At 40.4% G+C, this 72,089-nt stretch overlaps 1 non-coding gene, 1 pseudogene and 5 gene segments (V, D, J or C); 1 reads left to right on the top strand and 6 right to left on the bottom strand.

The window, feature by feature from the left end:
• Positions 1-4,442: 4,442 nt before the first annotated feature.
• On the bottom strand, positions 4,443-5,161 carry LOC122468073. The segment is given in 2 exon segments: positions 4,443-5,000; positions 5,116-5,161. Coding segments are annotated over 2 exon segments (453 nt in total).
• A 23,568-nt stretch (positions 5,162-28,729) lies between these two features.
• On the bottom strand, positions 28,730-67,820 carry LOC122468860. The segment is given in 2 exon segments: positions 28,730-29,156; positions 67,674-67,820. Coding segments are annotated over 2 exon segments (381 nt in total).
• LOC122468863 lies at positions 41,770-43,212 on the bottom strand. The segment is given in 2 exon segments: positions 41,770-42,435; positions 42,603-43,212. Coding segments are annotated over 2 exon segments (357 nt in total).
• Positions 43,020-43,125, top strand: LOC122469704. The gene has a single exon (XR_006293599.1). It is a non-coding gene; the product is annotated as a U6 spliceosomal RNA (small nuclear RNA).
• LOC122468859 lies at positions 45,381-47,453 on the bottom strand. The segment is given in 2 exon segments: positions 45,381-46,793; positions 46,956-47,453. Coding segments are annotated over 2 exon segments (387 nt in total).
• On the bottom strand, positions 50,290-50,428 carry LOC122469918 (annotated as a pseudogene).
• On the bottom strand, positions 54,838-55,917 carry LOC122468848. The segment is given in 2 exon segments: positions 54,838-55,533; positions 55,721-55,917. Coding segments are annotated over 2 exon segments (558 nt in total).
• Positions 67,821-72,089: the final 4,269 nt, after the last annotated feature.

Raw genomic sequence — 72,089 nt, 5'->3', positions numbered from 1 at the left:
CATTTATTCTGACCTTCTCCAGACCACAAAATGGCCCTTTAGAATTTTAGTTCTACAAGGGTTTTTTTTTTGTTTTGTTTTTGTTTTTTTAACTGGCCATTAACAAAGGAACAACCATTTGGCCTAGAAAGAAGGCAATTCTAGAAAGATGGTAGATTGAAAATGCCCTTGTTCACCTGTGCTTAGACAAGGAGCCTCTGTGGTGGCCAGGCAGGCTACTCCAAGAGAGCTCAAGCGAGCAACCCTATTTGGGGTCACATATACATCTGGAATCAGGTATCAGGGAACTCCAGGATGAAGAGCAGAAAACTATGGGTTAAGAGAGGTTGGCCTAGGGGCGCCTGGGTGGCGCAGTCGGTTAAGCGTCCGACTTCAGCCAGGTCACGATCTCGCAGTCCGGGAGTTCGAGCCCCGTGTCAGGCTCTGGGCTGATGGCTCAGAGCCTGGAGCCTGTTTCCGATTCTGTGTCTCCCTCTCTCCCTGCCCCTCCCCCGTTCATGCTCTGTCTCTCTCTGTCCCAAAAATAAATAAACGTTGAAAAAAAATTAAAAAAAAAAAAGAGAGGTTGGCCTACAGAGATCAGTAGACCTCTAAGAAGGAAACTATTCTCTTAAGAAAGCCTTTCCTTTAGCGCCCAAATAGCTGAAAAGAAGTAACAGGTAGGCTGACTCCCATCTGTCCTTAATGAAGAGGAGTACAAGGAGATCAGAGAGAAAAAAGTTTTTTTCCTTTTAGTTTTTCAGCAGGGTATTGACATTACTGCTGTATCAGTGCCTTGCCATCTGCTACATTGCTCACCATCGGCACAGAAACATCTAGGCTCTTCATTCTCATAGGATTGCCTCCACATATACTGCCCCAGTAACCAGACATGTCAAGAGGGGAGTAAAGAAAGGGAAAGGAAACCTCAGAGAGAAATTAAGGCCTCATCTGGGTCCAGTATAGCCTGAAAAAATTATCAGGGTCAGTGACCCAGTTTCCTTAGCCAACAGTCAGGACATGTAGTTTGAAAAGTGATTGAGAATTCACTTATAAGAGAGCTCTATCAAAGAAAGGATACACCATTGAATGCATTGTTTATTTATTCAATCCCTGTAAAGGAGTAAATATAATTAAATGTAATTAGAATTCTGTAAGTCTCAGACTTGTGGTCATGATGAACAAATACAATGTCTCCAACAAGACTTGGGTTGATGGAAAAAACAGAACGTGTCTATCATGGCCACCCTGACCTTGTTTCTATCTCCCTTCGTCTCCTATCCAATGCTTTCCCCATATACTTGCAGGAACACCTGGCTGATTCTGCTCTGTGACTATGAAGTATAGGCCACATTTTGAAATTCAAATAACGATGTCCAATTTCTTTCTCCCCAGTCTCTCTTCTCTTCACTCCCTTTTCCCCTCTCTACCTATGTTCATTATGTTTCTACCATTTCACCTTCTCATCTCCTTTTCCCCTGTTTTTCTAATCTCAGAAGAGATATAATAGAAGGTCGAAATCATTAGAATAATTTTGAAGTGAAAGTAAAGGTTCATACTTTAGCATTTTTAATCATAAACACCAAAACTGTAAATAGGCAATGCAGAGGTTTTCTCCTGGAGCTTCCAGCTTTCCCATTGCTCTAGCTGATGCTCATTTCTGCTTGCAAGTCATTTCTGTCACACTCCTCACAGCAGCTCTCCCTGTTCTTACAGGATATGACTAATCCAGATGCTCCCCTAACTGCTGCTAGCCCTCATTCAAATTTTCACTAACTTTGAGCAGTGGAAAAGAGTTGCTCGCTTAGAGCAAAGCCTAGAGTACCCCCTACTGGTCGAAAACCATCACACCAACCAGCTCATCAACAGTCACCAGAACCCCAGAGCCCTCATTCCATTCTTTCCTGATGACCATCCACAGATTAGCAGGAGCAAAAGAACTGCCAGGTTTGGATGAGGATTTGTTTTTAAGTAAACTGGTTTCTTTGTCAAAATGCCATTTAATGAAGGTTACTCTCTTAAAATGTTTTGTCAAATTGTGCCAAACCTTTGTGCCAAAGGTTGTATGTAATTTCTCCAATCTATTTCAGAGGAAGTCCACAGCAATTTATTGAAGGTCTTCTATAATAAACTAGATCTTGTGCTAAGTCTTAGGAAATTAAAAAAATGAATAAAACATTGTCACTACTCATAAGACATTGTGGTACAGCAGGAAAGACAAACATGAAAGAGTGAGTATTTATATCCAAATAGCATCGCAAAAAAAGTACAAAGTGAACCCCAAAATAAGGAGATATTTCTTGTAACAGAAGACAGTTAGACAAAGATTTAATAAGAACATGATTATTTTGTCCTTTTCCCAGAAAAGATAGAAAGAAATGTTTTCAAGAGATGAAGTAGAGATATTACCTTGGAAGTGGAATAGAGATACCTCCCAGATGAAAATAAAAGAGGGGAGAGATGGAGCACCTGGCTGGTTGGGTTGGTGGAGCATGTGACTCTTAATCTCAGGGTTGTATGTTTGAACCCCATGTTGGGTGTAGAGGTTACTTAGAAATAAAATCTTGGGGTGGCTGGGTGGCTCAGTCATTTGGGCATACATAGAATTCAGTCGCGGCTCAGGTCATGATCTCGCGGTTCATGAGTTCGAGCCCCGCATCAGGCTCTGTGCTGACAGCTCAGAGCCCAGAGCCTGCTTCAGATTCTGTGTCTCCCCCTCTCTCTGCCCCTCCCCTGCTTTCACTCTGTCTCTCTAAGAAATAAAATGAAAACATAAAAAAAAAAATTAAAAAAAAAGAATGACCTAAAATAGGTTCACTGGTTCTGTGTAACACAGATTGGAAATCTAGATATCATGATGTCTAATTTACTATAAAATATCTCAGTGTTATAAAATATCTCGGATATTATATATGTGCTAGAAGTTAAGCTTCAAATCCATGTTGAGACTCTATATTGCATTGATTAAGAGTCTATGCTGTACATTTGCCCTAGTTGAGAATATATGTGGCACAGCTTGTCGGCTAACATTACAGCTAACATTATAACCAAGTACAGTAAAAACTTAGATTGCAAGTCACTTGTTCTGTGCGTGTTCTGCAAGACGAGCAAACATTTCTAATAAGTTTTAACTTTATAAGTAAATGATGTCTTGCAATATGAGTAGTATGTGACACCAAACGTCACATGATCACAACTGAGCCAATGGTTCTCTCTCTCTCTCTCTCTCGCTCTCGCTCTCGCTCTTGCTCTCTCTCGCTGCAGGATTCTGGGTCATCATCTCCCATGCTCGGATGCTCGGTCTCAGGCTGTGATGTTTGGCAGAAATCAGTGATTTTTCAGAAGGTTGGAAGGTGCCCACAACTGGCACTAGTGTATTTTTGTTGTTGTTGTTGTTACTTCAAAGCACCTATGGGCAGTAGGAAAAGTAGCACTTTTCCATACAAGAGTGAGCTTAGGTCAGGCTGCCTGCAGATAGAGACCCTTTCCTCTGCTGCCTCATTGCTAGTTACATCAAACACAGTATATGACAAGAGTTTAATAATTAGTACTGTGGTCACCATCCGTGCGATGGTATACAATGACCCCCATGCAGAAAAAGGTTGAAAAGAAAGCTAGTAAGAAGAAGGAGATGATTACAGTGGAAGTTAAGAAGGAAATCACCAAGAAGTATAAATGAGGTATGCAAGTGGCCAAAATTGCAAGATTTTATAAGAAGTCTTCTTTTTGCATCTCATGTGGAGGAGAAGGAGAAAAAGGCAGAGGAATCCCTCACTTCAAATGAGATTAGGGAGATGTGTAAAAAGTTGGAAACAGTGCAAAATTTTGTAGGAAATCGCCACCTGAATAAGACTGTTGCAGTGAGAGCAATCAGTCTGTTTAACAACGATGCAATGTCACGTTTCTGTGAAGTCCTCAAAAGGAGGCAAAATCAAGTGTCGTTGGATAGGTTCCTTGTTACATTTGCAAGAAAAGAAAAAGATTCCACTGAGCCAATAGATAGCAGTGATTCTGTTAGTGATAGTGCAAGTCATCCTACACACTAACCCTCCTCTCTCTGGTCTCCCTCACACCAGCCACGAAGGTTTTCAAAGGTAAGTGCTGGTTAATTTGTTTATTTTGCTTTAAATTTTGTATTTTCTTTATTATTTTGTATTATATTACAGTATTGTGTTCATTTTTAATATGAATATTTTGGGGTTGTGGAACAAATCATCTGAGTTTCCATTATTTCTTATGGGGAAATTCGCTTTGATATACAAGTGTTTTGGATTACAAGCATGTTTCCAGAACGAATTATCCTCACAAACCAAGGTTTTACTATACTTCAGCTTTCCACATGTAGCTCAACACCTGAGGCAATGTTAGCCAGAAATGATTTGTTTAAATAAAAAAGTCTCTTGCCTTTTTCACTTCAGAACTCTGGCACTTTATGATGTACTCTGAGTGAGAGCGGAGTAGGGAATGAGTGGGAGGCATCCCTCCTGGAGAAATTCGTCAGAAGACTTCCATCTGGAACAAAGTCTATCTGAATGTGGCACAGCATTGCTGTTGAAGCAACAATTCAGGCGGCAAGCACTCCCCAGAGCCCAGCCTGTCCTGCAGTATTTGCCCTCACAGAAAAACAGACCTTCCTGAAGACTCTCTCTTGGGTTCTTGAGTCATGAAAAGTCCCAATGTCTCGGGAGGTTTGTGTTCAGCTCCCCCTGCGGACCCAGGCTCCGTGTCGCTCACAGCGCAGAAGTACTCGGCCGCGTCACTACCAAGGGCTGGGGATTTCCTCAGGTGGAAAGAGGTTTCACTCTTGTTAAATTCAGCCTCGAAACCGTTGAGGCCTTTAACCAGGGTGTCCCCTGATATGTACTTGAGGAGAAGCTGGAGTCCTTGGTTGGGGTACTGCACGTACCAGAAGACATAAGTCGTTCCACTGGAGGAGTATTTGCACTTCAGCTCCAGACGGGCTCCTTCAGAGACCAACACCTGGGCATCAGGCTGAGTCACTGATTGGGCTCCCGTTCCTCCTGAAACATCAATGCTGAGTCAGTGAGACCAGGACAGACCTACCTATTAAGAGAAGGTGTCTTCATTCTGCATCCCGTCACTTTTGTGCAAAGAAGGAAAGGGAATGTTACTCACTTGGGGCAGAAATCACGTCAAGCCCTGAGATGGGCAGGAGGAGCATGGCTGAGCAGTGGAGACACTGTGGGCTTTCAGAGCAAGAGGAGTGGGGAGGTTGGGCCGTACAGGTCCCTTGCTTTGAGAAGTTTCAAAAACTGTTAGAAGGAGTCTTCCTCCCTTTTTTTTCCCCTAGCCTCTTGTCACAGACTCCTCTTTGCACAGACATCAGTGAGGGTCCCTCAGCCAGCTGCAGGGAGGAGGGGCTGAGTAGCAGGTGAGGACCTACAACCACAACAAGTGCCTCATTTGTGTGACGTCGCCCACTGCCTCCAGGGGCAGGACCAAAAGTCCAAGAGAGCTAGCTGTCTTCTGTTCTCATGTCAGAGACATGACCACCAAAACTTCAAAAGAAAACGTTTCTTCCTCTCTGAATCTGTGATGATGTCACCTTCTGAGGTACATGGTGTTAATCTTAAAATAAGGGAGAAATGGGAGCTTTGTTAAAATAGAAGAGTCATTGGGGCGCCTGGGTGGCGCAGTCGGTTAAGCGTCCGACTTCAGCCAGGTCACGATCTCGCGGTCTGTGAGTTCGAGCCCCGCGTCAGGCTCTGGGCTGATGGCTCAGAGCCTGGAGCCTGTTTCCGATTCTGTGTCTCCCTCTCTCTCTGCCCCTCCCCCATTCATGCTCTGTCTCTCTCTGTCCCAAAAATAAATAAATGTTGAAAAAAAAAAATTTAAAAAAAAATAGAAGAGTCATTTCCTTCACTGAGAAATTAGTCACAGAAGACAATATTTTAGACTTTGGAATACCATCGAGAGACTTTACGTTACTTTTTAAAGCCATTCATTAGGCGGAAAGACTAAAATCAATTGTGTCAGCTGAGGTGAGCTTCATATGGCCTTGTGCTGCTGGCTGTGAGCATCAGAGTGGGGGAAAGAGATGATTCCTTTATTTGGTACTGAAAGGAAAACAAAATTAGACCAGAGACTTATAGGTAAAATCATCCTGGAACCGGTGGCATTATCTAATCAAGGCCAACTAGTAAAGGCGATAATTTTCTTTGTCAAGGAGAAAGTCTGGAGAAGACTCCTTGGTGAATACGTTTGATATTTGTTTAGGCTATAAGAAAATAGCTAGGGCACCACATTATTTAAGTGGAAAAAGTGAGAGTTCTGTTCCAATTGTCAATGGTCAGAATAGACTGACATAGTATGCCAAATTAAGGCTCCCTCACCCTGGAAAGAACATTAACAAAGGAGCATTTGCAGAGAAGTGAGCAGAATTATAAATGTAAGGAAAATATGACATATAAGTAAGTGATTCTGGAAGGAATTAAAGAGAGAGGGGAAAAGGTGAATCCATTTGAACTCAATAAAGCTGGACGGAGTGCAGCCAGCAGACTGGAAATGAGAGGAACGTCCTGCAGGGAAGAAGTGTATAGAAGCCATGGAAGTAAAGTGTCAGGAACACTCGCCATAGCAAAGCAACACAGTCCCACACAGCTGGGACAGGACCTATCAAACAGGGGAAGTGTGTTCTATCTCTACTAGTAAGACGGAACTCTGAAAGGAGACTTCCCTACTCAACTTATTTTAGACCACTGAAACTTTAAAACTGAAGAAACTAGGGAGACACATCTCAGGTGAAATGAGAATCTGGTCAACAGAGCCCTTTTCAGAATGTCAGAAGGACAACTCACTCCTTTCTGAGTACTCTGTTGACCTGCACCAGCCTGAAATCAGAAGCCTCTGTCTTCTGATTTACTTCTTGACCCTGCCTATAGATTTCTTTCACACATGAGACCAAATCACATTGAAATTTTAAATGTGGCTAGGGTGTGCTTCTGATTCGAAATATCTGATAACTGTATATACTCTCCTCCCTTCTCCCTCAAATCGCCACTGAAATGAATTTAGAAACAAACAGGATGAACTTAGATCCATAATGGGAAAATAAGAAAAAGACAAAAGCTGTCAATAATCCCATAAGAGGGAAAATAGATGTAATCACAGTGATGAGGGAGACGGACAGGGAAAAGAACACCCCAGAATGAACCATGAGAAGATGTCAGCAGAAATGTGAGTGAAGGAAATTTACTTCTGGGGCGCCTGGGTGGCTCAGTGGGTTAAGTGTCCAACTTTGGCTCAGGTCATGATCTCGCGGTTTGTGAGTTCAAGCCCAGCATCAGGCTCTGTGCTGATAGCTCAGAGCCTGGAGCCTGCTTCGGATTCTGTGTCTCCCTCTATCTGCCCCTCCTCCTCTCTCTCTCTCTCTTTCTCTCTCTCTCTCTCTCTCTCTCTGTGCCTCTCAAAAATAAGTAAACATTTAAAAAAATTTTTTTTAAAAAGGAAATATACTTCTTAGGACCCTGAAGATGCTCTGAGCTGAAAAAGAGCATGATGGGGGCAGGAGGGACAGAACACAGGGGACAAAGTTAATGTCCCCTGAAGGTCACTGAAAGTCAATGTGTGGATTAGCTTTGTTCGTCTCCCTCTATGTGCTCTATCCAGCTACTGTGTTTACATGTGAGAAGCATAGTAATATACACATACATAATAATTATATATTATATGTAGTAATAATCATATATATTATGATTAGTAATATATCTAGTAATATATATTACTATGTTTCTGACACATAAATATATATATTATATATAACATATTATATATATAATCTCACTTAATCCTGAAATATGTATGGTAGAAATATATGTAATATGGGCCTAAGATCAAATGGCCCATTGATAACATAAAAGATATTCAAACTGACACCACAGAGCAAGTTCTTTCCAGGGTGCCATGACATCAGAAGGCACGTGATACAGGTGAAACTAGAATTCGAATATCTTGATTCCAACACAACTTCCTGCTCTTTCTCAGTGCTTTTCAAATCTGTCTTCCATGACTCAGAAATATTTGTGATGAGTCTTCAGTCCAAAGATTGAGAAGCTGAAACAAATTCTGACTCTGTTGCATCCTCTTAGCCAGTGAGTATGTGAGCAGCAATCTGAACTGGCCATTTCTGGGTCTTCCCACCTTTTGGACTACATAAACAATGCCCTGTCTAAAAGATCACATCTTCAGCTTTATGATAAATGTGACTTTTACACTTTTCCCCTGTAATTGTAACATCTGTCACAAAGCTTTATTCCTATCAGGCCACAGATTTTTTCCTGGACTTGGACATAAGTTGTAGGACAATTCCAAAGTGCCAAGGAGTCAGGGGAGGGAGGTCTTCATATGATTTTTGGTGTTATCAACTTTCCTCCCAACATGTTCTAAGACATCTTCAATACCATATTATTTGTTTTTTTAATGTTTATTTTATTTTTGAGAGGAGGGGGAAGGAACAGACAGAGAAGGAGACACAGAATCTGAAGCAGGCTCCAGGCTCTGAGCTGTCAGTACAGAGCCCGATGCGGGGCTCGAACTCATGAACTGCGAGATCATGACCTGAGCCCAAGTCGGACACTTAATCGACTGAGCCACCCAGGTGTCCCCTTCAATACCATATATTTTTGATAATTAATCCATGCAGGCCTTTAATCACCATAACAAAACTCCTCAGCACCTTTTAGGTGCTTGCTCAGAGATCCTTCTCATGAAATCTGAAGCCATTCTGGGCTTCCTTGTCCTGCCTGTGTGTCTGGGACATTCTATGGTTATGGCTAATGCTCTTAATTCCCATTTGCATCTAGACAGCAAACAGAATTTCTCTACCCTGCAGCCTAGGCTCTACATCAGGCATTGCTGGGGCCCCAGCGGGTTTGGGTACAGACAGCAGGTGCCAGGGGAGCACTGTGTGCTCACTGCACAGAGGTAGGTAGCTGAGTCGCTGAGCTGGGAATCTCTGATGAACAGGGAGAGATATCGGCTTGCTTTATTGAGCAGCCCTGTAAATCTTCCTTCTTCTTTTTCACCATTGGAGTACATGTGCATCAGAAACTCGGGGCCCTTCCCAGAATACTGTCTGTACCACATGAAGTACTGGGAAGCACTGTCACTGTAACTGCAGTTGAGAAAGGCAGTGACTCCCTCCAGAACAGTCAGAGGTACAGGACTCTGCTTCACTTCATTCTGGTGACTTCTCCTCATCCCTGTGCAAAAAGACAGCAGTCAGTCAAAGAAGATCCATTGGGTAGTGGATGCTTAGTCTTCAGAATTTAAATGATTTTTCACAGGCCTTCCACCTCTACCCTCCCTGAGGTAGAAACATTCATGTTTCTACCTACAGGCCCAGAATACATGATAACTCCAAATATTGTACTTTATATTCCCATAGAGATGCCCAAAACTCACAGATTAACTGAAGCCACAGGATCACTAGGAAAACTCTCGAGCCCTCCATTATTCTTTCTTCCCCTGGTTCACTGAGGCCTCAAATTTTAAGCCCTAAAAAAAAATGAGTCTAACTCAGACATTTGTAGTTGTTCTGCTTTAGGAATCATGGAAGAAATTCATTCTACCAATTGGAAGAAAAGAGTCTTTTTCACCGCCCCTGCTACACCACCAAGCCCCACCTCTTGTCTCCTGTCTGTCTCTCTCTCTCTCTCATACACACACACACACACACACACACACACACACACGAAAACTTGAGAGCTTTCCTCAGTCCCTGAGAAAACACTGCCATCTTGTGGACTCATGATAGTTATCCAAAAGATGTCCAAAATGTAGACCCTTGTTCTATGAACTGGTAACCGTAAAAATCTGCCACTGTATAAAGTTAAAAATTTAAGAATCATATGGCCCAAGTCAGCGTGTGTGGGGAGAGGGAGATGTGTATGTGTACGTGTTTTACGTCAAATGGCAACACTTGTCTGAGCAAAGGCACTTACAGAAAACAACCACCTTCCTGCACTGAAAAAGCAGTCACAGAGTATTCTGTTTTAGAAGTCCGGTGAGGTTCTTGTGGATTCAAGGAGCGTTTCAAATGGTGTAGCTCTTCTCCACATCAGGCCAGACACTGCCTATCTCATTCCCTCACCTCCAATTTTGAAGAAATTGATTCTAACTCAAAAGAATCCTTTCGAGGCCGAACAGCCTAAAATCTGACCAAATAAACACGTTTCCAGCTCAAAACTGGGACAGTATTTTTTAACAAGGCCGAGGGCTAGAGAAACTAGGGATTCTTCATGCCGTTTTTGCACCAGTGCACGTGTGTGTCAAAACAGTCCTTATTTAGGCTATCACCACTACTGCTACAACAACAAAAGGGATGGGGCCGCCTTCAGTATCTAGATTGTGAATAAAATCTAGTGTGTGCCTACCCTTTTGTCTAATTTCTCTTATTCCCTTTTCTTGCAGAAAGCCCAGGATCTAGGGATTAATCTCCACAAGTTATGGATCTGCTCTTGCTCTGTCTCTCCATCCTACCCTCGCCAGCAAAACCACATTTATCAGAGGGCAGGCTATGCCAAAAGCTTAATTGGGGCTATAGAGAAACGAGCACAGACAACAGCTGTCCCTTCTGCCTCGTATCCTTGCAGAAGCTGGTGGCTAGGGGGCCGCAGTGCAGGGGCCCTTTTCCGTTCAAGAGCCATGTAATCAATACCCAGCCAAGAGGCACCGGTCAGTCCCTTCCCATTCCCACTGCAAACTGTGTAGGAAACAGAGAGAGAAGGACGATGCTAATATTAAAAACCCTTTTGGGGCACCTGCGCGGCTTAGTCGGTTAAGCGTCTGACTCTTGGTTTGGGGTCAGGTCATAAGTTCACAGTTTTGTGAGTTTGAGCCCCACATTTCTCTCTCTCCCTCTCCCGCTGCCCCTCCCCCACTCGCACTGTCCCTGTCTCTCTCAAAATAAATAAACTTTATAAAGAATAGAATAAAATCCCTTTCTCTAAGAGCACATTACATTCGACAGAAACCACACAGCCATTTCTCAGTAAAGGTAGAACCCAAAGGGGAGGGCGCCTGAGTGACTTAGTCAGTTAAGCGTCCAACTCTTGATTTCAGCTCAGGTCATGATCTCATGGTTCGTGGGTTTGAACCCCACATCGAGCTCCATGCTGACAGTGCTGAGCCTGCTTAGGATTCTCTCTTTGCCTTGCTCTCTGCCATTCTGCTGCTCTCTCTCTCTTTCTCTCAAAATAAATAAACATTAAAAAAAATGTGACAGCAGCATAAAATGGCAAGCACCAGTCTTAGGAAATTTATGAACACCAAATTTAAAGCCTCAAAAAATAGAACATAGGCCTAAGGTATAGTCTTTATAAGAAGGACCCTGCCCTGGGGCCCCTGGGTGGCTTGGTTGGTTAAGTGCCGACTTCATCTCAGGTCATGATCTCAGCCCATGAGTTCAAGCATCAGGTTCTGTACTAACAGCTCAGAGACTGAAGCCTGCTTTGGATTCTCTGTGTCTCTCTCCCACTTGCATTCTGTCTCTCTCTCTCTCTCTCTCTCAAAAATAAATAACAAAACATAAAAAAAAAAGAAAGACTCTGCCTTTTTTAAAGATTTGTAACAAAAATTAATATAACTGGTTAACAGACCTAATATTGTGGTGGATACAAAGTCATGTCAGTGCTGGCGAAATGACAGAATCCATACAGCCGCAGTGCTGTCCTGTCTGCAAAGCTTCCGTGCCTAATGATGTCTAAAGAAAAATGGAACTCCTTCAGATGATTGAAGGACAATGTTAAGGTGATCAATCAAAAAGAAAATCCACAGTCCCTTCCCTCATTTGATTTAAGTAGTCTTCATTTTTTACAGCAGTACATTTTTTAGATATGTCTTGTGAACCTAAAGTACTGCAAAGCAGGCTCCCATTCAAAGGAAATTTATCTCCTGATATTGCAGATGCTAGTAATTTTGTGTCCATTTGAAATATACGAGCTCTACTATTAAAAACAACAATAAAGGAGATCTTTATATATGTGGAAACACACACATCTTTACCCATTGTGTTCTCATTAGCATAACTGCTGTTTATGCATTTGATTTTTAAATCATATAGGAACCAAGAGGAGATACAAACAAAAAATACTGGCTTTATATTTGTTTATGTAGTTGCCTTTACCAGGGTTCATTATTTTTTTTTTGGGGGGGGGGTATGGCTCCAAGTTACTGTCTAGTGCCATTTCACTTCAGACTGAAGGACTCCCTTTAGAATTTCTTGCAGGGTATTGGCGTGCCTGGGTGCTCAGTCAGTTGAGCATCTGACTTTGGCTCAGGTCATGATCTCTTGGTTTGTGAGTTCGAGCCCCATGTCGGACTCTGTGCTGACAGCTCAGAGCCTGGAGCCTGCTTCAGATTCTGTGTCTCCTCCTCTCTGTCCCTCCCATGCTCATGCTCTAGAGTCTCTCTCTGTCTCTCAATAATAAATAAATGTTAAAAAATTTAAAAAAAAAGAATTTCTTGTAGGGTAGACCTGCAAGTGATGAACACCTCAGCTTTTGTTCATCTGGGGATGTCTTAATTTCTCCTTTATTTTTGAAAGGTAGTTTTTTGCCCTGTGTAAAATTGTGGGGTGACAGGTTTTTCTTTCAGCACTTTATTTTTTTTTAACTATTTATTTTTAGTGTTTATTTATTTATTTTAAGAGAGAGAGAGGGAGAGCACAAACAGCAGAGGGACAGAGAGAGAGGGGAGAGACAGAATCCCAAGCAGGCTCTGTGCTTTCAGCACAAAGCCAGATGCAGGGTTTGAATTCACAAACTGTGAGATGATGACCTGAGCCAAAATCAAGAGTCAGAGGCTTAACTGACTGAGTCACTCAGGTGCTGCAACAGCACTTTGAATATATCATCCCACTGCCTTCTGGCTTCCATTGTTTCTACAAGAACTTGAATGTTAATCTGATTAGGATCATTTGCATGTAATTGATCCCTTCTCTCTTACAGCTTTCAAGATTCTCAATTTGCCTTTGTCTTTCAATAGTTTAATTAGTATGTGTTTCAATGTGGATTTTTTTTTTTTACCTTTATCCTACTTGGTGTTTATTGAGATTCTTAGATGTGTAGATTCATGTTCCATCAGATTTGAAAAGTTTTTGTCATTTTTTCTTTAAATATTCTTCCTGCCCCTTTCTCTCTCTTCCCTCTGAGACTTCTATTATACTTATGTTGGTACATTTTACAATGTCTCATGGTCTCTAGGGCTCTGTTCATTTTTCTTTATTCTTTTTTCTTTTTGCTCTCAGACAGGGTAATTTCATTTGACCTGTCTTTAAGTTTGTGGATTCTTTCTTTTACCTGCTCAAATCTGATTTAAATTCTTCTAGTGATTTTTTTTCCCCCTTAAAGAATTTCCTCTGTGTAATGACTTCTCTGCCCTGAGGGAGTGCTGAGTTATATGAAATACAGGCAAGCCTTTGCAACAGTTCTTTAGGGAGCCACCTGACAGGACAAAGCAGCTAAGCACTATTCTTTGATAACAAGGTCTGCCCTGCTCCCTCCACCACCAGGAACCCACACTGGGAATGCGGGCTGCCATCTAAAAACTGTCATGGAGCCAGTGATGAGAAGTTGGAGCAAGGATGAGTTCAGATGACACAGAGCTCTCTTATCAAGTTTGAGTTACCTTTTTCTTAAGCGTTGGCTTGGTTGCTATGTAACTTTCTGTGTTGTTTAGCTGGAGTAGACTGGTTATTATCTTAAGTATTTCTCTCTTTCTAGATTGTTCTCTTCCTGGTCCTTTGAGTAGAGAGAGAAGGCTTTTCTTGGACTTTTTAGTCTCCATCTGTTGGCATTTCCAGGTTACTGGCTTCTCCAGAACTCAAAGGTCAGTACATCAGTCTAAATTCCCCTGCATAGACCATAAAGAATATTGTACTACATCCTAGTTGTCTATATCCTGGGACTTATTCACAGTTGACTAAATCTGGGATCCTAGGAGGCATGATTGAGGTTAATGCTGCAAATTGGTGTCATTCTGCTGCTTAGAGTTCTGCTAATAGCAGCTTTAATTAACTGCTATTTAAAACTAATTGAATGGATTTAGTCAGATAAATAAGGATGGCTGATGGACTGGCATAATCATGAGAAACATTTCTAGAAATACACAGCATAGGGCCTTGGAGTGGTGACTGTTGAAAGACAGTCCACTATGAGTCTTTCATACTTCTCCATATCTTGCTGGGTGTGCCAGTAACGTAAGGCTGTGACCACTCAACGTGACTCATTTTTTAGGACTGTGCTTGTCACAACAACCTTGAGGAATGAGGTCATGTTTTCTCTGAGACAAAGAACAAGCTTGCTTGCTACTTGCTAAAAAAGCAGTAAATTCCCCAACCTTGGTGTTCCTTAGCTATGACACAAACCCACTACATGCATAGCATCTTGTGCACCCACTATCTCACCCTGTGAGAATTAAGGGCAAAGGCAACTTAAACAAATATGCAAATTTTCTTGCTTGGCACAGATAAAGTTCTTTGTCTCTGACCTAGGAGTCCCATGTCTTCAATGACAGCATCAAAGAAACAGTAAGCTTATTAGCTTGTAGGAAGGGTAAGATCCAAGTCCTGACAACCCCCCTCTCTCCCACATTTACAAATACTACAGTAAAGCCTTGAATTCCTTTGGTAAAGATAAGTTTCCCCAAACTAGTCTAGAAAGGAACTTTTTTGAAGGATGTGTTGTGTAGCCCCATATGGGACTTATTATCATTTCTGATAAAATGTTAGAGCAATTTTCTGACATACTTTAATGAAATAAAAACTCCTTCTGGGAAATTAGTGTTACACACTCAAATGATTATTAATAATATGAGGAACCTAATAGCCAGTACACAGACAGTCAAAAGTAGAATAACTATGAACCAGTCCTCTGCCCATACTAATGATCTTTAATCAGACTTTTTAAAACATCTAGTCTCCTATGAAATGTCTCTAACAAACCTAATTATTTGAATTTGTTTCCTGAGGAGATTTTCTCTTGCAGTAATTTGAAATAAAACTTTGATATGTGCTCATGTTTATTTGAATTGAAGTTACTCTTCTACTTTCCACAGTCTTTTGTATATATCTTTTTGATATTTCACTGTGGGGTTATTAGCCTTCAGGTTGACCCAGCTCATCCAGATTATACCTGACAAAATAAGGTAAGTTGAGTGGAGACAAGCTGAGACCTTGAGTAGACATAATTATTTGACAGTCCCCACTGAGCAAAGAAAGGCCAGGATCTGAGTCTGGGGATAAGGGCCAGAGAGAACTAAATTGTATCACATAACCAAGCAAAAAGAATATGCACAAAGTTGAGAATTGCTAGGGGAAGGATGAGAAGGAAAAAGGGAGAGAGAGAGAAGGGCCAAAACATTCATTCATTCATTCGTTCATTCATTCAGTAGAACAATAAAGCAGTGACTTCCCTGAGTTTTCTTTGGCCTCATATAACTGATTACTATGGGTCAGTCACTGTTCTGTGCACCAAGGACAAAGCCATGAACAAATAATAATAATAATAATAATAATACCTCTGACCTCACAGAGCTTGTATTCTAATTGGAGGTAAAGGCAACAAACACATTGACACATAAGTCAACAATAGTAACTGCATGCTGAGCTTACTACCACAAGGGAAATAACCAGGGTGTTGTAATAGAGTTAAAAGAAGGTCTGTGGGTGGCTGTACTAGTCAGAGAGACCAGCAGAAGTCAGAAGGCTTTTTCTACAGTAGTAGTATTTGAGCTGAAACCTGAAAGGTGAAAATGAGTCAAGCTTGCTGAGATTTGGTGGAGAGCATTTCTTGCTGAAGAGCATTTCAGATGAATGAAAGAGCAAGACCAAATGTGGGAAAGGACATGGCAAGTTCAGAAAACCAAGAGATCAGCGTTGTTGCAGCACAGAGAGCCAGAGAGAGAGTTAAGAGCTGAGAAGTTCATGCCAGGCCTTGTATATCACAATCTGGAGTTTTTATTTTACTGTAGGAGCAATAGAAAACCACTGAAGCATTTCAGGCAGGTAGAGGCAGCTTACGCTTGAAACAATCACTCGGGCTCCCAGTTAGACTGGTGCTTCTCAAACTTCTCCGTGATGGAATCACCTGGAGATCTTGTTAAAATGCAGATTCAAATTCAGTCAGTCTAAGGTGGGGCCTGAGCTTCTGCACAAGTCCCAATACTGCTGGTCGACATTTTGAACAGTGAAGATGTGGGAAATACACTGCCTCAGGAGAAAAGAGACCACCTGGAAGGTAGTTTGGACCAGAAGAGTGTTTTTCAAACTCTGTATCATATATCTTATTTTATAAAAGGATATTTACTCTTATTCTGTGTAATGTACCCCCAGTGTTTCCGAATCTTACTGTGTTTTTTTAATGACAAAATGTGTAAACTCACAGGTTGAAAGAAAAGAAAATTAAAACACTGAAAATGTTCACTTAGTAAAATGGAAACTACTTTAAAATAATAATATCCATATCTGGTAAAATGTTGGAAAATCAGCAGCCTCATATGCTCCTGTTGAAGTCACAGCTTGGTAAAAAAAAAATTCTTCAGGGGAATCAGGCATTTGGTGTCATGTCTTTTCCCTTATCCAAGCCATTCCATTTCCATTAAAGCTACAGATTCAGTGATGTTCATAAAAACACTGTTTCGGGGCACCTGAGTGGCTCAGTCAGTTGAGCCACTTGATTTTGGCTCAGGTCATGATCCCTGGGTCGTGGGATGGAGCCCTGTGTTGAGCTCTATGCTGAGCGTGGAGCTTGCTTGAGATTCTCTCCCTCTGCCCCTCTCCCTCACTTGCGCTTCCTCTCTCTCTCTCTCTCTCTCTCTCTCTCTCAAAAAAAAAAATGCCTATACTACTGGATAGTTGGAAATAATACCAAAAGGTGATTACTTTATGGTGAAATAGGTGATGGGGATTAAGTGTGCTAAGGTGTTGGGGATTGAGTGTGCTTGTGATGAGCATAAGAGTGTCATATGGAATTGTTGAATCACTATATTGTACACCTGAAACTAATAGAACACTGTTAACTATACTGGAATTAAAAGTAAATTAAGTTAAATTTTTTTAAATGGAAGAGAAGTGGTTAATTTAAAAAATACATCTATATAATGGAAACCTAGCAGTTACTTAAAATTATGTCCTCAATATATGTTTCTTGAGGGCACTTGGCTAGCTCAGTCAGTAGAGCATGTAACTCTTGATCTCGGGGTTGTAAGTTCAAGCCCCATGCTGGGTGTAGAGATTTTTTAAATATATATTTTTTTCCTGGTGGAAATACCTACAATATAACATTGAGGAAAAGAAATATATTAATAAGTATCACGTACATTATAAGTCCCTTTTATAGAAAAATATAGCTGTATGTGTGCACACACAAAAACAATTGAAAAATAATAATAGTCATTAGTTCTACCTCATGATATTATGGGAGTGTTCTTTTTTGGAGAGGGTGTTTCTATCTCCTAACCTAAAATTAACATGTATAAAAAAACTTAGCATATATGATAAGTAATAAATTTTTACATTTCATTTAAATTTAAAGCACTTAACTCATTCCTTCAAACTCTAGACCCTACTTTGCATCTTTAGTGGAAGAAGTAATTTATAAGGGGTCAGAATATCTGGGCTCTACCTCTAGCTTCCATTTTGCTATAAGTCATGCTTTGAGTAAGTCATGCAATGCCTATAGATCCTAATTCTTCCATGCATTAAATAAAGGTCATGGCTGAATCCGTATTTCCTAAAGTGTGATTGATACCAGAGGTATGTTAGGAAGTGCATTTTTAATTGTTACATATATCATGTTGCTTTAATCTGCAATAGAAAAAATACAACCAGCACATCAAATATACAGTTTCACAGATGGTGTGAGTTAAAACAAGGATAATTTTTTTACGTAGTTATTTTTAACATCTGTTTAATATGAAATTCAATTTAATATTAAATTATTAAATAAGGGTATAAATGGTACACAAATATAGAAACTGTCATGAAGATTATAAACAAAGGAGTAAAATGGGGCTAGTGAGGGTACAACTTGGTGAAAATTTGCCTCAAGGACTGACAGCCTAAGCCACAGAGGAGTCTGCCTTCCCCCAGTGAAGGGTGCAGCAGTGGAAGGGATTCTGTGGGTAAGCAGGTCTAGGATCAGTGTAATCCGCAGTGAGGAATGAGATTTCAAAAGCAACCAAAGGAAATTTAAGTCAATATAAATTCAAATTCATCACATAGGGGAGGTGGTATATTATCCTTCACTTCTGTTTGGAGGCAAAAATTATATAGAAGATTCCTTCTGTAAATAAAGAAAACACCTGGGGTGCCTGGGTGGCTCAGTCAGTTGAGCGTTTGACTTTGGCTCAGGTCATGGTCTCTCGGTCCATGGGTTTGAGCCCAGCGTCAGGCTCTGTGCTGACAGCTCAGAGCCTGGAGCCTGCTTCGCATTCTGTGTCTCCCTCTCTCTCTGCACCTCCCCAGCTCTCACTTTGTCTCTCTGTCTCTCTCAAAAATAAATAAACATTAAAAAAAAAAAAGGAGAAAAGGAAACACCTTCACTCCCACCCACACCTGTCAAGAGGCCCAGCTGCTGGGTTCGTGGGACAGGCTACAGGTGCTTGGGGAACACTTGGCTGCGAAACACAAAAGTAGATAGCCACATTTCCAGAATGACAGGCTGGGATATGCAAAACTCTAGATAACTTCTCTTTTCCAAGCAGTTCTTTTTTTTTCTTAATGTTTATTTATTTATGAAAGAGAGAGAGAGCAAGCAGCGGAGGAGCAGAGAGAAGGGGACAGAGTATCTGAAGCAGACTCTGCACTGACAGCACAGAGCCTGACGCGGGGCTCAAACTCAGAAACCCTGAGATCATGACCTGAGCGGAAGTCGGACACTTAACTGACTGAACCACCCAGGCGCCCCTCCAAGCAGTTCTTTAGAACTTTTGTCTGCATTCTCTTTCTGGCTTGATTGAATTAAAGTTGAAAACACAAACCCTTTCTCAGAATCCTGCTTGAAGCAATGGAAATGTACAATTTAAATGGTGTGTGCTCTCTCCTGGATACCCAGGAATGAAGGACTCTGTTCCTATTGTATGTGAGCTGTTCGACTCTGTTTAAATGGAACCACAGACAAAGATTTATTAATGGCTGATTATTTTTTGAAAGAATAGGTTGTTTTTTCATAATTGCCCTAGGTGAGCATGATAGTTCTAAACCACCCTTCCATAACTTCCAGATTTATGGCAAAGATTACTAGGATCTGCTCTTTTTATTCATATTTCCAAAGCCCATCAACTCATAGTGCAGCTGCCAGAAGAAAATAACAAATGAAAATCTCACAGACTTCTCCATTTTCCTATTCATTGGACTCATGAGTGACTCTGTTTGGAGTCTGAGAGCTCTCAGACACTACCAAGCCAAACAACTTATCCAAGTACATATTTATTTTTTTAAGTTTATGTATTTATTTTTGACAGAGAGAGAGTAGGGGAGGGGCAGAGAGAGAGAAGAGAGAGCACAAGTAAGCTCTGCACTGTCAGCGTGGAGCCCAGTGCAGGGCTCAAACCCACAAACTGTGAGATCATGACTTGAGCCAAAACCAAGAGTTGGATGCTTAGCCAACTAGGGCGCCCAGTACCCCCCTCCCCCTCCACAAGTACATATTTATACTTCTGTTGTTACAGGAAGCTGAGGACTCCTCAGCCAACCAAAAATTAGATGCATTCCTTGTGCACATATTCACTCAGCTACTCCTGATCTGTGAAGAGATAACATGAAAGCACACCATGTCAAGACCAAGTGCTGATTAGTTGGAGAGCTACCCCTATTGTTTCTCCCCTAGGTTGTTCTCTTTCCTTTTTTCTTTTATAAAATTCTTCAGCATCTGTCATGTACAAGTTACACACTGAATAACGAAAACCCATCCCTCCCCCAAGGAAGACCTAGAGAGGTTCTTTTCTCTCTTCTCAGTGCAAAAATCTACTAAATGAGCCCCTAGATAGGAATCTGGCTATGGACACTGTAGCTCCTTCTAATGATCTGGTATCTGAGCCCTGCTCCATAAAGCTTGTGTGGATCCATCTTATAAATTACATTAAAATACACGAGAAGCAAGAAATTGGTGGGGCACCTGGGTAGCTCAGTCGGTTAACAGTGCTACTCTCAGTTTTCGCTCAGGTCAAGCAGCGTATTCTTACCACTCAACGAGATTGCCATTTTTAATGTCTCATACATCTTTCTTGTTTTTCTCAGTTAACATATGCTTTTCAAATAAAATAAATAGTTATCTCATCCAACACTCAAACCATATTTAAATTTCTGTAAGCATCTCAAAAAAGATCATCACAGCTAATTTGGGCAATCTAAGACTACCCTATAGCATGTAGACATTTTGTCCCTTACGTTTCTTTTCTAGGATACTATTAGCTGAAGAGTCTGGGACAGCTGGCCTGTTGCCTCAGAGTGACTGTGCCTGCCAGCCTCATGCTGGCATAATAGTCTGAGCAGCGATGTTCTCCAAAGGAGCAGCCGTGGATGACAATAAATGAGTCTGTGCCGCATCTGGAAAGGTGCCTTGATGTGAAGCACAGATAAATTGGTAAAGCAGATCTCTCCCCACAGAATGCATCCTGAGAACTTGAATAGCCATTAAATGAGGAATAAAAATCTGTCAGGGGGAAGGAAGCTAGTCAAATACTGTGATCAGCCCCATCAACTTGTTGCTTTTCCACTTCGTTGACAGTAGGAACTGGTCGCTGGACCCCAGACAGAGCCAATTTCTCCCTTTAAGACAAAATCATCATTTGCTTCAACAGAAGTAAGGCAACATGGCAGTCTTACCTTTGGGAATAGCCAGATGTGGCAGTTAACTTTATGTGTTGAATGAGGGTAACTTTGTGCCGTGTAGACATCCTGGCTTAAGCTCAAACTCAGTCATGTGTAAGAAAGAAGTACCAGCTCACTAGTGAAAGTATATACAACATAAAAAAAAGAAAACAAACAAACAAACAAACAAAACAATGCTAGTACGTCACCTGCTAAGCGTCCTCAACAACCTGCAGGTGCAGGTTTGGGTACTGGTTGCAAGTGCCTGGGGAACACAGTGCGCTCACCACACAGATGTAGACAGCTGAGTCGCTAAGCTGGGCGGCTGTGACGTGCAAGGAGCTGTGCTTGGAGGTTGCATCCAGAGTCACTGTGTACCTGCCACTTGGGTTTTTGCTGTCATCGTCAGTCATGATTATCAGGAAAGCAGGACTTCTCCCAGTGCCCTGCTTATACCATTTTAAATGGCTAAAGGGGCTCACTGTATAGTTGCATTGAAATGTGCAGTTCTCTCCCTCCTGGATGATCTGGGATGGAGGGTGCTGTTCCACTTGGTTTTTGCCACTCACCCCTGTTCGAAAAACAAAGTGAGATTTAAGAAATAGATGGTCCATTCTCAATGCTTCCTAATTTACATCCCTTCCTTCTCTCCATAATGAAGCTCAGGTAAAATATAAAATGGCCCCATTCTCCTCCCTTCTCCTACCGCAGTGCAATACACTGTTGCTGAAAATCCTAAGAAAAAGTTCGCTGAACTTCCTGTGTCAACCTGGCTAAAACTCTGGATTAACTTACAACAAAAATGAAGCCACAAAACCACCAAGGAGGTCCTCAGATGCTTCTCCATCTTTCTTCTGCACAGGGCTGCTCCCAAAAGCTGGCTGTCTATTCAACATTTTTTAACGCTAAAAAAAGGAGTCTCAGGGGGTGTGATCAGCCAATCAGAGACCACATGCCCGTCCCAAACACAGTCATACCTACAGGCAGGACCACTGAAAACACTGCCATCTTGGGGCTGTAGCTACAGTTGCTCGAAAGCTCCGATTAACCTTCTTGCTAGCTTTTCTCCTCACCATTTGTAATATGGTATAGGATATAAGCCATGATATGCCTATTTAAGCACAGTAGACTAGTACTGAATAGTAGTGATACCAGATGGAAGAGTTAAACCTCAGCTTTTTCATCTGAAAATACACTTAGGTGGCAATTTTGAAAGATTTAGAAGACATGGTGCAGGCTATCTCTTCCTACACAGAAACACCAATTTAACAATGATATCGGTACCTTGAAGACAAATTCAGAATCCGGCTAAGAATTAAAAGCACCCCAGAGGAGCACGAACTGAGAACAGTTGTACTGATACAGGTATGAAGAACAATTTCACTTTACCCACATCAGTCCCTCCACCAAATCAAGTTGGCTCAGTACCAAGAAGATTGCCAAGGCCCGTGATTTCCTCCATGGTGAGGTAGGTGTTTGGAGGGTGGGGAGTGAGAATGGAGTATGAACTGGGCTTTCTAGCCTCTCAGAGCCCCCTCTGTGGGGCTGAGTTCTATCTTGCCTCATCCCAGTGCTGAACACCAGGCAGACCCCAACCCCTTGGGACAGGCAGGATCAAAAGTAAAAATAAACACATCATTCTACAGCTGGTACTGCTTGCAAGATTGAGAATAGGTGCAGAATTGAACTGAGGTTTTACCCCCACAAGGAGGCAAAGGAAGTGAAGGACGCCTTATGCCCAATAATTCAAAGCACGCTCCATGAAGCCAGTTTCTCTCTTACCTCATACAGAGCACTGAAAAACTGACAGGGCTTGATCCTCTCAGACAGCTAGCTAATTTTTTGGATATGACCCAAAAGGCACAGACAAGAAAAGCAAAAATAAACAAGTGTGATTGCATCAAACTAAAAAGCTTCTGCATAGCAAGAAAAAAAAAAAAAGAAAGAAAGAAAAAAGAAAAAAAAATCAACTGAGCAAAAAAATAACATATGGAATTGTAGGAAATATTTGCAAACCACATCTCAGATAAGAGACCAACATCCAAAATATATAAGCCATTCAAACAACTCAACAGCAAAAAACCCCAAATAACCCGATTTAAAAATGGGCAAAGAACCTAAATAGCAATGTCTCCAAAGAAGACATACACATGGCCAACAGGCATATAAAAAGGTGCTCAGCACAACCAATCATCAGGGAAATGCAAATCGCAACCATAATGAGATATTACCTCACACCTGTTACAAGGGCTATTGCCAAGAGATAACAAGCACTGGAGAGGATGCAGAAAACAGGGGACCCTTGTGCACTGTTGGTGAAAATTTAAATTAGTGCCGCCTCTATGGAAACCAGTATGGAGGTCCCCCAAAAACATAAAAATAGAACTACCATAGGATCCAGCAGTTCCACTTCTGGATATATATCCCAAAGAAATGAAATCAGTATCTCAAAAAGATATCTGCACCCCTATGTTCACTGCAGCACTATTCACAATAGCCAAGATATGGAAACAACCCAAGTGTCCACCAGCAGATGGAATTGTGCCATTCGTGACAACGTAGATGGACCTGAAGGACATATAGTAAATGAAATAAGCCAAAACAGAAAGACATGAATCAAACAGTAGGAGGAATCTTAAAAAGTTAAACTCATTGAAGCAGAGAGTGAAATAGTGGTGTCAAGGTGGCTTGGGTGTGGGAAACATGGAGACGTGTTTGTTGAAGGGTGCAAAGTTTGTTATGCCAGACGAAAAAGTTCTGAAGCACTAATATACAGGATGATGACTATAGTTAATAGTACTGCATACTTGAAATTTGCTGAGAGTAGATCTTAAGTGTTTTTGTCACACACACACACAAAATGGTAACTATGTCAGGTAATGGATATGTTAATTAGCTTTGTTCATCATTTCATAATGTATACATATATCAAAACATTATGTGGTACACCTTAGATGTAGACAGTTTTTATTTGTCAATTCTACACCAATAAAGCTGGAAGCAATTTAAACAAAAGAGATGATGCAGATAGAGCACTTACAGTAGGGAATAGTTTGGATTTAGCACGCAACTAAAATATAAACACATAGCGTATCTGTTCTATTCTCTATTACATCCTCAGTTTGTAGAAATAGGCACATAACAAAGTTTTATCGATTGAATTAACAATAATTTTTTGTTCTAGTGCTGATAGTGGCATATTTTATTATTCATTTGTAATTCAACACATTTTTGTAGGCCTATTGTTTGCCAGGAATGGTGGTATGTGTTGAGAATAAGCAAAGTCTCTGCTCTCGTGGAATTACAATCTAATGAGAGAAAAGACAGGATATTTGAGCACAGATGCTGGTAAGTAGTAAGTTTAGAAGCTTGGGGAAATTCTCTTCTTTTGCTTCTATTTTCTCAATGAACAGTTGAGAGTGTGGATATATGAGGCTTTATTGCAAGTTTGAGACACAGTTCACAGAGCATTGAATGCAAAAGATGGAAAGAAATATACCATGCAAACCCTTACCAAAAGAAACCTGGCATTGTTATACCCATATAAAACAAACTAGGCTTTCAGAATAGTATTTTTGGAGGTAAAGAAGGAGCAATGGTTAATTTTATATGTTTACTTGGCTAGGCCACGGTACCCAGATATTTGGCCAAACATCAGTCTAGAAGTCACTGTGAAGGCATTTTAAAAAAAATGTTTATGCTTGAGAGAGAGACAGAGACAGAGACAGAGTGAGAGCAGCAGAGGGGCAGAGAGACAGGAACACATAGAATCTGAAGCAGGCTCCAGACTCTGAGCTGTCCACACAGAGCCCAACTTGGGGCTCAAACTCAGGAACTGTGAGATCACGACCTGAGCTGAAGTCAGATGCTTAACCAACTGAGCTACCCAGGCACCCTCCTGGGAAGGCATTTTTTTAAGGGGAGATTAATGTTTAAGTCAGTAGACTGAGTAAAGCAGATTACTCTCCATAATGTGAGTGGGCTTCATCCTATCAATTGAAGATCTTAAGGGAAAAATATTGAGGTCCTGGAGGTAGAAAGAATTCTGCCTCCAGACTGCCTTTGGACACAGGCTGCAATATCAACACTTCCCTGCATCTCCAGTCTGCCCATCTGCCCTACAGAATTTGGACTTGACAGTTTCCACAATTGCATGAGCCAATTCCTAAACTCTGTCTCTCTGTGTCTGTTTCTCTCTGTACACACACACGCGCACACACACACACACACACACACACACACACAAACACACCCTATTGATGTTATTGATTCTCTCTAGACAATCCTAAAAATAAAGAGTATTTTTTTAAATAATGAAGAGATTTTTATATTTAAAAAAAATGCAGTCTTGAGGCGCCTGGGTGGCTCAGTCAGTAGAGCATCCGACTTCAGCTCAGATGATGCTTTCACAGTTCATGAGTTTGAGCCCCGTGTCAGACTCTTTGTGAACAGCTCAGAGTCTAGAGTCTGCTTCGGATTCTGTGTCTCCCTCTCTCTCTGCTCCTCCCCAACTTGTGCTCTCTCTCTCTCTCTCTCTCTCTCAAAAATAAACATTAAAATTTTTTTTAAATCAGTCTTAAATTTGTATACACCTAAATAATATAGGTGGTCTGTCTGTAAGTTTTATGTAGTTTTGTGAACATTTGTTGTGGTTCACACTAAAACTATTTTTAAGTACTGATGGTGAAGATATTGTGGTCCCAAGAAATGGTTGATCCCTTTGAGACACGCACTTCAGGGAAGAAGTAAAACACAGAATAAGTCCAGCAAACTCAGGAGGGAAGGGGCTGAGGGAAGAGAGGAGAGGATAGCAGGAGAGGTAGTGAGAATCTCAGACAACAGACCAGTCCATACCCATGCTGCTTAAATTAGGGGCATTATGTTTGAGATATAGTCCATTTTCTACAGCACCCGCAAGAGAGGCAATGATGGCCACTACAATGGATTTTCATAAACTTCATCAAGAAGTGTATGTGGTAACAGAAGAAAAGTCAGGAAATTTCCTCCAAAGCAATGACAGGATCCAAAACATTGAGGCAACACCGGATTTCAAGACATTTCGGGCAGCTGGGACTCTTCTGAACTCCAAAGGCAAGTCTTGATTATTTAATTCCTCCTCTTAAAGAACACAGAAGATACAAAGTTGCCCTTGTTCTCCAAAGTTGGCTGTTGACTTCACATTCTCATGTGGACCATTCATGAGCATGGCGTCAGCTCCTTTCTATGGATCCTCTCAATCCAAAACAACTGACAGAGTCAGGAAAACAGGCAGATCTTGTCAAGTCATGGGCTGGGCTTATCTCTCTCCCCTCCAATGGCATTTCTTCCATATCATTTTCTATGTATTTATTTCTAGAATGGGCTAAAGGTTGAGTGGACATACATATTCTTTACAATCCAGTAAACTATTGGCATGAAGCACCAATAATATTAAAGTATAATTTTGGATGAAAACACAATGGCTAGGTTGAACACCTTAATAAGGAAAAATTTTAAACTGGTGAAAAGACAGAGAATATTTAAAATCAATGAAGAAAAATTAATTCAAGAATAGATGTTGAGCCTTGGTAGTTGCCTCAAAATAAACAAACAAACAAACAAACAAAAATTAAGGAAAATAGAAAGCCTTGAAGCTCACTTCACTTCACACACACAAACACACACACACACATCTAAATTAAAGATTTAAAGAGAAAAGCAATTTGAGAGAAGCTAAAGAAAATATGAGATAAAATGTTATCATTTTAGAATGCTATGGATTTTTAAGCAGGACACATGACACAGAATCCATAAAAATTTTTTGTTACACTTACTACATGCTATTTTAAAAATTGTGAATGGCAAAAAAATTAAAAAGCCCATACAGTCAAAGGATAATAATAAACATTTTAAAAAGATGCATGTAGGGGCGCCTGGGTGGCGCAGTCGGTTAAGCGTCCGACTTCAGCCAGGTCACGATCTCGCGGTCCGTGAGTTCGAGCCCCGCGTCGGGCTCTGGGCTGATGGCTCAGAGCCTGGAGCCTGTTTCCGATTCTGTGTCTCCCTCTCTCTCTGCCCCTCCCCCATTCATGCTCTGTCTCTCTCTGTCCCCTCAAAAATAAATAAACGTTGAAAAAAAAAATAAAAAAATAAAAATAAAAAGATGCATGTATATGACACCCATATTAAAATTTTCTAAACAGACAATGTTCCTTAAAATCTGTATATTTAAAAGACAGTAACATAGTAGGAAATGGATGGAGATAGACAGAATTTATAGAGAAAACATGTAATCAGCTTTGAAATATATGAAATGAAGCTCCATTTCCTTCATAATTAAAGAAACTGTTAATAATAAAAGAAATGTAACTGACAAGCAAAGCTCAAAAACCTCAGTTATACACAAGGTGTGGGGGAAATAGGTATTCTGCCCAATCACCGCTATTAGTGGTATATCTTACTAAAATTTACCTAGAAGACAATTTGAGTGAAACCTATAGACTGAGTATGTCCCTTTCTTTCTTTAAATTTTTTTAAGTTCATTTACATATTTTCAAAGAGAGAGCATGAGCAGGGGAGGGGGAGAGAGAGAGTCTCAAGCAGGCTTTGCAGGGTCAGTGCAGAGCCCCACGCAGGACCCAAACTCATGAACCATGAGATCATGACCTGAGCCAAAATCAGGAGTCGGATACTTAACCGACTGAGCCACCCAGGTGCCCGGAGTATGTTCCTTTATTGAACAATGTTTTCTTTTCCCTGAAGTGAATAATTAATTATGATATTTTTCTATTTTAATTGTTTTGGCTTCCTTTTTGAGGTGCTGTTCCTCAGTTCATAATGACTAACTTCCATTCATCTGCAGGGTTTGAGAAGCGATCCTTGCTTGCTAGATAGGCTCAGGTAAAGAACGTGGGCTGTCCACTACTTACATATTTTCTATTCAGTCCTCCTAGTATCCTCCAAACTTCCCCCAAACACACACACACACACACACACACACACACACACGACACTATCTCAACTACTAAAATACAATAGGTGCTTCTTTTTCCTAACCCTTTGCTGAGGGAACAGCACGCACTAAGTCACTTCACCGCACGCACTAAGTCACTTCACTGCTCTGCCTCCTCGGTTTCTTCTTTATTCGGCCAGCTGAGCGAGTTCACACAGCTCCATATGTTGCTCACCCTTGAAAATTTTTCTGACATTACTATCTGCTGTCATCTGCTTCTTCCGTTCTCTTTGGGGGTTTATATATTTCACAATCTCTTTACTCTCTTTTAATAGGGCTTCAAAGGGTACAGAGAGGAATATGTATGCTGCATCTTTCATTGGCCCTACAAAACCACCCCTCACTCAAGGCCTCCTTGTTAGAGAGCCAACGGATCTGCGTATTGGCCAAGAATAAAAGGAAGGACACAGGTCATGATTTAGGTGCATCATTTCCTCAATTATGTGTCTGCCCCCTCCCTTCATTTTGAATATCAGCCTGTGTCTACCATCTGTCTTACTAGAAAAGAAACTAGGACAAAAGTCCTTTGTTTCTCTTTTCATTGCTCACTTACATATGTTCCCCTCCTTTCTTCCCTCCCCTTCTTTCTCTATTCAAACCTGGTTTGGGGCTGCAGCTCTCCCATCACCTCTCCTGCCCATCCTCTGTCAGGAAGACATGGGACGGACACCACGTTCTTGGGCACACCCTGGCTCTCTCAGTGTGTCATTGGACACAGCAATACCCACCAGGGGGGCCTCAGCAGCTTGTGGGGCTGGACTTTCACTGCAGGGTGAGCAAGACACCACTTCAATGTTATGTGGTTTCACCTTGAAATTACTTAGGTCCTGGCTTAGGAACTATTGCATTTATATTGCACTAATGAACAGCTGGGTTTGGGGAATGTTCCTTCTGGTTCCCATGCTCTAGCCATTTGTACGACTTTTGTATCAAGCAGACACTGAGGGGCAAACCACCATACACTGTGCTGGAACCAGAGAGGATCAGTCAGAGACGCTCAGCATCTGGGCTCCTGTTCTGCTCAGAGTTTGTGTTCAGCTCCCCCTGCAGTCCCTGTCACTGTGTCACTCGCAGCACAGTAGTACACAGCCGAATCTGACGCTTGCACTGAGGACTTCTCCAAGTGGAAGGATTTGGATTTGCTGTCGTAGGTGGCTTCAAAACCTTTGTGACTTCCCTTCTCCTTGTCCCTAAAGGCTTTCAGGAGGAGCTGTGGACCTTCTCTGGGATATTGGACATACCAGAACAGAGTGGGGGTCCATGTTGTTGAATAAGTACAGTTTATAGTCAAGGACTTCCTTTCAGGAATGGTCACTGGGCCTTCCATCTGGGTCACTGAGTCTCCATGGGTTCGTCCTGGGGAAAAAGAAAAGAGACCTGTGTTACCTTGGGCATAAATCTCCTGGATAAAATTATAGTTATAGGTTTTGCTGTCACAATAGATGAAACAATCCAAATACGAAGAGGCATTTTACTTACCAAGCATCAAGAGTACCACAGTCACAAAGCCTGGAGAAGAGTTCATCTCTAGAGTGTCACGTAGATAATGTGCTTCATTCGTAGCAGGAAGAAGCATTGGAGAGACAGCAATGATCAGTGGAAGCCCACATTTCTCAGGAAAGGTGTTTGTGTTAGGAAGCTGCACCCCCTGCTGGACGGGGACTGAAAAAGGGTGCATGGTGGCCACAGTCCTCCCAGAGTCAGCAAGATGTCTTTGTCCCTGACTTTATGAGGCACATGGCAGTCTTCAGGTGGCACTTGGAAATCTGAACAGCAGCAATCCTGACCTCCCAGGTCTACTTTCTTCTTAGGACACTACCTGATGTGGAAGTTCTTTAACAGAACATCCCAGTGCGTTTCTGTAGCTGAGAGGATAACAGTCTCTAAAGCATTAAATACAGTACTTAATGCTTTCACGTATCCATTGTGAGCCAGTCTAAAATCTACTGACTCCCAGAAAATAGTTGGGGTTGAATACAGAGAAAGTAATAAGAAGTGAAGTTACTGAGTTATTCTGTGTTTTTCAGCAATGTACCCCAATATTTAGAACACTGACTGTTCTTTTTTAAGCACTTACTGAAAATTTCTTAAACAAAAGTAATTAACATGTGGAATTTAATTAAAACACAGTGTTTACTTGGTCCTAAAATATTACCAATGTAAGGAATACTATCTTTTCAATAAAAGTTTTTCAAAAGAAAAGTCACACTATTTTAGAGTCAAATATTTTAGTAGTCAAATATAATTGATTTTCTAAATCATTAAAAAGTGAAAAATATGAGTTCTACACAGAAGAAACATCATAAATGAAGTTGTTGAATCCCTACAGAACGCTCTGAGATTCTTATCTTATTCCCTCACTGTTTTGTTGACTCTTATATGTGTAAGGTGACTATTTTATGTGAATTAGGCAACAAATACTAACGCTATACTCTTAAGAGGGTTTAACCTGAAGGATGCTTTTCTATTATTATTTTAGAGAGAGTGTGTGAGTGGGGAAGAGGGGCAGAAGTAGAGAAAGAGAATCTTAAGCAGACTCTGATATGGGACTCGATTCCACAACCCTGGGATCACAACCTGAACTGAAATCAAGAGTCAGACGCTCAACCAACTGAGCCATGCAGGTGCCCCAAGGATGGTTTCTAATACCATCTATTTGTCACATTTTGTTGCCAAGCTTTAATCAAATATTTTTTCCCCACAAGGTAAGGAATCAGGATTATCAGGATAAAGTTTTGTAGATGGACACATCTGTAACTCTGTAAACTTTTATCTCTAGACACATAGACAGAAGCTTAGCTCAGGCTCTTCTCTGGAGGCCACTCTCCACGGATTCACATCAAGGAGCTTCATGAGTCCAGAGACTACATGGGAATGTTTTCCCAGATGCAGAGGGAAGTAAGAAATTCAGGCCTGGATACTTTTTGTGTTTACACATCCCTTTTCTTCTCCGCCACCTTCCAAATCACATTGTCAGAACCTGCCTCAAAACTCTGCTAGAAGGGGTTCAGGACAAGCAGCATTAATTCCTCTATTCAGATATAGAGGAAGATTGCCAGATAGGTTGGGATGATGCTGGCTTCCAAATAAGCAGTATACCACATGGATTCAGAAAGCCATCATCCATAACTTTTTTAAAAAACATAGTTTTGGGGCGCCTGGGTGGCGCAGTCGGTTGGGCGTCCGACTTCAGCCAGGTCACGATCTCGCGGTCCGTGAGTTCGAGCCCCGCGTCAGGCTCTGGGCTGATGGCTCAGAGCCTGGAGCCTGTTTCCGATTCTGTGTCTCCCTCTCTCTCTGCCCCTCCCCGTTCATGCTCTGTCTCTCTCTGTCCCCAAAATAAATAAACGTTGAAAAAAAAAATTAAAAAAACAAAAAAAACCAACAACATAGTTTTAGGCCAATGAAAACCTACAGGAGAAATATTTTGTATTTGGGGTCACACAAGAAGACTTGCACAACATGGAGGGAAGATACATAGTAAATTTGCATCTTTATGGCTTTATTAAGGTTTAATTTTCATAACAATAAACTGTACAAATTTAAAGTAAACAATTCTATAAGATTTGGCAAACGTATGTATTTGTGAAGCCATGACCACAATCGAGGTAATGAACATATGCATCACCTCAAAAGTTGCCTCATGAACCTTTGTAATCCTTCTTTCAACCCTCTCCCTCCTGCCTCCAGGCAACACTTCTGTCATGAATTAGTTGGCATATTTTATAATTTTGAATGATGGAATCACATGTACTCTTTTGTCTGGCTTCTTCTCAGCATAATTATCTTGAGATTCTCCCATGGTTATAATTATCAAGAGTTTGTTGCTTTTTGTTGCTGTGTAGTATCCCATCATAGGCCTATAAAACAATTTGTCTATTCACCTGCTGATGACCATAAGATTAGCCCCAGTGGGGCTATTACAAATAAAGCTGCTATGAACATTTGTGTAAAAGAATTTTTTTTAATTTTATATTTTATTTTTTAAAATTTACATCCAAATTGGTTAGCATATAGTGCAACAATGATTTCAGGAGGAGATTCCTTGATGCCCCTGACCCATTTAGCCCATCCCCCCTCCCACAACCCCTTCAGTAACCTTCCGTTTGTTCTCCATATTTATGAGTCACTTCTGATTGTCCCCCTCCCTGTTTTTATATTATTTTTGTTTCCCTTCCCTTATGTTCATCTGTTTTGTCTCTTAAAGTTCTCATATGAGGGAAGTCATATGATTTTTGTCTTTCTCTGACTGACTAATTTTACTTAGCATAATACCCTCCAGTTCCATCCATGTAGTTGCAAATGGCAAGATTTCATTCATTTGATTGCCGAGTAGTACTCCATTGTATATATATATATATATACCACATCTTCTTTAGCCATTCATCCATCGATGGACATTTGGGCTCTTTCCATACTTTGGCTTTTGTTGATAGTGCTGCTATAAACAAGGGAGTGTCCCTTTTAAACAGCACACCTGTATCCTGTGGATAAATGCCTAGTAGTGCAATTGCTGGGTCATAGGGTAGTTCTATTTTTAGTTTTTTTTTTGAGGAACCTCCATACTGTTTTCCAGAGTGGCTGCACTAGCTTGCCTTCCCACCAACAATGCAAAAGAGATCCTCTTTCTCCATATCCTCGCCAACATCTGTTGTTGCCTGAGCTGTTAATGTTAGCCATTCTGAGGTGTAAAGTGGCATCTTATTGTGGTTTTGATTTGTATTTCCCTGATGATGAGTGATGTGGAGCATTTTTTCATGTGTCGGTTGGCCATCTGGATGTCTTCTTTGGAGAAGTATCTATTCATGTCTTTTGCCAATTTCTTCACTGGATTATTTGTTTTTTGGGTGTTGAGTTTGATAAGTTCTTTATAGATTTTGGATACCAACCCTTTATCGGATATGTCGTTTGCAAATGTCTTCTCCCATTCTGTCGGTTCCCTTTTAGTTTTGCTGATTGTTTCCTTCACTGTGCAGAAGGTTTTTATTTTGATGAGGTCCCAGTAGTTCATTTTTGCTTTTGTTTCCCTTGCCTCGGGAGACATGTTGAGTAACAACTTGCTGTGGCCAAGGTCAAAGAGGTTTTTGCCTGCTTTCTCCTTGAGGATTGTGATGGTTTCCTGTCTTACATTTAGGTCTATCATCCATTTTGAGTTTATTTTTGTGTCTGGTGTAAGAAAGTGGTCCAGGTTCATTCTTCTGAATGTCACTGTCCAGTTTTCCCACACCAGGCTGAAGAGACTGTCTTTTTTCCATTGGATATTCCTTCCTGCTTTGTCAAAAAATTGGTTGGCCATATGTTTGCAGGTCAATTTCTGGGTTCTCTGTTCTGTTCCATTGATCTGAGTGTCTGTTCTTGTGCCTGTACCATACTGTCTTGATGATTACAACTTTGTAGTATAGCTTGAATTCTGGGATTGTGATGCCTCCCGCTTTGGTTTTCTTTTTCAAGATTGCTTTGGCTATTTGAGATCTTTTTTGGTTCCATGCAAATTTTAGGATTATTTGTTCTAGTTCTGTGAAGAATGCTGGTGTTATTTTGATAGGATTGCATTGAATATGTAGATTGTTTTGGGTAGTATCGACATTTAAACAATATTTGTTCTTCCTATCCAGGAGCATGGAATCCTTTTCCATTTCTTTGTGTCTTCTTCAATTTCTTTCATCAGCTTTCTATAGTTTTCAGTGTATAGATATTTCACCTCTTTGGTTAGATTTATTCCTAGGTATTTTATGGTTGTTTGTGCAACTGTAAATGGGATCGATTTCTTGATTTCTCTTTCTTTCGCTTCATTGTTAATGTATAGGAATGCCACCAATTTCTGTGCATTGATTTTATATCCTCCAACTTTGCTGAATTCATGAATCAATTCTAGCAGTTTTTCAGTGGAATCTTTAGGGTTATCCATGTAGCATATCATGACATCTGCAAAGAGTGAAAATTTGACCTCTTCCTCACTGATCTGGATGCCTTTTATTTCTTTGTGTTGTCTGATTGCAGAGGCTAAGACTTCCAATACTATGTTGAGTAACAGTGGCAAGAGTGGACATCCCTGTCTTGTTCCTGACCTTAGGGGGAAAGCTCTCAGTTTTTCCCCATTGAGGATGATATTAGCATTGGGTTGTTCATATACTGCTTTTATGATCTTGAGGTATGCTCCTTGTATCCCTACTTTCTTGAGGGTTTTTATCAAGAAAGGATGCTGTATTTTGTCAAATGCTTTTTCTGCATCTATTGAGAGGATCAGGTGGTTCTTGTCCTTTCTTTTATTCATGTGATGAATCATGTTAATTGTTTTGCGGATATTGAACCAGCCCTGCATCCCAGGTATAAATCCCACTTGGTCATGGTGAATAATTGTTTTAATGTATTGTTGGATCTGGTTGGCTAATATCTTGTTGAGGATTTTTGTATCCATGTTCATCAGGGAAATTGGTCTATGGTTCTCCTTTTTAGTGGGGTCTCTGTCTGGTTTTGGAATCAAGGTAATGCTGGCATCACAGAAAGAGTTTGGAAGCTTTCCTTGCATTTCTATTTTTTGGAACAGTTTCAAGAGAATAGGTGTTAACTCTTCCTTAAATGTTTGGTAGAATTCCCCTGGAAAGCCATCTGGCCCTGGACTCGTTTTTTCAGAGATTTTTGATTACTAATTTTATTTCTTTACTGGTTATGGGTCTGTTTAAATTTTCTATTTCTTCCTGTTTCAGTTTTGGTAGTGTATATGTTTCTTGGAATTTGTCCATTTCTTCCAGATTGCCCGTTTTATTGGCATATAATTGCTCATAATATTCTCTTATTATTGTTTTTGTTTCTGTTGAGTTGGTTGTGATCACTCCTCTTTCATTCTTGATTTTATTTGGGTCTTTTCCTTTTTCTTCTTGACCAAACTGGCTAGTGGTTTATCAATTTTGTTAATTCTTTCCAAGAACCAGCTTCTGGTTTCATTGATCTGTTCTACTGGGGTTTTTTTTGTTGTTGTTTCAATAGCATTAATTTCTGCTCTAATCTTTATTATTTCCTGTCTTCTGCTGGTTTTGGGTTTTATTTGCTGTTCTTTTTCCAGCTCCTTAAGGTGTAATGTTGGGTTGTGTATCTGAGATCTTTCTTCCTTCTTTAGGAAGGCCTGGATTGCTGTATACTCTCCTCTTATGACTACCTTTGCTGCATCCCAGAGGTTTTGAGTTGTGGTGTTATCATTTTCATTGACTTCCGTATGCTTTCTAATTTCCTCTTTAACAGCTTGGTTAGCCCATTCATTCTTTAGTAGGATGTTCTTCAGTCTCCAAGTATTTGTTTCCTTTCCAAATTTTTCTTGTGGTTGATTTCGAGTTTCATAGCATTGTGGTCTGAAAATATGTATGTATGATCTTGATCTTTTTGTACTTACTTAGGGCTGATTTGTGTCCTAGTATGTGGTCTAATCTGGAGAACCTTCCATGTGCACTGGAGAAGAATGTACATTCTGCTGCTTTAGGTTGAAATGTTCTGAATATATCTGTTAAGTCCATCTGATCCAATGTGTCATTCAAAGCCATCGTTTCCTTGTTGATTTTTTATTAGATGATCTGTCCATTGCTGTGAGTAGGGTGTTGAAGTCTCCTACTATTATGGTACTACTATTGACGAGTTTCTTTATGTTTGTGATTAATCGACTTTATATATTTGGGTGCTCTCACATTGGAGCATAAATATTTACAATTATTAGGTCTTCTTGGTGGATAGACCCCTTGATTATGATATAATGCCCTTCTACATCTCTTGATACAGTCTTTATTTTAAAGTCTAGATTGTCTGATATAAGTATGGCTTCTCTGGCTTTCTTTTGTTGACTATTAGCATGATAGATGGTTCCCATCCCCTTATTTTCAATCTGAAGGTGTCTTTAGGTCTAAAGTGGGTCTCTTGTAAACAGCATATTGATGGATCATGTTTTCTTATCCACTCTGTTACCCTGTGCCTTTTGATTCGATTGTTGAGTCCATTGACGTTTAGAGCAAGTACTAAAAGATATGAATTTATTACCATTATGTTGCTTGTAGAGTTGGAATTTCTGGTGGTGTTCTCTGGTCCTTTCTAGTCTTTGTTGCTTTTGGTCTTTTTTTTTTTTTTTTTTTTTTTTTTTTTTTATCTTTTCTCCCCTCAGAGAGTCCCTCTTAAAATTTCTTGCAGGGCTTGTTTAGTGGTCACAAACTCCTTTAATTTAATTTATGTTTGTCCAGGAAACTTTTTATCTCTCCTTCTATTTTGAATGACAGCCTTGCTGGAGAAAGAATTCGTGGCTGCATTTTTTTCTGATTCAGCACATTGTATGTATCCTGCTACTCCTTTCTGGCCTGCCAAGTTTCTGTGGATAGGTCTGCTGAACCTTATCTGTCTTCCCTTGTAGGTTAGGGACTTCTTTTCCCTTGCTGCTTTCATGACTCTCTCCTTGCCTGAGTATTTTGTGAATTTGACTATGATATGCCTTGATGGTGGCTGGTTTTTGTTGAATCTAATGGGAGTCCTCTGTGCTTCCTGGATTTTGATGTCTGTGTCTTTCCCCAGGTTAGGAAAGTTTTCCACTATGATTTGCTCACATAACCCTTCTACCCCTATTTCTCTCTCTTCCTCTTCTGGGACCCCTATGATTGTGATGTTGTTCCTTTTTAATGAGTCACTGATTTCTCTAATTCTTAAATCATGCTCTTTTGCCTTCATCTACCTCTTTTTTTCTGCTTCATTATTCTCTATAAGTTTGTTCTCTATACCACTGATTCTCTGTTGTGCCTCATCCATCCTTTCCACCACGGCATCCATCCTGATTGCATCCCAGTTATAGCATTTTTAATTTCATTCTGGCTATTTTTTACTTCTTTTATCTCTGAAGAAAGGGATTCTAATCTATTTTCAACTGCAGCTAGTATTCTTATTATCATGATTCTAAATTTTGGTTCAGACATCTTGCTTCTATCTGTGTTGGTTAAATCCCTGACTGTCGTTTCTTTGTGCTCTTTCTTTTGGGGTGAAATCCTTCGTTTTGTAATTTTGAAGGGAGAAAAGGAATTAATGAGGAAGAAAAATTGAAATTAAAAAGAAAATTAAATTTTTTTAAATATTAAAATTAAAAATTAAACGCACACACACACACAAGTCGAATAAATGATGCTAGATCCTAGGTGTGTTTTGGTCTGGGTGTTGAAAGTGGTTTGAGAGATTAGAGGAAAAAAAAGGGGAGGAGAAAAAAAGGAAATCATTTGAGAATTTGAAAAATGAATACACTGAAGTAGACTAAAATGAGATGATGGGGGTAAATAGAATTTGAAAAAATATACACAAAAGTAAAGAATATAGTAGAAAAAATTAAAGAAAAATATTTTAATAAAAATTAAAATAAATATGAATTTTTTTCTGTATTTAAGAAAAAAGAAAAGAAATTAAAAAGAGAAAAAATATAAAAAAAGAAAAAGAAAGAAAAAAGAAATCATTTGAAAATTTGAAAAAGTGAATACACTGTAGTAGACTAAAATAAAATGATAGAAGTAAAACAGAATTTGAAAAAATTTACATTAAACAAAAAATATAGTAATAAAAATTAAATAAAAATATTTTAATAGAAATTGAAAGTGTAAGTGTAATTTTTCTCTTTCTGCATTCAAGAAAAAGAAAAGAAATGAAAAAGAGAAAAAAGAAAAAAAGGAAATTGTTTGAAAATTTGAAAAGGTCAATACACTGAAGTAGACTAAAATAGAATGATGGAAGTAAGAATTTGAAAAAACTTACACAAAAGTAAAAAATATAGTAATAAAAATTAGAGAAAAATATTTTTAATAAAAATGAATTTTTTCTTTTTCTGTATTCAAGAAAAAGAAAAGAATTGTGAAAGAGAAAAAGAAAAAAGAAAAAAAAGAAAGAAAATTGAATAGATGAACCTGCTAACAGATTGAAGTAGGACTGAAATTGCTTCGTTTTCCCCTAGAGGTCAGTCCATGTAGCTCTTTATAGTCCATAGATTAAGTCCCGGAGAGGTTTGTGTTCTTGAGCCAATTTGGCCCAGTTGGGCAGGGCTCGGTGTAATAGCTCTGCTCTCCACTAGATGGCGCTGCTAGCCTACTGGGGTGGGTTGTTGCGGTGCTCATCGGTGCGCATGCGCATGCGCTGGAGCGGTGAAAAAATGGCGCCACCCAGCCACCCAGTCTGTTCTCCCGGATCAGCAGTCGTGCACCGGTCCTCCGTCTTCAGCTCTCATCCACTCCCCACTTTTTCACTCTCCGTGACCAGGCCCCAGGCAGTACCTCTCTCCTGAGTTTTGTCTCAGATGCGGCTCTTTTCCCTGACCCCTTACTTCTGAAGAACTGTGGCTTTGACCCGTTCTGCCCCTCTGCAGGAAGGTCTCACTGAGCAATGGCCGAATGAGCAATGGCCGAATACCGGCTGCACCCAGGAACGCTTGCTGGACCTTGCTGCTGCCGGTGCCCCAAGACTTTGGCCAGGTGCCAGCCCACGCCAGAAAAAGTTCGTGAGATAGTGTAGCAGCAGCTTTTCAGGGATTATGGAAAATCACAACACACATCTGGTACCTTAACGACCTTGTTCCAGCACCAGCGAATGTGGCCATTTTCTGGGGTCTGCTGGGACCAGGTGGCTTCAACCGTCTCTACCAAACGTCCTTCCAGCAGTGGAACCGCTTTTCCCGGTGTGGCCAGCGAGAACCCACTCGGTTCCTGAGGATTCGCCCTTCCCACCAGAGCACCGCCAGGTAGGGAGCTGTGGAGTTGCAGCCTTTGCGCTCCCCTTGTTTACAGTCTTAATGGAATTTAAACCCTTTCCTTTCTCCTTTCTCCCTTTTTAGTTTAGTCCCTGCGGCTATTTCCAATTTTCCACTTTCTCTCCAGCTGCTTTTGGGGAGGGGTGATTTTCCCGTATTCTCCCCCCCATCCCCGGTCTCCGTCCTCTCTCCGCCCGCAAAAGCAGTTCCCTACCTTCCACAGGTTCTCTCTCCCCAAGTTCACCACTATGCGCCATGTACCTGCTGACTTCTGTGGTTCAGGTTGTGCAGATTATTGTGTTAATCCTCCAATCGGTTTTCTAAGTGTGTAGGATGGTTTAGTGTTGGTCTGGCTGTATTTCACGGACGTGAGACACACAAAAAAACTTCCATGCTGTTCCACCATCTTGGTTCCTCCTCATAAAAGATTTTTTTATTGACATATGCTTTCATTTCTCTTGGGTCAATATCTGGGAGTAGAATGGCTGGATCATATGGTAAGAGTATATATGACTTTGTTAAACCAATTTGTTCTTGTAGTTTTTTTTGTAGATTCCCTTGCATTTTCTGCTCAGTTGTGCTGTTAATGAAGATAAGGTCACTTCTTCCTTTCCAAACTGTATGTCTTTTGTTTCTTCCACATGCCTTATTACATTTGCGAACCTCTAATTCAATATTAAATACAAGTGGTGAGAGCCAAACTTTTTCCCTTATTTCCAAAACAAGGAGAAAGCATTTGGCTTTCACCATCAAGTATGACATTTGATGGAGGTATCTTGTTGAACCCCTTTTTTAAGTTGAGGAAATTCCCATCAGTTCCCAATTCTCTGGGAGTTTCAATCAGGAATGGATCTAAATTTGGTCAAATGCTTTTTCTGTATTTAATGAGATTACCCTCATAAAAAAAGCTTGTCAATCTCTTAGGATACGTTATTGATAAATTGTCACGACAAAATATTAAGGAAAATATTACTCTCCCATTTTGTAAATAGTGGAATGAAGTTCAAAAGTATCAAGAAAGTTCATGGCAGAGCTAACAGTTTTGAACACAGAAGTCTAGCAAAAACCTGTTCGGTGTTTTTGCCACTATACATTGCTTTCAGAGAAATCTGAAAGACTAGAGGGTGGCAAAATGACTTCTTCCCAAACCTTTCAAATATTTTAAGACAGTCTTTAATAAGTTATTTAGGCAAGTGAAACTAATAAAGCAAATTAAATAATTGCAGGTTTGGCTCTTTTACCAAAAGAGGAAAGAAAATCTTTTATAAAGGATACTCAAACTGGTGTTCAGGAGCTGACCCCTGTATAGGGGCCTCACCATTCCATTCAGAGCAATTATTAGATACCTGCTTTAAGCAATGCACCGTAGTAGGCATGACAAACTCTTCTAGAGTTTTGTGAACCACTGGGATACTGGAGTTTCATTCATGACTAATGATTACTCTCTCTCTGGTCCTTGAAACTTGCTTGTGATAATGCAGTCTAAGGGCATAGTTGTTCCAATTAACCAGTATAAATGTTTCTAAATTTTTTTATTTTTTTATTTAAAATTTTTTTTTTTGAGAGAGAGAACATGTGGGGGGTGGGTGCAGAGAGAGATGGGGACAGGGGATCCAAAGCAGGCTCTGCACTGACAGCAGAGAGCCCAATGTGGGGCTCGAACTCACGAACTGTGAGATCATGACCTGAGATGAAGTCAGACACTCAAACTGACTGAGCCACCCAGACACACCATCTCTCAAAAAATTTCAAATAAAATTGCCTTATGATCCAGAAATTCCACTTCTGGTATACATTCAAAAATGGGAAGAATTTCACTATAAACCCCAAACATTGAGACATTTATAAATTCCTGTTTCCACCAAAAGGAAAGTTTTGCTTTGGAAGACCCAAAGGTGCAGCAAAAGATGGATATGGATAAAGAAAATGTGGTATGACATACACTGAAATATTATTCAACCTAAAAAAGGATAGAAATTCTGACACATGTTGCAACATCGGTGAACCTTGAAGACATTATGTAAAATGAAAGTCACATAATGACCAATACTGCATAATTCCACCTCTAGGAGGTGTCCAAAATAGTCAAACTCATGGAAAGAGAAAGTAGAATGGTAGTTCCCAAGGACTGTAGGGATGGAGCTATTGTTTAATGAGTACAAATATTCAGTTTTTCAAGATGAAAAGATTTCTGGAAATGGATAGTGCTGCTTGTTGAACAACAATGTAAATGTATTTCATACCACTGAATTGAACACTTAAAAATTGTTAAACTAGGGGCGCCTGGGTGGCGCAGTCAGTTAAGCGTCCGACTTCAGCCAGGTCACGATCTCACGGTCCGTGAGTTCGAGCCCCGCGTCAGGCTCTGGGCTGATGGCTCAGAGCCTGGAGCCTGTTTCCGATTCTGTGTCTCCCTCTCTCTCTGCCCCTCCCCCGTTCATGCTCTGTCTCTCTCTGTCCCAAAAATAAATAAAAACGTTGAAAAAAAAATTTAAAAAAAATTGTTAAACTGGTAAAAATGTATGTTACAATGGTAAAATTTTATAATTAAAATTTTTTAAAGAGATTCTTGTTAAGATTTCTACCCTACCCATCTGCTTTCCACGCAAATATAAAAGAGTGTTACAATGCAAGATCAATTATCAACCATCCATTACCATTCGAATGTGAAGGCACTGGGGAAATGAGGTTAGAGGTGGAAGGAGGAAAATGGAGAGAAGGAGTGGTGTTGGACTGTGGAACATTGATCAAACAAAGAGGGCTCAGAAGTGTGCAATCTGAGCCACGTGCTGGGAAAAATGCCTTTGAAAAAGTTTTGAAGTAAAGGGTGGGAACAGACAAAGAGGATAATTCACACCCTGCTACTTCACAGGGTCCTCCCTAAGAGCCACTAATCATGATCATTTGCAGATAACAGTGTTGGGAAGCAGGTAAACCTCCAGAATGCAAATCGAGGACATAAATGCTAGGCGTGTTAATAAGATGGGATGAGCAATAGTACAGACATATGTCACAGAGTAGGCACCTTGGAGAATACATGTAAGTACAGTTGACTCACAGTAAACAAACCTAATTAAACCACGTCATTAAGCAGAATAAACCAGCGTGACATAAAGCAAAAAAAGGAAAACCACAGAAACATTCCATGGCCTTCCATATTCTAAATAATGGCTGTAACATAATATATATTCGAGATATACTTACTGAATAAAATTCACCTGAAAATCCAACAATTCACACACATTTTTACTGATTTTTGAGTCAAATGTTTCCGAATTTACTTAGCCAATTCTCACAGCTGAATCTAATTGCAAAATGGCAAATTGTTTATCGTGGCTTTTCTAGTTTTAAATAAACACTTTCAACACAAATTTTCAGGGGTAAGGATGTTTTTGATGCATGATAATTCTTAACTAGAGAGGTATTTTCTTAGAGTCAGGTTTTCCCTCTAACCCTCCATCTGAGCTGCCCTAGCCTTAGCCACTTCCTGTGTAGGATGGAATTCCCTGCCTTGATCCCTACAACAGGTGGATGTATCAACAAGAGCTCTGGGGTTTGGGTACACCTCCCTCCAGCATGCCTCTCACTGTGGGCTCCTGAGTGCACAGAAATACACTGCAGAGTCCTCCAGCTGTGAAGCTGAGATGACAAGATGGATGGATTTTCTTGCCTTCTGGAAATTCAATGAGTAGCGACCTTCTGTGGCATTTTGTTGGTTGTAAGAATCCTGACGAACAAGGAAAATCATCTCCCCGCGGCTGGGCTGCTTGTACCACAATAGACTATAACTTGGATCGCTGGTGTCATATGTGCATTCCAGGATGACAGCCTCCTTCTCCTGTACTAACATCGCTGGTGGGGCTTGAGTTACCTTTTGGGAAATACTGGATCCTGAAGAAAAAAACATGGGATCAGAGTTTCAGAATAAGTCATCTGGCACAAGGAAATTGTGTTTTACACACTATTATCCCTCCCTCCCAAGGTACCCACAAGACACCACTTATGTCCCCTGTTTTTAGGTCGTACAGGAGGAACATTACAATGGGGGCCATCCTTACCCAGCCACATCGAAGCCATTACCACCTTCAGAAGGCTGGACAGAAACATGTTTGAGTTTTTCCACAAGATGGGAAATGTCTTCTTCAATTTCAGAGCTCGGCACCATGAGGGGAGCCTGCCAGGGTGAGGGAAGGATGGCTGGGTATGTGCTACTGTTGCCCCAGAACAGGAAATAGAGGTTTCCTGTAGCAAGTTGTGTGGGTCATGTCACACTTCTCTCTGTACCAGCTGAGAGTCTCATTATCCAGACTTCTTTTTGCATTCAGTGACTCTAATGTGTAAACAGTCACATCTGAAAATGAATGAGTAAAATTTTATATTGAAATGAGGATTGATGGTTTAACTATAATATGTTCATTCATTGCATCTGTGATGAAAGTGGGTGGGAGGCACTTACTTAAAAATATGACAACTAAGGGTCACTTTGGGAACACATATACTAAAATTAGAATAATACAGAGAAAATTAGCATGGCCTGTGTGCAAGAATGATGTGAAAATTCATGAAGTATTCTATATTTTTAAAAATACTACATGTAATGTATTATGGAAACAGCATAAGATATAAGAATCATGAAAAAAGATGTAAGAATCATGTATGCTCACACTATGTTATTTCACATAAGATAGAAATAAATCACTTTATGATAAGAAGGAAAAATGTTTAGACTAACTGTAGCTCTTTCAATCTACCTATTAGTATGCCAGTATTCTTCCTCACTGTCAATGTCTGTTCAGATGCCTTTCTTGGGGCCGAAGGCTGAAAAATCTAATCACTTTTTGCTGAAAGGTTTAGACTGAAGCCCTCAGATAATAGATCCTGTCACCGAGGTCTCCTTCTTACATTGTTTAGTTTCAACAGCTCAGCTCTGTTTCAGAAAGGCCAGAATATACATCAGAGTTTGTTCATTAATTATCAAATATTTAAATTTATATTTTTCCCATTACCTCAATTGAACCACAGTAAGCCCCTGTACTTTGTATGCTCAGTTCTGAAAAGAATATACCTAGGTGACACCATACACCTCCACAAGACTATTGACCATACGATGATTGATTGTGATAAGACTTTCTCTGTGTGCACAGATTAAAAGTAAGGTTGTGTCCTAAGGATATTTTTCAACATCATGGCAAACAGCAAAGATCCATTGCCTCTTACTGTTGACTTCCTGATACAGTAGCAAAGACTTAACATCCTTGTCTCAAAATCATTATAGCTTCAGCTAAATTGGTCGAAGCATCTTCAGAATTTGTACTGCAGTCTCCATGAAATATGATAGAACCACAGAGTACAACTGTCAGGCTCTCTAAGTGATAGACTATAACTCTCTATAAACACCTAATGTTTTTCTACCACTGGCAGAGTAAATGTGAAATATTATTAATTTCTACTCCTATTACTCAACTCTAACACATTTCTCAATGAAGGGAGCCTCATGATTGCACTTACGTCATTCAAGAAGTGTCCATACCCAGGGTAAATCTGTCAGACACTCTGAGACCAGATTCTGAATTAATAGAATTTTAATAATCTTATCTTAAACATTGAAAGAGACAATACCAGACTGGTCATGCAATTACCACTCCAGAATCCTTTATAAAATTCAATCACTTAGCAGAAGCAACATTAATTCAAGTGGCTGAATTAATGGATATCTTTTGGGCATGTCAATTTCCAAAAAAAAAAATTATGTAGTCAGTGTCAGTCAATAGGCTTTTAAAGTATTCACACCTTCCAAACACTATAAAGACAGTGAGATTCCTTAACTTTCTTTTATTGACCCTTTCACATAGCTCATGTATCTTATAAGAAAGGAACAGCAAATACATGAATTATTGATGTCTTCGTGTTGTTAAAAAGAAATTTTATCATAATGACGAAAGATCACGATACAAAAGACACTGTAGAAGCTAGGGAAAAATGCCTGAGCAGGCCATCATGCTACACATACGTTTCCAACTAAGGTCCTTATGTGAGCACCTTTTTTTTTTTTTTAATTTTTTAATGTTTATTTATTTTTGAGACAGAAAGAGATACAGCATGAACGGGGAAGGGTCAGAGAGAGAGGGAGAAAGGATCTGAAACAGGCTCCAGGCTCTGAGCTGTCAGCACAGAGCCTGACGTGGGGCTCGAACTCACGGACCATGAGATCATGACCTGAGCCGAAGTCGGACGCTTAACCGACTGAGCCACCAAGGCACCCCAAGCACCTCTTAAAAAACATAAAGACCAATCCATGGAAAAGTTTAATAATTCCAATTTGGTTGCAGAATATTTGGCACTAAGCTTGATAACGAGTCCCACATCAGGTGAGCTCGGGCCCCGCTTCTGGTAAAACACAAGTCCGTGAGCCCTGCTTCTCTCTCTCTCTCCCTCCCTCTCCTTCTTTCTCTCTACCCCCCTTCCCAACTTGCACCCTCTCTCTCTGCCCCTTGCTCACTTGCACCCTCTCTCTCCCTAAAAAAAAAAAACAAGGCTATGGTTAGTAATGTTTAATACAATCAAATGTGAAGTGACTCAGGGAGGTTTGGAACAAGTTGTCTCTACATTAACCATTAGTCCAAATGCCTTTGTGTGCACTGCACTAACGAGGTGGCTAATAAGTGCATATAAAATGTTTCCCATATGCCTCAGAAAGAACGGTTTTAATTATAATGATAACACAAAATTACAAGTCCAAGAATACATTTAATTATCTTAAAACCACAGAGCTTTATTAAGAAAGGAAGACATATAAATGGAAAGAAACAGAACGCCCTGAAACAAATAATCAGGTATACGCATTAAGGACTTTTATTTTTCACAATCAATTTATACATTTAATTCCATCATAAAAATTAGATTAAAAGTATGTTTAAGTAGCAGAATTCATCTTTCCTTCTTTCTTTAAAAAAACATCTACGGATAGCCCATTATATGAAAAAGTTTGTGCTAGGTACTGCGAATACAGCAGTGAATGAAATACAAAATTCTGTCTTCTAAATTCTATGAGAGAGTAATTGTGAACAGATACTTAGAGAATTTTGTAAATGAGAATAGATTTCTGAGTTTTATCTTAAGTTCATATTGTCAAGTCATTCCCTATCTTAATTGCTCTCAAACACACAAATAATAGACACCATTACTGGGCTCTAAAGGAAAACCCATGCCACATTTTCTGAAAGAGAAAGTGATCAAATCACATATATGGCTGTCAAATTTTGCCCCAAATACAGAGGAAGAAAATTAGTATGAAACTCTACTTAATTAAAATATTTCACAGAGCTATTGTAAAGCAGATGTTAAATAAAACATTAAAAATAAAATAAAGTAGATGTTAGAGGTGAAAACATGATGGAAGGAATGCTCAAATCAAATTATATTAAGTGAAAAAATCATGTTCCTAATCAGAATATGATTTTTTAAGACTAAAATGAATATTAGCAATAATATCCGATTATAGAAGTATGGCTTTCATATTTTTCACTTTATGTATTTCTATATTTGACATGTAATGTTGTAAAATCAGAAAAATAATAAATGCTGCTTGGAAACACAACATTTAAATGCCCATCTCATCCATAGTAAGGACTGAAATATTAGTACTAAGGGGTTATTTATGGGAAAGGCATCTGAATAGCATATGTAAACTCACATTTAAAGCCTGAATTTCAAAATAAAACCTTACTAACTCCCTTCAAGAATTCTATTGAGCAGCAATCATCCAAGAAAATGTTCTAACCCTGTCGGGGTCATCTCGATCCCAGTTGTCTTAAGTTATGCTTTAATGTCTAACACATTAGCTTCCGCCTGCAGACAAACAATAGCACAAACGATCTACTTGAAGTTCTGTGTCAAAGGACAGGGGTTGCTCAGTCACAGGTTTGGGTGCAGGCAGCAGGTGTCTGGGACGCAATGTGCACTTGCTGCACAGAAGTAGACAGCTGAGTCTGCAGGCTGGGCGGCTGCGATGTGCAGGGACAGATGCTTGGCCGTCTTATTCAGTAAAACAGTGAGTCTTTGGTCTTCTTTTTTGGCCACACTTGAAAGAATGTCTATAATGAGCTGGGGACCTTTTCCAAGTTCTTGCTTATACCAAGGGAAGTAGACTGAGGCACTGTCTGAGTAACTACAGGTGATAACACAGCTGTTTCCCTCCTGGACACTCAGGGTGGAAGGATGCTGCTCCACATTCTCTCCTCTGCTGAGCCCTGTGCAGAAAGAAAAGGTCAGAGAAAGGAGAGCAGTTCCCAGGTTATTATGCTTCAGAATTCCCCTTTTCTCCACTACCTGGAGGAAACCTGAGTAAAGCCAGTCTTGACTGCTGAAGACTATCCACTAATTACTCTGTTTCTCATAAACACTCAACTCACAGTGCAGTGGCAGCCACAAGAGCATGATGAAAGCCCCCTCGGATGTCCTCATGGTTCCTCCCAATTACAATTACGATCACTTTCAGAATTGTCACCTCCAGCCAGCACAGCTACTTCTAGCACCGGCCCGCCCTTCTTTCCTGCATCAGTCAGAGTGGTTTCCCACGTGTCCACCAGCCAATAAGGAGACGACTGTGCTTCTGCCAGACCTACTCATGCAGATGCTCTACCATGGACCCTCCGCCTGGTCTGCGGCAGCTCAGGCGCACCCTCCTGTGGTCACGTCTGTACTGAACTCACTGGGGAAAACCTTCTTCCCCTACCCCGTGCCTCTGAGGGACTCAGACGCATAATGGCAGCGATACGTCAAACAAATTACATCCTAGACCAGAGACTAGATGCACAGGAAGAATGTAAACATTAAGATTTATACCTCTGCACACTACTGAGTCACTGTTAAGTTCAAAAGAGTAGATCCTGTTGCCGTTTATTCAATGATGGGCCTCGTGTACGTGTTTGAAACGAGGAAGGAATCATGATTCACTCTCTTAAACAAAGAACATAGAAAACCTTCCCTTTCTGCCAAATCTACCAGCCTCATTTGTCTGTCATGGAGAAAAACTTTCCTAAAAGGAACATGCAAGCCAAAGATTAGAGTAAAAGAGAGAATATCATTTGATATTTCAAATAAGATAACTTTTATCTCAGTCGCTGCTTGTCCGAGCTGTCTGGCCCATGACCTCGCTACTCCCAGAGGACTGACAGTACCAACAGTCAGATGTGGAATCTTCCCTCAGTAAGATGACTGTGACAAAAAGTAGAAGACCAAATTTCAATCATAAGGGAGCAGGAAGATAACTTCCATCACTTACTTATTAATATTTCAACTATAAGAAACAGTTTGACCAAAGATTAGATTAATTTGCATAAAGAAATCTGACATGCTATTAAGAAATCTATTTGAATGTTATGTGTCTTATATTCTGCAAAGTATTGAAAGACAGACTAGACGTGCTGAGCAAACATCAAGCTGCATGCTCAGAAAATATAACCACATATGACTTTATCCTTGAACTGATTTCATTTTCTCAAATCAAGATAGATGGCATGTCTTAAAATGCAATTACCGACTCATGGACTCAGTAGAATTCCTTCTAAAGTATTAGCCAACTATTGTGTCATCCTTCCCCTTCCTGGTCATCACTGGTTCACATTCCATACTCTGCTATTTTTCTCCTAAACTCCTCTAGAGTGTTCTCTCCCCAAATTCATTGATAAAGTTCTCTGGACCTATGAGTTTCCAGAATTATTGCTCTCTGTCTAAACCCTTTCTCATCCACTTGAATGTCTTGGAATTTTCTGATGACCTCTGTGAGAATAAATCCACGGAAGTCTAAATCTTGCATGTGCTCAGGAATAGTACCAACAGGAAACAGGCCCTAAAGAATTGATCAGAAGAAATGGTTTCTGGGAAACTAATACCACTTCATTTCCAAAAGTGGAAGCTCCTTTCTATGATTCATACTCACTGATCCTCTGAAATGAAAAGAATAAAGTTAATCTTCCTTCCATATCTCCCATCCTTCAGGTTTAAAGACAGCTATGGTGAAGAACATCAACTCAATATGTAAATATATGGGTATATATAAAATGTGCTTTTATGTATGTAAAACTTCTTGATTTGGGGAATCTTTCATTCTCTCACCCATTCCCCATAAAATGAGAATTCTCAAACTCTTCCCTGGTCAAATTTCCCTTTTCTCGGATCTAGACACTGAGGTCAATATAGGCACTTTTGAGGTGTGACACACAGAACTGAATGTGATGTTCTGAATGTGAGCATTCATACGAATAATGTTCTTCCATGTATTGACTATAACACAGATAGATACAGCCATCTCTTGGACAAAATTCCCAACTCCATGATTATTTCAGAGAATATTGCTTTACTTCTTGTCAGAGTGTTGGCCTAGAAAACCTTCATCAAACACCTTCATGGACTCCCAGCTCCAGAAGTCTTCCAAATCCAGTGATCTTTTTTTGTAGACAATGTGTGAGTCATGCTCATTATACTCATCCTGACTTCAAGGGATACCCATCTGGGGTAATAAATATATTTGCTACTTGGGGGAAAGTCCTTAGAAATGCATGTAGGTGTTCAGATGACACTATCACCTTCAGTTCCCTCCTCCAGAAACCAGTGAGTGGAGGATGAGCCTGCAGGTAGAACAACAGTGGCTCAGCCTTAGTCTTCTTTCCTGCCCACGGTGTCAGATATTTACACAAATTACAGCTCTCCATTCAGGCGATCAAACTGTTGGACCATGGCTTTCACAGACCCAAACTACAGAGATCTAAGTGGCTGGACTTGCATTAGATACTTTCTCTTTACCCAGGAGAATGATCATGCAGCAAGGAGGCAGGGGAAGGAAATGAGCAAATTGGTTTCTTTCTCTCCCAGCTCTTTGACCACCTAATTGTTCCATACTGTACCCTTGGATACAGCCTCTGTTTTGTAAAATGAAGTGGACTAAAAAACCATTTCGAAGGGGCTCTTCCAGCTTTAAATTTGTTTCATACTATATAACACAGCAAATATTTATTGAGGACTGGCTGAAAGCAGTGTGGACTTGTGTGAGTGTGGGGTTAAATTGCATGCCTTGTGGAACCCCAAGATTATTTCCACAACCGTATGTGATCTCATAGGTCTGAGGTTTCTCCTAACCAACACTGGGACCTCTTCAGAAGCAGAGACACAGTCCCCAGGATGAGATCCTATCTGGGTTTTCATTTCTTCCATGAGATCAATAATGAATCAAAGGGAACTAAATCCATACAAAAATGGAATCAAATGGGACTTTATTCACTGAGTGTAAAGACCATCATAAGCAGTGAGATCCAGGTGGCTCCATGGGTAAGCACGGTGTTCTTCTGGAGACCTATTTCTTATATAAATCTATTACATATCATACATATATATCATATGAAGAAAAGAAAATCTCTGCAACTGAGAGAGGCTGGAGGAGGTGGATGAGCTTACTAACATGGAAAGCAAGAAGCACTTTTTTTTTTAATTTTTTTTTTTTTTTACATTTATTTTTGAGAAACAGAGTGAGACAAAGCGTGAACGGGGGAGGGGCAGAGAGAGTAGGAGACACAGAATCTGAAGCAAGCTCCAGGCTCTGAGCAAGTGGTCAGCACAGAGCCTGATGCGGGGCTCGAACCCACGAACTGTGAGATCATGACCTGAGCCGAAGTCGGACGCTCAACCGACTGAGCCACCCAGGCACCCCAAGAAGCACTTTTTAAAACAGCCTAACTACTTTCTGGATTCTGGCTTTCTCCTTGAAGATTTAGTATGGAGGTTCAAAATTTCCAGCCAGGGCTGCTTATATAATTTTTAAGATTGATTCAAAAGGAAAATTTGAGATCTTCATTCACACTTGATCTTAGCCAAAAGGCTGAGAAGCAATTGAGATCTTTATTCCAAAAGGAGGCTCATTAGGTAATGTTTCTAGTAGAACCATTTTTCTAAAATGCTTTAACTCTTCATTTCATGTCTCTGAATTTAATTTTTTAAAGGTTTTCATTTTTTTCAGCTATTTTAGGGTTCAATGAAAACTTAGGAAGCACGTACTGAGGTTTCTATTCCACCTTCTGCCCCCCCACACACACGGCCTCTCCCATTATCAACTTCCCCATGGCAGTGGTGTACCTTTCACAATGGATGAACCTATGTTGACACATTGTATCACCCAAAGTCCTCAGTTTACCAGGGGTTCACTCTTGGTGTTACACATTTTATGGTTTTGAACAAATGTACAATGGCATGTATCCACCACTGTAGTATCATAGTGAGTAGGTTCACTACACTAAATATTCTCTGTGCTCTGCTCATCCCTCCTGCTCCCCTCAACCCTTGGAAACCACAATCTTTTTTTTTTCAATATATGAAATTTATTGTCATATTGGTTTCCATACAACACCCAGTGCTCATCCCAAAAGGTGCCCTCCTCAGTACCCATCACCCACACTCCCCTCCCTCCCACCCCCCATCAACCCTCAGTTTGTTCTCAGTTTTTTTTTTTTTCAACATTTATTTATTTTTGGGACAGAGAGAGACAGAGCATGAACGGGGGAGGGGCAGAGAGAGAGGGAGACACAGAATCGGAAACAGGCTCCAGGCTCCGAGCCATCAGCCCAGAGCCCGACGCGGGGCTCGAACTCACGGGCCGCGAGATCGTGACCTGGCTGAAGTCGGACGCCCAACCGACTGCGCCACCCAGGCGCCCCTGTTCTCAGTTTTTAAGAGTCTCTTATGCTTTGGCTCTCTCCCACTCTAACCTCTTTTTTTTTTTTCCTTCCCCTTCCCCATGGGTTTCTGTTAAGTTTCTCAGGATCCACATAAGAGTGAAACCATATGGTATCTGTCTTTCTCTGTATGGCTTATTTCACTTAGCATCACACTCTCCAGTTCCATCCATGTTGCTACAAAGGGCCATATTTCGTTCTTTCTCATTGCCATGTAGTACTCCATTGTGTCTATAAACCACAATTTCTTTATCCATTCATCAGTTGATGGACATTTAGGCTCTTTCCATATTTTGGCTATTGTTGAGAGTGCTGCTATAAACATTGGGGTACAAGTGCCCCTATGCATCAGTACTCCTGTATCCCTTGGATAAATTCCTAGCAGTGCTATTGCTGGGTCATAGGGTAGGTCTATTTTTAATTTTCTGAGGAACCTCCACACTGTTTTCCAGAGTGGCTGCACCAATTTGCATTCCCACCAACAGCGCAAGAGGGTTCCCGTTTCTCCACATCCTCTCCAGCATCTATAGTCTCCTGATTTGTTCATTTTGGCCACTCTGACGGGCGTGAGGTGATATCTGAGTGTGGTTTTGATTTGTATTTCCCTGATGAGGAGCAACGTTGAGCATCTTTTCATGTGCCTGTTGGCCATCTGGATGTCTTCTTTAGAGAAGTGTCTATTCATGTTTTCTGCCCATTTCTTCACTGGGTTATTTGTTTTTCGGGTGTGGAGTTTGGTGAGCTCTTTATAGATTTTGGATACTAGCCCTTTGTCCAATATGTCATTTGCAAATATCTTTTCCCATTCCGTTGGTTGCCTTTTAGTTTTGTTGGTTGTTTCCTTTGCTGTGCAGAAGCTTTTTATCTTCATAAGGTCCCAGTAATTCATTTTTGCTTTTAATTCCCTTGCCTTTGGGGATGTGTCAAGTAAGAGATTGCTACGGCTGAGGTCAGAGAGGTCTTTTCCTGCTTTCTCCTCTAGGGTTTTGATGGTTTCCTGTCTCACATTCAGGTCCTTTATCCATTTTGAGTTTATTTTTGTGAATGGTGTGAGAAAGTGGTCTAGTTTCAACCTTCTGCATGTTGCTGTCCAGTTCTCCCAGCACCATTTGTTAAAGAGACTGTCTTTTTTCCATTGGATGTTCTTTCCTGCTTTGTCAAAGATGAGTTGGCCATACGTTTGTGGGTCTAGTTCTGGGGTTTCTATTCTATTCCATTGGTCTATGTGTCTGTTTTTGTGCCAATACCATGCTGTCTTGATGATGACAGCTTTGTAGTAGAGGCTAAAGTCTGGGATTGTGATGCCTCCTGCTTTGGTCTTCTTCCTCAAAATTACTTTGGCTATTCGGGGCCTTTTGTGGTTCCATATGAATTTTAGGATTGCTTATTCTAGTTTCGAGAAGAATGCTGGTGCAATTTTGATTGGGATTGCATTGAATGTGTAGATAGCTTTGGGTAGTATTGACATTTTGACAATATTTATTCTTCCAATCCATGAGCAGGGAATGTCTTTCCATTTCTTTATATCTTCTTCAATTACCTTCATAAGCTTTCTATAGTTTTCAGCATACAGATCTTTTACATCTTTGGTTAGATTTATTCCTAGGTATTTTATGCTTCTTGGTGCAGTTGTGAATGGGATCAGTTTCTTTATTTGTCTTTCTGTTGCTTCATTGTTACTGTATAAGAATGCAACTGATTTCTGTACATTGATTTTGTATCCTGCAACTTTGCTGAATTCATGTATCAGTTCTAGCAGACTTTTGGTGGAGTCTATCGGATTTTCCATGTATAATATCATGTCATCTGCAAAAAGCAAAAGCTTGACTTCATCTTTGCCAATTTTGATGCCTTTGATTTCCTTTTGTTGTCTGATTGCTGATGCGAGAACTTCCAACACTATGTTAAACAACAGCGGTGAGAGTGGGCATCCCTGTCGTGTTCCTGATCTCAGGGAAAAAGCTCTCAGTTTTTCCCCATTGAGGATGATGTTAGCTGGGAAACCACAATCTTTTTTACTGTCTCCACAGTTTTGCCTTTTCCAGAATGTCATGTAGTTGGAATCATAACATATGCAGCCTTTTCAGATTGGCTTCTTTCACTTACTAAAATGCATATAAGTTTCCCCTATCTCTTCATGGCTTGATAGCTCTGAATTATATTTTTATAATTTTTAGCACTGAACATATTCCATTGGTTGGATATACCACCATTTATCTACCCATTTGCCTATTCAAAGACGTGATGCTACTTCCAAATTTTGGCCATTATGGATGAAACTGCTATAAAACACCTGTATACAGGTTAGTGTGTGGACATAAGTTTTCAAACTCTTTGGTTAGATACTCAGGAAGGCCATTGCTGGGTCATATGGTAAGAGTATGTTTAGTTGTGTAAGAAACTGCCAAACTGTTTTATTGAAATGGCCATGTATACACTTCCATTTTGTAGTAATTTACCAACAAAATTTACTATACCCTTTTACAACATGTCAAAGCCGCAGGTAGTCCAAGGCGCGCACAGGCACAACAGGTGGTCCCGCCCACTGCCCAGCTCACACACAGCCTGCTGTGACAGAGAACCTGAGCCTGCATGTGTTCACACGCTGTGTCCTGCTGCCCGTGGACCTTCTCTGCTCGTGCATATGTTCCACCCTCTAACGGGACTTCACTTACAAAAACCAGTACAAAGATAAAATTATTTTAATTTCAAGACAGTGATGGCAGAGCATTAAAACAAGGCCAGGGCTCCTTCTGAGAGTCAAAGTGCTGTGGAATTGCACAGGTCACGTGCTCTAGAAGCTGGCTCTGCACCCAGTTTCTGGGAGTCTGCCCATTTATGTCCACCATAATTGTCAAGGTCCCGGTCCTTCCTAGCAACGCCCTTTCATCAACATAAAAAACAGTGCAAGCTGGAATTCAGTTTGTGTTTTAATTATTCCACATGCAAGTTTGAACTTTGAGTTTGGAGTCAGAAGTCTTTGTCTCTGCCTACAACAGAGAAGAGTTTTTTTCAGAGTAGTTCGGGAAGATTTATACTTCATTTCCCTAATGGTGAATGATGCTACAAAATCATGAGTAATACATTCACTCAAAACACAAGGAAAAGCAATGGATTTCAATGGAACAGAAGGAAAATTTCCATGAGCTCTTCCACCCAAGGTGCTATTTAGAAATGACAGTTGGGTACTTTTGTCAGTGATATATATAAACACATTGTAAAAACTGATCATTAGAATCCTTTTGTGATTCTGAAGACTCTTCTACATCAGGTAGCTAGCAGATAAGCTCTCATGTCACCTCAGATGCTCTAATTTAGGAATAATATGACCTCAACGAAGTCACTTTTGCTTTAAAATCCTCACCTTATTCGTGCATAAAATAAAAGTACTTATTACAGGGCATTATCTTACCAAAATAGAAAATAATTATAATAAGTTAAGTAGAGTGGTTAAACTTCAATAAAAATTGTTTTATTATATTTGTATTTCCAGGGTGTAAAAGCCGAATACAAACTTTAAAAAACATTACACATGTTCTGTATTATTTTCTTTGAAAAAAAAAACCATGTGCAGGTAACTGAAAAATTTAGTCATCTCTTAGTCATATGGTCATGGTTGATGACCATATATGTTTTCAAGCCTTTTCTCTCTGAGTAATTTACATATAATTTATATGCTAGCTGCCAGGAGATATGTTTCAACTGGGCATTGGATATCGGCATCTCCGTCAACTACTCCAGTGGTTCCATGGTAGAGCTTTTTACCTGGAAAGGGCTTTCTGGGAAGAAAAAGGGCAAGAAAAGCAAAAGTGAAATGACAGCCCTGATGGGTATACTTTTAGGAGGGAAAAAAGTACTGTAGCATAAGTATGAAAATGTGCAAAAACTCCTGTGTGGGCAAATAAGTGCCTGCCCCATGAAGAGCTGGGGCCACGAGCCCAGCTGCAGTTTGGGGACAGGCTGCAGAGCAGCAGGGAGCACTGTGCCTCCACAGCACACAGATAGGTGGCTGAGTCTTCCTGCTGGGAGGCCATGATATGCAGGCTGCTGTGCCGGTCCTTAGTGTTCACTGTGCAGTTCAACCTCCCATCCTGCTTCATCCCTGAAGTGATGTAAAACAGCCGGGTGGGGCTGCCGCCCCCGGGGTTCTGTCGGAACCACTGCACGCTGTTCACCGAGCTGGAAAAATTGCACCTCAGGGTAGAGCTGGCTCCCTCCTGGAGGCTCAGGGCTGCAGGTGTCTGCTCCACGTCCATCCCTCTCACCCCTGCTTGGAAAGACAAAACCAAACACAAAAGAAGTCACTGCAGAGCCACTGAGGCAGTTTTCAAACCCATAGAGTATTCCCGGGAACACCTGCTGAGGGTGTAGACCCTGCAGGAGTTCTGTGCCAGCTCCCCCTCCACTGCGGGCTGTGAACCTCCCCTGCCCCCATCTGGGACGCCCCCACTCACAGCAAACCTGCACCCACAGAAGCCCCAGCAGGGCTCCCCGCTGTCTCTTCATGACTCCTTGTCTGGTCGCTGACGTGCCTTCACCCCTACTCTGAAGAGTGTAGAGTCTTGGGTCAGAGAAGTTGTGTTGTCAACAGTCACCACGTCCCTCCAGAATCACTGAGCACCAATCACACCTGAACCCTGTCAGTCCCGGAACTGAAACTCCACCCACAGTGGCCCAAGAGACTGCAGAGCAATCTATCCAAAACTGTGCTTGCCAACAGAGCAGGGAGGTAGGGACGATATTTCCAATATGTGAAGTTATAAGAGGTTTTTTTTTCCCTGAAAATACTTTTTGTAAGAAATTTGTGGATTAGAGGAAAGTGGATAATATTTCTGTATAAGTCAGTGTCTCAATGGGTTACACAGAACCTTGAAAAATCACAGGGAAGAGTAACCCATCCCCCATATTGCATGGTTTGATAGACAATGTGAGAATTCAATTATATAAAAATACTAATAAAGGGAAATTATATGATAGCGTGTATTGTGGAAGTAAATATAATTTCTTGAAATCAAGAGAGTTCTAGAAACCACGATGGACAGTCACTATCTGCACAGAAAATGATTCCAAGCAGAATTTAGTTGGTGAATAATAAGATGTTTGTATGTCCACTCTGATTTAATATACACCTCTCTGCCTCTCTTGTGCAACCCGTGGACACCCTGCTCACCCACACAGCTGATTTTTGCTGGTCTACATGCTACTGGTCAAAGTAAATATTGTAGCCTCCCTTTTCTTCCATTTTTCTTCCTTATTTTTTTCTCTTCTCTTCATTCTCATTCCTTCCACTCTGAGCAGAGATAAATGAAAAGGTAGGCTGTCTGGGGTATTGAAATAATTCCTAGGTCAGTGGGTTTGTGTGATTTTATTGATAACCATAGAAAACAAGTAATAGGATGTTTTCCATTGAGCTTCCACAGTCGCAATGCCCAGAAATATTCTTATCCTGGTACTTGTGCTCAGAGAGTCATCCTCACAGGGTATTTATGGAGATATGGGTTCCACCTTTTTGAAGTTTATGTGGAATGGCAGAACTGGAAACCTGAGATGAATTTTAGGCAAACAATGTCCCCCCCCCCCCCCCCCCAACCTTTGCTATTTATAATTTGACTGGGTCACATGACTTCTGTTCTCTCTTCAACTGTTCAACTCTTGGACCATCACAAAGTCTTTGTTTCTTACAAAGCCTAGAGTGCCCCCTAGAGGACTGAAACAATCAGCAAAGACCACTTTATACCAAGCAACTCAGCAGAGAGAGCCCCCCAGCCCCATTCACTCCATGCTTCCTGATGAAGGAAATGCAGATGGTCAAAATAGAAGGTAACTGCTCAGATTGAATGGGGATTAAAAATGAACCAAATCCCACATGTAAAATGGAATTTCATGGAAATTGATATCAGAAAATATTTTGATAAATCTCAACCTGTGCTGTTTACTTGATTTCTTTAACTTAGTTCAGAATAAATCTACAGGGGCATCTGGATGGCTCAGTTGGTTAACTGCTGGGCTCTTGGTTTCAGCTCAGGTCATGATCTCATGGTTTGTGGGTTTGAGCCCCACCTCGGGCTCTGTGCTGACAGCACAGAGCCTGCTTGGGATTCTCTTTCTCCCTCTGTCTCTGCCACTCCCCTGTCCATGCACTCTCTTGCTCTCTCTCTCTAAAAATAAATAAATAAACTTTAAAAATTTTTTAAATAAACCCATAGAAGAGAGGGGCCAAGATGGCAGAGCAGCATGGAACTTCTCAGCTTTTCTTGTCCCTGAAATGTAGCTAGATCAGCACCAAACCATATTGCACACCTAGAAGATTGATCTGAGGATTAACACAACACTCTGCATAACTTGAGCCACAGAACTTGGCAAGTACACAGTACAGACAGGTAAACTTGGAGAGACAGAAGCCACAGAGGGTAGGGAACTGTTTTTGCAGAGAGAGGACAGAGAAAGTGGGGAGAGTACAGGAAAAGCACTCCCCCTGAAGCAGCTGGAGAGAAAGAAAAAGAGTGGAAACACCCAAAGTGACTGAATAAGAAAGGAAGAAAGGAGAAAGGAGATGGTTTCAATACCAATAGGACTCTATAAACAGGGGAGAGCAGTGTCAGAAAGTCCATAGCTCAATACCTGGTGGTACTCTGGTGGGAAAAGCGAATCCCCTGGAGCAGGCAGCAAGGTCCGAGGGATCCATTGGCCACACAGGGAGTAGAAGTTCCCCTGCTTGGAGGACATTTGGTAGAGCCTATAGGACCTCCCCACAGGCAAAGGTCCCATCGGACACCAGAGAACAGCCATGTTTGCTGATATTGGAACCAAAGTGCCAGGTTGTGGTGAAACCTGGCACCGGCTGTGTGTTGTGCTTTCCCATAATCTCTGAACCTCTACTCCTGTGTGATCACATGAACTTTTTTCTGGGGCAAACATGCACCCAGCCACAATCTCTGAACCTCTGCAACAGTGCAACCACACAAACATTCCCAAGGCAAAGCCAGCAACCAGCCATTGCTCCTGGAAACCCTCCCCCAGAGGGTCAGAGCAGGCCCAAGCTGCAGGGCTCTCAGAAATGAGGGGAATGTAAACACAGCCCCATATGAGATATAATTCAGGAGAGAGGTGCAACCTGGCAGACTGCTGGCTTGGACATGAACAGTGTAGAAGAAGGGAGTGGATGGAAGGCAGAGACAAAGGAAGGGTACTTGATTGATGGTCGGTGAGAGCAGAGTTCCAGTGCCATAGACTGGAAGATGGGTGACACCATTTCCACCTCTCCCACGCATGTGCATATATGCGCATGCGAGCCACAGCAATCCACCCCAGTAAGCTAAGCACCACCACCTAGTGGAGAACCCAGCCATTACGTTAACCCCATCCAACCACACCAACCAAGCTCAAGCCCTAGAGAACCACCACAAATCTATCCACAGGCTTAGTGTATGGACTATAAAGTGCTTCATAGTTAGACTTCTAGGGAAACTGGATGTTATTCGGATTTCATTCTGTTCATTGGTCCATCTATTTGGGGTTTTTTGTTTTGTTTTTGCTTTTGTTTTTTTGCTTTTTCTTGGATACAGAAAGAGAAAGAATTTATTCTTATTTTCTGCTTTTTAAAGCAATTTGTATAACTTTTTTATTATATTTTTTAATTTTTTTGTATATATATATATATATACACACACACACACACACACACACATACATATACCACACACATATACAATGGAATACTACTTGGCAATGAGAAAGAATGAAATTATGCCATTTGCAGCAATGTGGATGGAAATGGAAGGTATTATGCTGAATGAAATAAATCAGTCAGAGAAAGACACATATCATATGTTTTCACTCATATGTGGATCTTGAGAAACTTAACAGAAGACCTTGGGGGGAGGGAAGGGGAAAAAATATTTACAAACAGAGAGGGAGGGAGGCAAACCATAAAAGACTCTTAAATACAGAGAACAAACAGGGTTGATGGGGGTTTGGGGGAGATGGGAAAATGGGTGATGGGGACTGAGGAGGGCACCTATTGGGATGAGCACTGGGTGTTATATATAAGCAATGAACCATGAGAATCTACCCCCCAAAACAAGAGCACACTTTACACACTATATGTTAGCCAATTTGACAACAAAATATATTTTAAAAATTTGTTTAACTTTTTTACTATGTTTTTTATTTTGTAAATTTTTTATTCTATTTTGCTTTCTTCATTTCATTTTATTGTATTGTACACATCTTTAAATTTTTTTAATTTTTCTTATTTTTTCTTTTTTTTTTCCTTTTTTCTCCATTATATCAAGCTTCTTTCAACAGCCAGACCAAAACATACCTAGGATCTAGTTTCCTTTTGTTTGATTTTTTGTGTTGTTTTTAATTTTTTAATTTTAATTTTTATTTTATTAATTCTTTGTCTTTCTCCAAAATGACAAAATGAAGGAATTCACTCCAAAAGAAAGAACAGAAAGAAATGACAACCAGTGACTTAATAAACACAGATATCACCAAGATGTCTGAACTAGAATTTAGAATCATGATAATAAGAATACTAGCTGGGGTTGAAAAAAGCATAGAATCCCTTTCTGCAGAGATGAAAGGAGTACAATCTAGTGAAGACAAAATTAAAAATGCTATAACGGAGATGCAATTTCAAATGGATGACACCATGGCAAAGAAGGATAAGGCAGGGCAGCAAATCTGCAATACGGAAGACAAAATTATGGAGAATAAATGAAGCAAAAAAAAAAAAAGAGGGAAACTAAGGCAAAAAAGCATGATATATAAGAATTAGAGAACTCAGTGACTCATTACAAAGTAATAACATCCGAATTATAGGAGATCCAGAAGATGAAGAGAGAGAAAAAGGGGTAGAAGGGTTTTGTGAGCAAATCATAGCAGAAAACTTTCCTAACCTAGGGAAAGACACAGGCACCAAAATCCAGGAAGCACAGAGAAATCCCAGTAGATTCAACAAAACTGACCACCAATAAGGCATATCATGGTCAAATTCACAAAATACAAAGACAAAGAAAGAATTATGAAAGCAGCAAGGGAAAAAAAAGTCCTTAACATACAAGGGAAGACAGATCAGGTTCACAGCAGACCTATCCACAGAGACTTGGCAGGCCAGAAACGAGTGGCAGGATATAGTCAATGTGTTGAATCAGAAAAATATGCAGCCAAGGATTCTTTTTTTTTTCTTTTTTAATTTTAATGTTTATTTTTGAGAGAGAAAGAATGTGAGTGGGCAAGGGGCAGAGAGAGAGGGAGACACAGAATCTGAAGCAGTCTCCAAGTTTGAGCTGTCAGCACAGAGCCTTACACAGGGCTCAAACTCATGAACCGTGAGATCATGACCTAAGCCAAAGTCAGGCACTTAACCAACTGAGCCACTAATGTGTCCCTACAGCCAAGAATTCTTTATCCAGCAAGGCAGTCATTCAAAATAGGAGAGACAAACAGTTTCCCAGACAAACAAAAATTAAAGGAGTTTGTGACCACTAAACCAGCCCTGCAAGAAATTTTGAGGGGGACTCTCTGAGGGGAGAAAACATGAAAAATAAATAAATAAATACCAAAAACAACAAAGACTATAAAGGAATAGAGAACACCACCAGAAACTCCAACTCTACAGGCAACACAGTGGCAATAAATTCATATCGTTTAGTACTCACTCTAAATGTCAATGGACTAAACGCCCCAATCAGAAGACATAGGATAATATAATGGATAAGAAAACAAGATCCATCTATATGCTGTTTACAAGAGACCCATTTTAGACCCAAAGATACCTTCAGATTGGAAGTAAGGGGATGGAGAACCATCTATCATGCTAATGGTCACCAAAAGGAAGCCAGAGTAGTCATACTTACATCAGACGCCCTAGATATTAAAATAAGGACTGTAACAGATGAAGAAGGGTATTATATCACAATTAAGGGGTCTATCCACCAAGAAGATCTAACAATTGTAAACATATGCCCCTAATGTGTAACACCCAAATATATAAATCAATCACAAACATAAAGAAACTCATTGATAATAATAATACCATAATAGTAGGGACTTCAACATCCCACTTAGAGCAATGGACAGATCATCTAAGCAGAAAATCAACAAGGAAACAATGGCTTTGAATGACATACTAGACCAGATGGACCTAACAGACATATTCAGTACATTTCACCCTAAAGCAACAGAATACACATTCTTCTCAATTGCACAAGGAACATTCTCCAGAATAGACCACATGCTGGGACACAAATTAGCCCTCAACAAGTACAAAAAAGATCAAGATCATACCGTGCATATTTTCAGAGCACAATGCTATGAAACTCATAATCAACAACTAGAAAAAAATTTGGAAAGACAACAAATACTTGGAGATGAAAGAACATCCTACTAAAGAATGAACAGGTTAACCAAGAAGTTAAAGAGGAAATTAAAAAGCACATGGAACCTAATGAAAATGATAATACCACAGGGGAGCCTGGTTGGCTCAGTTGGTTAAGTGTCTGACTTTGGCTCAGGTCATGATCTCACAGCTTGAGATCACAGCTTGTGACTTTGAGCCCCATCAGGCTCTGTTCTGACAGCTCAGAGCCTGGAACCTGCTTCAGATTCTGTGTCTCCCTTTCTCTCAGCCCCTCTCTCTGCTCAAGCTTGCTCTCTCTCTCTCTCTCTCTCTCTCTCTCTCTCTCTCTCCCTCAAAAATAAATAAACATTAAAAAATTTTTTAAATAAATAAAAAAAGAAAATGATAAGACCACAGCCACAAACCTCTGGGATACAGCAAAGGCAGTTATAAGAGGGACATATATAGTAATCCAGGCCTTTCTAAAGAAGGAAGAAAGGTCTCAGAAACACAACCTAACCTTACATCTTAAAGAGTTGGAAAAAGAACAGCAAATAAACCCCAAACCAGCAGAAGATGGGAAATAATAAAGATTAGAGCAGATATCAATGATATCAAAATTACAAAAAACAGTAGGACAGATCCAGGAGTTTGTTCTTTGAAAGAATTAACAAAATTTATAAACCTATAGCCAGTTTATTTGAAAAGAAAAAAGAAAGGACCCAAATAAATAAAATCAAGAATGAAAGAGGAGAGATCACAACCAATGCCACAGAAATACAAACAATAATAAGAGAATATTATGAGCAATTATATGCCAATAAAATGGGCAATCTGGAAGAAATGGATGAATTCCTAGAAACATATAAACTACCAAAACTGAAACAGGAAGAAATAGAGAATTTGAACAGACCCATAACCAATAAAGACATTGAATTAGTAATCAAAAATATCCCCCCCCCAAAAAAAAAAACAAGAGTCCAGGGCCAGATGGCTTTCCAAGGGAATTCTACCAAACATTTGAGGAAGAGTTAACACCTATTATTTAAACTGCTCCAAAAAATGGAAATGGAAGAAGAACTTCCAAACTCTTTCTATGAAGCCAGCATTATCTTGATTCCAAAACCAGAGACCCCACTAAAAAGAGAACTATAGAACAATTTCCCTGATGAACATGGATGCAAAAATTCTCAACAAGATACTAGCCATCCATATCCAACAACACATTAAAAGAATTATTCACGACAATCAAGTGGGGTTTATACCTGGGATGCAGGGCTGGTTCAATATCCGCAAACAATTAACGTGATTCATCACATCAGTAAAAGAAAGGACAAGAACCACATGATCCTCTCAATAGATGCAGAGAGCATTTGACAAAATAGAGTATCTTTCTTGATCAAAAACCCTCAAGAAAGTAGGGATAGAAGGATCGTACCTCAAGATCATAAAAGCCATATACAAAAGACCCACCACTAATATCATCTTCAATGGGGACAAACTGAGAACCTTTCCCCCTAAGGTCAGGAACATGACAGGGATGTCCACTCTAACCACTATTATTCAACATAGTATTGGAAATCCTAACCTCAGCAATCAGACGAAACAGAGAAAGAAAGGGCATCCAAATCAGCCAGGAGGAAGTCAAACATTCACTCTTCTCAGATGACATGATACTCTATCTGGAAAACCCAAAAGATTTCACTAAAAAAGTGCTAGAACTGATCGATGAATTCAACAAAGTTACAGGATATAAAATCAATGCACAGAAATCAGTTGCATTCTCCTATACACCAATAATGAAGCAGCAGGAAGAGAAATCAAGGAATTGATCCTGTTTACAACTGCATCAAAAACCATAAAAAAAAAAACAACAGGAATAAACTTAACCAAAGTTGTGAAAAATCTGTACACTGAAAACAATAGAAAGCTGATGAAAGAAATTGAAGAAGACACAAAAAAGTGGGAAAAAAAATCCATGCGCATGGACTGGAAGAAGAAATATTGTTAAAATGTCGATACCACCCAAAGCAATCTACATATTCAATGGAATCCCTATCACAATAACACCAGCGTCTTTCACAGAGCTAGAACAAATGATGCTAAAATTTGTGTGGAACCAGTAAAGACCTCAAATAGCCAAAGCAATCCTGAAAAAGAAAACCAAAGCTGGATGCATCACAATTCTGGAAGATGGTAGAAACATCAGTGGTTGTCAGGATTAGAAGGGGGACGGGAAGAATTTTTGTAAGTATAAGAAAGCTGAGCTGATAAGCAAAAATAAAAAACTTTAATAATACACAGGATTTGGATTGGGTGTATTTGGGTGGGAATTTTTCATATGCTCTTTTCCTCAGAAATCAACTTCCAATTTTCTGCTGGTTTAGAAAGTGATCATTGCTTGTTATAAAGGGCCGTGGAGTGCATGGCTATTCTATTACCTAGGAATTTTCTCACTCCATCCACTTATTTACCTTCCCTACGTGCCAATAACTTCAATACACGTATACATACACATGCGTGTGTATGCAAACACACACATATACCAACGTAGGCAACATCCTCCTCCTCCGTTATTCAAAATATTCAAAAATATGTGGGGTCTTTTCCCTCAGCCTTTCCAGAGGGCACAGCACACACAGGTATTTCTACACCAGATGTCGTTTTCTTCTTTATCGAATCTTTCATGAAAGTTTGCATTTCTCCATATACTGCTCATTCTCTAAAATTTGTTGGCATCACTGTCTGCTGATAGCTTCTTTTCTGTTTCTATTTGGGTTTGTGGGTTTCTGCTCTGTAGGATATTTTTCCTATCATTTGAATAGAGTTTTAGAGAAATCAAGAGATAACTTTGTATTTTTTATCTACCATTGTTTTTTCTAACGATTATATTTTTAGGTAATCTCTACATCCAACATAGGGCTTGAACTGATAACCCCAAGATCAAGAGTCACATGCTCTACCACCTGCACCAACCACGCACCCTTAGTCTACCATGTTTATCCAAATGTCTGAGAAAAATACTTAGTATATAACCTTTTGAATTACTTAAAGTATCTTTTAGCATACATTGATATTTATAGAAGTTGAAAATATAGTAAAACCTTGGATTGCAAACACCTTGTTCTGCAGGTGTTTGGAAGATGAGCAAACATTTCTAATAAATTTTAACTTGATAAATGAGTGATGTCTTGCAATATGACTAGTACCTGATGCTGAACATCACATGATCACAATTGAGCCAATGGTTCTCTCTCTCTTTCGCTGTGGAATTGTGGGTGATGGTCTCCCATGCTCAGATGCTCAGCCTCAGGCTGTGGTGTTTGGCAGAAATCAGTGATTTTTCAGAATGTTGGAAGGTGCCCACAACTGGCACTTGGATTTTTTTTTGTCATTTCAAAGCACCTATGGACAGTGTATGGACACTCTTGCTTTTCCATACAAGAGTGAGCTTAGGAATGCTGTGCTTCACTCTAGGTCAGGCTGCCTGCAGATATAGACCCTTTCCTCTGCTTCCTTATTGCCAGTTACATTAAATACAGTATGTGACAAGAGTTTATTAACACTGTACTGTAGTCAACATCCATGCGAGTGTATACAGTAGCCCCCATGCAGAAAAAGGTTGAAAGGAAAGGTGGTAAGAAGAAGGAGATGATTACAGTGGAAGTTGAGAAAGAAGTCATGGAGAAGTACCAATAAGGTATGCGAGTGGCCAAAATTCCAAGGTTTTATGAGAAGTCTACATCTGCATCTCCTCTATAGAGGAGGAGGAGGAGGAAAAGGTGGAGGAATCCCTCACTTCAAATGACATTAGGGAGATGTGTAAAATGTGGAAATAGTGCAAAATTTTGTAGACAATCACCACCTGAATAACGCTGTAGCAGTGCGAGCAATGAATCCTTTTAACAACAATGCAATGTCACATTTCTGCGAAATCCTCAAAAGGAGGCAAAAGCAAGTGTCATTGGATAGGTTCCTTGTTAAAGTTGCAAGAAAAAAAGATTCCATTGAGCCAATAGATAGCAATGATTCCATTAGTGATAGTGAAAGTCATCCTTCATACTAACCTTCCTCTCTCTTATCTCCCTCACACCGGTCACAAAGGTTTTCAAAGGGAAGTGCAAGGTTAATCTGTTTATTTTTCCTTATGATTAGTATGTTCTTTTTATTTTGTATTACAGTACTGTAATCATTTTTAAATAAATATTTTTGGGTTGTAGAATGAATCATCTAAGTTTCCATGATTTCTTATGGGGAAATTTCCTTTCATATACAAGTGCTTTAGATTACAAGCATGTTTCCAGAGCAAGCTATGCTCGCAAACCAAGGTTTTACTGTAAAATTTACATTTTAACCAATTAAATAAAAAAATAATTTTTTTAAAATTTTTTAATGTTTATTTATTTTTGAGAGACAGAGACAGCGTGAGCAGGGGAGGGGCAGAGAAACAGGTGGACACAGAATCTCAAGCAGGCTCCAGGCTCCGAACTGTCAGCACAGAGCCTGACACGGGGCTCGAATTCACAAACCACGAGATCATGACCTGAGCTGAAGCCAGATGCTTAACTGACTAAGCCACCCAGCTGCCCCATAAAAAATTAATTTAAATCACGAATATATAACTAATATATAAGGAAATGTATTAATATTCTGATCATGGCTCACTCATAAAATCAGCTGATAAGGAGAGAATATTTAAAGAAGATTGTAATATTTGCAAAGTCTGGCAGTATATTTGCAGGGCAATTCAGAGTTTGCTTTTTCTAATGTCATTTTCACTATTTCTCCTCATCCCATATCATTTCCAAAACCCATGATTTTTCTCCCTCTGGGAGAGACATCGGAGAAATCTATAGGATTTTCTGCCAGTATGACCTATGTATCTATATTGTTATAAAAAGTCAGTCCAAGAGCATTTAATCTCACCATATTTCCTGAGCACTGAAAACCATCTCACTCGAGTTCTTACTGTTCCAAAGCCAACTGATCTACTTAACTGGCCTGGACATGAGTCATTTCCTCAATTATGTGTCTGCCCTCTCCCTTCATTTTGAACATCAGCCTGTGTCTACAATCTGATTTACTAGAAAAGAAACTAGGCCACAGGTCCCTTGCCTCTCTTTTCATTGTCACTTACATATGTTCCCCTCCTTTCTTCCCTCCCCTTCTTTCTTTATTCAAACCTGGTTTGGGGCTGCAGCTCTCCCATCACCTCTCCTGCCCATCCTCTGTCAGGAAGACATGGGACGGACACCACCTTCTTGGGCACACCCTGGCTCTCTCATTGTGTCATTGGACACAGCAATACCCACCAGGGGGGCCTCAGCAACTTGTGGGGCTGGACTTTCACAGCAAGATGAGCAAGATACCACTTCAATGTTATGTGGTTTCACCTTGAAATTACTTAGGTCCTGACTGAGGAACTACTGGAATTTCTCATTGCACTAATGAACAGCTGGGTTTGGGGAATGTTCCTTCTGGTTCCCATGCTCTAGCCATTTGTATGACTTTTGTATCAAGCAGACACTGAGGGGCAAACCACCATACACTGTGCTGGAACCAGAGAGGATCAGTCAGAGATGCTCAGCATCCCAGGCCCTGTTCTGCTCAGAGTTTGTGTTCAGCTCCCCCTGCAGTCCCTGTCACTGTGTCACTCACAGCACAGTAGTACACAGCTGAATCTGACGCTTGCACTAATGATTTCACCAAGTGGAAGGTTTTGGATTTTCCGTCGTAGGTGGCTTCAAAACCTTTGTGACTTCCCTTCTCCGTGTCCCTCAAGGCTTTCAGGAGGAGCTGTGGACCTTCTCCAGGATACTGGACATACCAGAAAAGAGTGGGGTACCCTGTCGCTGAATAAGTACAGTTTATAGTCAGGGACTCCCCTTCGGAGAGGGTCACTGGGCCTTCCATCTGGGTCACTGAGTCTCCATGGGTTCGTCCTGGGGAAAAAGAAAAGAGACCTGTGTTACCTTGGGCAAAAATCTGGATAAAATTATAGTTATAGGTTTTGCTGTCACAATAGATGAAACAATCCAAATACTAAGAGGCATTTTACTTACCAAGCATCAAGAGTACCACAGTCACGAAGCCTGGAGAAGAGTTCATCTCTAGAGTGTCACGTAGCTAATGTGCTTCATTCGTAGCAGGAAGAAGCATTGGAGAGACAGAGCAATGATCAGTGGAAGCCCACATTTCTCAGGAAAGGTGTTTGTGTTAGGAAGCTGCACCCCCTGCTGGACGGGGGCTGAAACAGGATGCATGGTGCCCATGGTCCTCCCAGAGTCAGCAAGATGTCTTTGTCCCTGACTTTATGAGGCACATGGCAGTCTTCAGGTGGGCCCACATATCCACTGTGGGCCAGCCTATAATCCACTGACCCCCAGAAAAGGGTTGAGGTTGAATATATAGAAAGTTATAAGAAGTCAACTCATTACTGAGTGCTTCTGTGTTTTTCAGCATTGTAACCCAATATTTAGAATACCCACTGTCCTTTTTTAAGCACTCACTAAATAATCTTAAACAAAACTTATAAACAAATAGCTTTTAATTGAAATACAGTATTTCTTGGTCCTAAAATAATATGAATTGTAAGGAATACAATCTTCTTAATAAAAGCTTTCCAGTAGAAAAGTCATACTATTTTATAGTCAAATATTTCAGTCGTCAAGTATTCCTCATTTTCAAAATCATTAAAAAGTAAAAAAGTGTGAATTCTAGACAGAAGAAACATCATAAATTAAGTTGTCGAATTCCTATTGAATGATCTGAGATTCTTACCTCATTCTCTCACTGTTTTGTTGACTCTTATATATATAAGGTGACTGTTACGTGAATTAGGCAACAATTATTAATCCTATACTATTAACAAGTTTTAGCCTCAAAGGTGCTTTCTATTAGAGTTTGCTGCCAAGCTTTAATCAAATAATTTTTCCTCATAAGGTAAGGAATCAGGATTATCAGGATAAGTTTTGGAGAGGCACACATCTTCTGTAGCCCTGTAAATGTTTATCTCCAGACACATAGATGAAAGTTTAGCTCAGGCTGTTTGCTGGGGCCACTCCACAGATTCACATCAAGCAGCTTCCCAGAGCAACATGGGAATGGTGTCCCAGATGCAGAGGGAAGTAAGAAACTCGGGCCTGGATAACTTTTGTGTTCACACATCCCTTCGCTTCTCCTCCACCTTGCAAATCACATTGTCAAAACCTGCCTTAAAACTATGCTGGAAGGAATTTGGGACAAACAGCATGAAACTTCTATTTAAATATACAGGGAGAATTCCAGATAGGTGTGGATGGTGCTGGCTTGAAAATAAAGAGGAAGTCATTATCTATAACTCTTTCAAAAAAAACAACTCAAACACATTTTAGCTGATTTTTGAATCACATGTTTCCAAATTTCTTTAGCCAGTTCTTCTAGCTGAATCTAATGGCAAAACGGCAAATTCTTTACGGTGCTCTTGTAGTCATCAATAAACAATTTCTTTCTTTTTTTTAATGTTTATTTTTGACAGAGGGAGAGAGAGAGTATGTGCATGTGTGTGAGAGAGAGAGAAAGAGAGAGAGAGAGAGAGAGGGGAGGGGCAGTGAGAGAGGGAGTTGGAGGACCTGAAGCGGGTTCTCTGCTTACAGCAGAGAGCCTGATGTGGGGCTCAACACACGAATCATGAGATCATGACCTGAGCCCAAGTCAGATGCTTCTGACTGAGCCACTCAGGTGCCCCTCAATGAACAATTTCAATACAAATTTTCAGGGATCAGGATGTTTTTGATGCATCATCTTTCTTACCTAGGGAGGTATTTTCTTAGAGTCAGGTTTTCCCTCTAACCCTACATCTGAGCTGCCACAGCCCTAGCCACTTCCTGTATGGGATGGCAACTCCCTGCCTTGGGCCCTACAGCAGAGGGATGTATCAACAAAGAGCCCTGGGGTTTGGGTACCTCCCTCCAAAACGCTTCTCACTGTAGGCTCTGCCAGTGCAGAGAAATACACTGGGGAGTCCTCTAACTATGAAGCTGAGATGGCAAGATGGATGGATTTTCTCATCTTCTGGAAATTGAATGAGTAGCAACCTTCTGTGACATTTTGTTCATTCTAAGAATCCTGAAGAATAAGGGAAATCATCTCCCCACTGCTGGGCTGCTTGTATCACAACAGACCATAACTTAGATCACTGGGGTCATATGTGCATTCCAGGATGACAGCCCCCTTGTCCTGCAAACATTGCTGGTGGGGCTTGAGTTCCCTTCGGGGCAATATTGGATCCTGAAGGAAAAAAACATGGAATCAGAGGTTTTAGAGCGATGTGGCACAAAGAAATCCTTTTGTATACCACTATGCCTCCCTCCCAAGGTACCCACAAGACACTGCCTATCTCCCGTTTTTAGGTAACTGGGTAGGGACGTTTTCACAGGGGCCATCCCCACTTAGACACATGACCCTACCTTGAAGCCATGACCACCTTCAGAAGGCTGGACAGAAACATGTTTGAGATCTTCCACTCATGGTAAATGGTAAATGTCTACTTCAATTTCAGGGCTGGGCACTGTGAGGGGAGCCTGCCAGGTGAGGGAAGGATGGCTGGATATGTGCTGCTGCTGCCCCAGAACAGGAAACAGGGGTTTCCTGGGGTAGCACGTTGTGTGGGTCACGTCACACTTCTCTCCGTACCAGCTGAGAGTCTCACTGCCCAAACATCCTTTCTCATTAAGCAACTCTTAACTTGGAAACAATTCCGTCTGAAAAAGAACTTGTAAAATTTAACACTGAAATGAGGCTTGATGGTTTAACTGTGATACGTTCATTCATGGTGTCTGTGATGAAAGTGGGTGGATGGCACTCACTTAAAAATACTACCTGTGATGGATTATGAAAACAACATAAGATTAAGAATCATGTATGTTCACGCTATGTTTTATCACCTAACGTAGAAATAAATCATGTTATGATAAGAAGGCAAAGTGTTTAGACTAATCACTGTAGCTCTTTCAGTCTACCTGTTGTTATGTCAGTATTTCTCTTCTCTATCAGTATCTGTTCATGTCTCCCTGTTGGGGCCAAAAGCAGAAAAATCTAGTCACTCTTTGCTGAAGAGTTTAGACTGAAGCCTTCAGACAATATATCCTGTCACTGAGGTCTCTTCTCTTCACTGTTTAGTTTGACAGCTCAGCTCTGTTCAGAAAGTGCAGAGGAAACCAGAGTTTGGTCATAAGGTTATCCAACCTTTGGATGTATATTTTTGATTACCCCAGTTGAACCACAGTCTGATAGTTTCTGTGCTCAGTTCTGAAGATAATAAACCCCAGGTGACCCCATACACCTCAACAGGACTGCTGATCATATGATATTTGATTGTAATACACATTCTCTGGGTATGTACATTAAAAGTAAGGTTGTCAATAGACTGGCTCAGTCTATTGAACACTCAATTTTGATTTCAGCTCAGGTCAAGATCCCATTTTCATGGTTTGAGCCCTGCTTCAGGCTCCCCATGGAACCTGCTTGAGATTTACATCTCTCTCTGTCTCTCTCTCCTTCTGCAACTCCCCATAAAATTTAAAAAAAAAAAAAAAGGAAAGTTGTATCTTATGGATATTCCTCAACATCATGGCAAACAACAAAAATCCATTGCCTATTATTGTTGGTCTCCTGACACAGTAGCAAAGTCTTAACGTCCTTGTCTCAAAATCATTGTAGCCTCAGCTACATTGTTTGAAGCATCTCCAGAATTTGTACTGCAGTCGCCATGAAATATGATGGAACCGCATAGAGTACCAACTATCTGCTCTCTAAGTGATAGACTATAACTTTCTGAAAACACCTAACATTTTTCTACCTGCTGGCTGAGTAAATGTGAAATATTAACTTCTCCTATTTTTAAACTCTAACACATTTCTCAATGAAGGGAACCTCATGATTGTGCTTCTGACTTTCAAGAAGTGTCCATGTCCAGGATCAATCTTTTGGACACTCTCAGACAAGTTTCTGAATTAATAGATTTTTAATCTTATCTTAAACATTGAAAGAGACACCAGACTGGTCATGCAATTGCTACTCCAGACTCCCTTATAAAATCCAATCACATAGCAAGAACATTAATTCAAGTGGCTGAACTAGTGAATATCTCTAGGGCCTATCAATTTACAAAAACTTATGTAATCAGTGTCAGTCAGTGTCAGCTAGGGGAAAATGAGGTCATCATACTGCACACACCTTTCTGACCAAGGTTCTTATGCAAGCACTTCTGCCTGAACATAAAGACAAATCCAGTAATTCCATTTTAGATGTTGCAAACTTGGCCTCAATTTTGTAAAGAATCACTGAAAGTGATGATTTGTTGCATCCATGAGAACAAGATATATCAAAGCCAGGACAGCTGCGTGGTGGAGCCAAATGATCTCCACTGACCATTTGTAAAAATCTGCAGAGACCATGCATCACAGAAGGGACAATTGGTTGCAACATGAAACAAACAC

Source organism: Prionailurus bengalensis, chromosome B3 (assembly GCF_016509475.1).
Source record: "Prionailurus bengalensis isolate Pbe53 chromosome B3, Fcat_Pben_1.1_paternal_pri, whole genome shotgun sequence".
NCBI classification, from domain to species: domain Eukaryota; kingdom Metazoa; phylum Chordata; class Mammalia; order Carnivora; family Felidae; genus Prionailurus; species Prionailurus bengalensis.
The sequence above is the reverse complement of the archived record's forward strand: the minus strand, read 5'-3'. Positions and strand labels throughout refer to the sequence as shown.